At 50.7% G+C, this 70,292-nt stretch overlaps 2 protein-coding genes across 2 annotated transcripts; both read right to left on the bottom strand.

Annotated features, from left to right (window-relative positions):
• Positions 1–1,699: 1,699 nt before the first annotated feature.
• LOC115527138 (annexin A8) lies at positions 1,700–19,168 on the bottom strand. The gene is made up of 12 exons (XM_030334567.1): positions 19,043–19,168; positions 14,195–14,285; positions 13,091–13,185; positions 11,610–11,723; positions 10,762–10,852; positions 9,941–10,020; positions 9,378–9,437; positions 8,756–8,849; positions 8,406–8,501; positions 6,660–6,718; positions 5,395–5,517; positions 1,700–2,570 (listed from the first exon to the last, which is right to left on the bottom strand). The coding sequence occupies exons 1-12, from the start codon at positions 19,061–19,063 to the stop codon at positions 2,511–2,513; spliced, it is 984 nt and encodes a 327-aa protein (XP_030190427.1). The 5' UTR covers positions 19,064–19,168; the 3' UTR covers positions 1,700–2,510.
• Positions 19,169–30,586: 11,418 nt separating this feature from the next.
• Positions 30,587–66,698, bottom strand: ANTXRL (ANTXR like). The gene is made up of 17 exons (XM_030335465.1): positions 66,424–66,698; positions 56,894–56,965; positions 55,525–55,596; positions 51,780–51,861; positions 51,646–51,679; positions 50,546–50,625; positions 50,401–50,469; positions 49,981–50,061; positions 49,831–49,891; positions 43,342–43,440; positions 42,050–42,119; positions 41,397–41,487; positions 39,633–39,818; positions 38,341–38,376; positions 37,178–37,258; positions 35,662–35,739; positions 30,587–30,841 (listed from the first exon to the last, which is right to left on the bottom strand). The coding sequence occupies exons 1-17, from the start codon at positions 66,696–66,698 to the stop codon at positions 30,587–30,589; spliced, it is 1,722 nt and encodes a 573-aa protein (XP_030191325.1).
• Positions 66,699–70,292: the final 3,594 nt, after the last annotated feature.

The raw sequence follows: 70,292 nt of genomic DNA, 5'->3' as shown, positions 1-70,292 counted from the left end.
GTGTCTTCTTAGACTCAGAGGTGATGAAGGATTAATTCAGGTCCCGTGGCTAATTGGGTCTTCTGTCCCCAAAGCCTGTACTCTTGTTTGTTTTTGTTCATTCAAAAACATTCATCAAATGCCTGCTATATGATAGGCACGGAATGTTCGGGAATGGATAAAACCAAGTTCCTGCCCTGCTGGGGCTCCTAGCCTTTTTGAGGGACACACATAAACAGGTAATTATCCTCTGATGCCATAAGGGCATGGATTCTTCAGAACAGAGAGACTTATTAGTTGCTCACAAGAGCATCCACTCTGGACAGTTTAAGCAGAAAAGGAATTTATGAAAAGCCACAGGACAGCTCACAGAATCCTGTGCCAAATGAAAATGATGTCTCAAATCATGCCATGAGACAAAGCCGAACTCAGTTTACTAGATCAGGTCCTCCTTCCCTACCAGCTGGTGTTACAGAGGAAGAGACCAGGTCTAGCTTCTGAGGATAAGGAAGCTTGGATCTGAGGATTGAGAGGGAGTTTATTAACATATGATTTCCTGTAGAGAGGTACAGATAACAGTTTTCATTATAGAGTTATGGCAAGGCTATAATCAGGGAGCACCTAGCTTCTCCTTTTCCTTCTTTGCTGAACTCAAACTGATCAGACCCCAAAATATTATTTTTTACATTATTTTTTAATTTCATTTTTTACATTTACATCCAAATTAGTTAGCATGTAGTGCAACAATGATTTCAGGAGTAGATTCCTTAATGCCCCTTGCCCATTTAGCCCATCCCCTCCCCCTCAACCCATCCAGCAACCCTGTGTTTGTTCTCCATATTTGAGTCTCTTATGTTTTGTCCCCCTCCCTGTTTTTATATTATTTTTGCTTCTCTTTCCTTATGTTCATCTGTTCTGTGTCTTAAAGTCCTCGTATGAGTGAAGTCATATGATATTTGTCTTTCTCTGACTCACTAATTTCTCTTAGCATAATACCCTCTAGTTCCATCCACGTAGTTGCAAATGGCAAGACTTCATTCTTTTTGATTGCCGAGCAATACTCCATTGTAGATATATCCCACATCTTCTTTATCCATTCATCCATCGATGGACATTTGGGCTCTTTCCATACTTTGGCTATTGTTGATAGTGCTGCTATAAACATTGGGGTGCACGTGTCTGTTTGAAACAGCATACCTGTACCCCTTGGATAAATACCTAGTAGTGCAATTGCTGGGTCGTAAGGTGGTTCTATTTTTAATTTTTTGAGGAACCTCTATACTGTTTTTCCAAAGTGGCTTCGTCAGCTTGCATTCCCACCAGCAATGCAAAGAGATCCTCTTTCTCTGCATCCTCGCCAACATCTGTTGTTGCCTGAGTTGTTAATGTTAGCCATTCTGACACCAAATTATTTTTAAGAATACAGATGCATTAAAAAGAAAAAGGAAAAAAGAAAAAAATCCCAGAGCAACTGTAAAACTACCTTAGGACTATGTCTGTTTTATCAGAAGTGCCCAAAAGGTTATTCTAGCAAAAATGATTTGGAGGTGCAGAGGACACTTTCAGTGACCTGGCCATGTCCCCTTTCCCACCTGTGTGCTCAGGTTTGTTTCAGTGCCCCCCCACCCCCGTGACAAGCTTTTAAAGATCACATTTCTTTTATGAACGCGGACAAATTAAGTTGGGCCTGGTCTGGCCACTGATAAAAATCCAAAGGCACTTAGATTTGAACGTACAAGTCTTTATTATTCTGAAAAGCACAACCCAGACATCTCAGCTTTAGCTGCCATTGCCATTTGGTTGGAATGAGAGTTGCTCCCTGCTCATGTCAGGGGAGGAAAGAACAGCTCCTTTGATCAAGGATTGGATAAGCCCGGGCCCCTCAGAACACAGCGTCCCTGGGGTGGGACATCGATTTGCAGCTTTCTCTATTAGTTAGACAGCAAGGGAATTTTTATTCTACCTACAGCCTCAAGTTGTGAAGGGTTTTTAGAGGAGGCTCGTGAATGAATGTGAGGGACCTCCCAGTGGGCCCGAATGTGTGTGTTTCTCTCTCAGCGGTTCACATGCATGGGCTCTGAAACACATGGGTTCCTCTGGCCTCCCTGGTGGCCTTTCAGAGAGGCATATCAGCTGAGACGCTTATGCAAATTCCATATTCTCTGGTCTTCGCAGATCTTGATTTAGTACACGGGGTGGGGCTGTGTACCTGCGCAACCTGGGCACAGGTGACTCTGGCACAGCTTGGGAAGCTCCTTGTGTGGAGGAAGAAACAACCCCTTCACACCAAGGTGTCTGTCAGGCCAGATTATACTCAGGTTGGCAATGTGCTCACACCTGGAACTGACTGGGGGAGGGGGCAGTGGAGGGAGGAGCCCCAGGCAGAGAAGCTGGCTGGAAAGCACTAGAAGCTGGGAGACAGAAGACTGAAAGGCAAGTTGGGCCCCCCCCCACCCCCCAATCCATGGCCAAGGTTGAGCAGGCAAGGCCCTGTGGCTCCGGCTTCTTGGCCTTTGCCCCACTCTGAGCCTTCAGGAATCACTGCCCACCAGGTACAGCAGGGCGTTCTTGTAGTCGCCACTGGTATCTCCCTGAGGACAGGAGGGACAAGAGAGTCACAGGGGTATCTGTCAGCTGCGGTTATTACTACAAGTCATGGTCTTTGGGAAGAGACCTGGCACATCCCCTGTGGGTTCCCATGACACAGGCCCACGCTATGTCACCCACCTTTTCTTGTTTTCCATTTCAGGCTATTTCTTTGTATCTCCTTTTGATTCTCTTATGAGTACAGGGGAGCTTAATGTAGAAAATGAATCACAGACACAGTTCTGCTCTGGAGCAAGGAAGGCATTTGGATGGTCCCCTACCCCCGTCAGCTGTGCCAGGACTCTTCCCCATGTCAGGACCTGGGCGGGCCCCACCACTCATTTATTTGACATGACCCATCATTTATTCAACACCTCCTACTGCAGATCAGGGAACCGAGGTTGGAAGTAGGGCCCCCAGGGCCATATACCCATACCCACATACCTAGAGGCAGTGGGGGAGGTAGTGAGAGCCCTGGCTTTGGGTCCATGCAGAACCCAGACCACAGCTCTGTCACTCACTGACCCTGTGGCTGAGGCAAGTCCTGTCTCCACCCTGAGACTCCTGCTCATCTGTCAGCTGACGTTGATGCTGATACGAGCGTTGCTAAGATGTGCTGAGGAGTGACTAGCAGGGGAAACGTGGGCTTGCCTACATAGCAGGTGGCTCACATAGGGGGGCAGCAGCTGTCTCCCAATAGGATAGACCCCACAAGGCCAATGGCTGAACCCCATATGTGTGGTCTACCAGTCCCCCTTAGCTATGAGGCGTGTCCTGATAGGTCTGGCTGGTCCAGGATCTGCACACAGAGCCAGGAGAACAGGGGAGGGCGTATCACCAACTCCATTTTTATGCAGTTGAGGAAAAGGGGAGGGTGAGGATATAAGTGATAGGGGTGGGCCAGTTCCCCTTTCCTATGCGCTACAGCAGTTTATGCCTCATGGGAATCACCGAGTCCTTATCGTGAAATTTTCTTGTAGATTTTTAACCACATTTAAAATTTCTTCCTTCCTTCCTTTCTCCCTCCCTCCTGTCCTTCCTCCCTCCCTCCCTCCCTCCCTCCCTTCCTTCCTTCCTCCCCCTCCCTCCCTCCCTCCTTTCCTTCCTCCCTCCCTCCTTTCCTTCCTTCCTTCCTTCCTTCCTTCCTCTTTTACTATTCACAAAACAATTTTTGTAATATAGCATTTTTGTTTCTGTGTTATTTTGCTTTTTTTCAGAAAACTATTCATGGTGTCTATCTTTTTAAATGTGTGGGTATAAAGTTATCCATGGTTTTTTTTTTAATTTTTCTATTAATTTCTATACAGAAGTTTTTAATGCTGATATCACCATTTGGGCATCATTTTTGCTTTGATGACAACTACAGAGAGTGGTCTATATTAAAAAGAAAATATTTGGCAATTCCAAGTAAATTTTCGTAAGTGACAACAGTAGGCAAAACCTAACGAGGGCGGGCTTTCTTGTATGTCTAGACGGGGGACTAGATCATCGATGATATTTTTCAGGCGCTAATTAGCCTGCTAAGTCTCCATCATGAAGTCTACACACTGGATGCATCAAAGTGATCATTTTCGCTCAGTGTTTTTGTTCCTCTGAAGTCTGCCCGTGGCTCAATCTAACTGTGATGGTGAGAAGGTAGAGACATTTCCCCGATGCCATAGAAACCATGTATGGTTGAAAATTTTCCTAACACTCTCCTGGGACTGGAGGCTGGGAAAGCCATTGCTGCAGGTGACACGTCAGGAGCCAGGGCTGGGTTTTGGGCAGCCCTCCTGTCTTTTTTATTTTTATTTTTTATTTTTTTTAACATTTATTTATTTGTGAGACAGAGAGAGACAGAGCATGAACAGGGGAGGGTCAGAGAGAGAGGGAGACACAGAATCGGAAATAGGCTCCAGGCTCTGAGCTGTCAGCACAGAGCCCGACGCGGGGCTCGAACTCACGGACCGCGAGATCATGACCTAAGCCGAAGTTGGATGCTTAACCGACTGAGCCACCCAGGCGCCCCAGCCCTCCTGTCTTTTGACAACACTGGCTGGAAAGCCAAAAACAAAACAAAGAATAATCCCATGGTCCTTCACCCCCACCTACCCGCTGGCCCATCCTGAGACATTTTAAAGTAGAAATGTCTTTTTACCATATTGTGAGCTATGTGTTTCTTGGAAAGAGTGGCTGACAACAGATATTTGTAGAATAACTAGAGACTTGACTTGACCCAATGGAGACTTAGGGGTATACCTCTCGAGGTTTGACTTCTGTTCATGAAACTGTCAAGACCTCATTTGCATTAATAACTAGAAGAGCTATTACAAAATTACAGCGGTGTGATTATCACTGCATTTTCTCAGGTCCAGAAGGTTTACTGACCAGCATCTGGTTTGGTAGTGTGCTGGAGCCCATCTGACTTATCTCCTTAAAATCATGCTGCTAGGACTAGATGTGAAGTCTAGATTTGAAAGCTACTGCCGCAATTCTTACCAAACTATATACTGTCATTGACATTCGGACGTGGCTTCCTCCCTCTGAAAGGATTCAGTGTGTCATTTTCAAAGGGACGACCATAGCTCGAACGCAAAGCCAATTCTGGGTGTGATGTACACGGACCTCCATGATCTGGTCTGTGTGCACCTGCCCAAGTCCCCTCCCAGCCCTAGCCACACTCACCCCCTTACCAATCCCTGTACACACTGTGTGGCAATGAATGCTCGAGTGTGACACCCACTGGGAAGGGATGGACACATGTGACTTAGAACTTTGGTCACAGCATCCAGGCCTCCCAGTAATGCCTCCGTTTCAAACTAGTGGTAGAATCAGGAACTCATGGCTTACCATGATCATGCTGCTGAGGGTCTTGCCGTACATCTTCGTGAACTGACACTTGATAAGATTTAAGTCAATTTCACTTCTTGAAACGATGTTTCTTATCAGGGTTCCATCACGCGTCCCTGCTCCCTGGACAAGACGCAGCAATCAACAATCACTGCTGGCCCTTCTGGTCCATCTCTGTGATGAGGGACGCGTCTGTGCTTTGGGTGCAGGGGGCTTTACGGGGAGATGGAGATGCAGGAATGAGCGAGCCTCTGCTTCATTGGGTGAAGCACTGAGAGGGGTACTTTCGTAGCTCAGGATCTCCATTCCCTCAATCTCTTCTCCCTCACTGGCCCACATATCAACCCCTATTGGGAGCCAAATGTCCCAAAGTGCACTGTGTGTTGGCTTTGCCATGTCAGATTCTAGGCACAGAATACTCACCACTACAGGAATACGATGTTTTCCTAGGGTAGCGACATCATGAAGCTCGGCTCAACTGGCCGAGTCACAAGCAGGACCTTCCTGCTTACTTTCATGTTTGACTAGTCTCATGTCAGATGGCCAAGGGAACCCCATGCCCTCTCTCACTTCCTGGCCATAGAACTTAGGACTCTAATTGCAGGTGGTACCAACAAGCACAGATCAGAGAAGGTGGCCACTGACTTCAGTCTCAGGGAATCACTTTGAATGTCTATCTTCCAGTTTGGTTCCAGGTGCCGGAAACTTCACCTGATACAAGTGGCTTGGATGTCTGTTTGAATGGCTAGTGCAGCCTCTTGGACAACAGACAAACCCAGATTGGCATATCTTGGATGTACATGAAAGTTGAGTGCCGCGTGTGACAATCTCCCTCTGAACTTCCGTTCAAAGGGCGCCTTGACTTCCTGCTCTCTCAAGGAGGTCACATGGTGGGATAAAAAGGACAGGTGAACTGGCTTGGGTTCAAATCAAGGCTCTGCCACTTACCAACTGTGTGACCTTGACCACAAGCCCTACTTTCCCCATCTCTAGGATGGCAGCTATGACACAGGTCTCACAAGATTGTGATAGAAGATGAGTGCAATGAACACCTGTGAAAACACCTGCTCATATTCACCCTCAGGAGGTGTGGATTCCCTTCTCTGGACTCAGTTTGCCCTTTGAGAACTACAGCATTCTGATCACAAGAGGTTGGAATAATAGAAGACACAGTGTTGAAGACGGTGGTGGCTCTGAACACCTTGGCTTTGTAGTTGGTGCCGAGTAGGGCTGACAATAAAGGGCACAAAAGGCAGAATAGTTACCTTCAAGGCGTAGTAAAGTCGCTCTGCAAAGTAGCTGTGGAGGTTCCGGGTGCATTTCACTGACAAACAAGAAAGCTCTGTTAACACTAGAGGTTGTAGGTGGCATTGTGTACATGTTTATTTATTTACGTCCTGCCTTGGGTCTTAAGGGCCAGCATTATGCAATTCTTGGCCTATTTATTTATGCTTTGCCTCGTTCAAAAACAAGAGGCTTTGCGTTGGGTGGGGCGGGACAGGGAAGGAAGCCTGGGGCACTGGGCACAGGTCCGAAGGCACAGAGCAAGCAGGCAAAGCATGAGGTGTAAATGCACTGGGGTCCACAGGGCTGGCCCGTGGGAGCCTGGCTCTGTCCAGGGCAGCCCCTAGGCTCTTACACTCCAGAGCCAGCTTTGCCAAGAATCCGGCCACTCAGCTCCACAGAAGAGCCATGGTTATAGTGACACTGGCCTCGGAATGTCCACTTTATCTGTCGCTTATCAGTAAGTTCCCTGCATTTGAATTTCCATGTGACAGATGGGGCCCAGCCCCAGAGCACTAAGGGCATCAGAGAGTGGGTCCCATACTCGCTTTCATAGATGCTGCTGCAGACACTCGGCATCTGGGTCAGGGAGGTTGGCACTCTAACCCAGGGCAGCAGAAAGAGTGGGCTTTGCTTGAGGTAGGCCGGTGTTCAACAGCCTGCTGATGGCCTGGCATGACTTCATTGTCTGACCTGCCTGCCTTACCCAGTCCTCATCTGCGAGGGGGATGATGGGAGTCTTCAAGGAGAATAGGAAGTGGCCAGCACGGGAGGGAACTGCACACCCTGCTTTTCCCTGTCCGAAGATTTACCAGGAGGTCGTTCAAACTCCATGCAGGGGCTGACTCACTGAGATTGGAGCGGGGGGTATGCTGAGATGCTCCGACATAGACGGGTTTTTATCACAGCAGTCAAAGCCTGCTGGGGAGTGTCAGATGCCCCGGGCCACCCTGCAAGACCCAGGCACACCGTGGAGGTCCCCTGACTGCCCAGCACCGGACGGGGACAGCCTGGTGTGGAGGTGAGTGTCCTAGCCCCGGGGCCCTGATGTTGGCTCCATCATGTCAGGGAGGAGAGGAAAAGTCCCTCTGCCCCGGGCCTCAGCTCTTTGTTGTGCCACGGTTCCCTTCCCTGTGATCTCAGTTCTGGCCCCCAAGATGTGGTCAAGCTTTAGGGAAGGTTCTCAGCGCTCCCCAGCATCAGCCCATCAATCACTCAGTTTGGACTCCAACTATGCATCATCATTTCTTCGATGAGCAACCAAGGAAGAGACCAGGCTGCTGGCTCAGGTCTAGACAGGTGGCTTTCTTCAGGGCTTCACAGCCAGATCCAGAATATTCCCTGTGTGGCTGTTGGAGGGGAGCACAGGCCCTGGGTCTGACATAATCCTGCAAATGCACACACACATTCACATACTCACTTATTCTCACATGTCTCCTGCTCATACTAACACTCACACTCACACTCACATAGCACAGGGATTACGTGGGCAGTACCGAGAATAGTCCTTGGTGGGACATGCCACACGGAAGACACGGGGGGTAGAATAATTCCAGTGTCCTGGGCTGAAGGGTACATGTGTGTGGCCTGGCGGTGGCCAGCGGTGGTCCCTTGAAGGTGGACATAGGGACCCAGTTGCTTGCTATTGCCACCCCGGGCACTGCCCCACTGCCGAGTCCCGTGACTGCGGACACCCGCGTGTCTGAGCACCGAGCCCCATCTCTTACCCACTGTGAGCATGGCCTCCTCCAGGGAGCCGTGGGTCTCACTCTTGATGCTGTCCTCAATGCTCTTGCTGGCGATTTTCTCATATTCCTCAAACACTGTAGAGAGAAATCCTCTCTTAAGGGATATGCGGTCTCAGTGCGACACCCCTGGCGTCTCAGATCAGAGACTGCATACCCATGTGCCGCCCCTGACTTCCACCTGTTTACCAGGGAAAGGGTCCCTTTCCCTGGCTCTCACCCCAGCTGCATGACTAGACAAGGATGCACACTGGATAGTCAGCATGAAGGGAGAGGCTCTGTGGCCAGGACGCCCTGCGCCGCCTTACATTGCCTCCTTCCTTCCCCGGTACCTCTCATCAGGTGCGTGGCACTGCGTGTGCACAGGATGGTGATGAATTTCATCTCGTCAGTCCCGTGAATCTTCTCGCCCGCGGCGTACAGATCCTAGCATTGGGACAGCCGCAACAAGCCAGTGAAGGGGAGCAAGGAGGTGAGGTCCCCCCCCCGACCCACCCACCAGGTTGGTTAAAATCCCTTCTGGATACCGGGCCAGAAGCCACTCTGCCAGCTCCCCTGCCTTCCCCTGGGGCTTTGCTCTGCCTCTGGGCATCTCCAAGCACTCTGCCAGCAGGCAGAACTATGGCGATCTGAATGTGCCCAGTGGGTCCTCAGAGGCCTAGAGTCCCCAGGTTGGGCTGTTCCAGGACAGAGCTCCAGTGGACCCCTCCCAAGTCACTCCCCTTCTTGCTTTCTGTGTGTCTCCGACACCCTCACTTTCCTCCTGGGACACCAAGGAGATAAAGGTCTGCAGAGAGCGGGGCTGGGTCCTGGCCTAGCTTAGTGCCAAAGAGAACCCGGATGGGCAGAGGGGCTGAGTGAGGCTTCCAGGCATCAGCCCCAGAAGTCTAGATGGCAGAGGGTGGGGCAGGAGGCCTGCAGGGCAAAAGCAGCTGAGGGTGTATGTAGCCTCACCTGTGCATCTTGGACGGCCAGTCCTGGGTCCACAAAGCCGCTCACGTCATCCCTGCTGCCCTAGGAACAGAAAAGGTGACGATGTAAGGCAGGCTAGCCCAGCAGAGCAGCTGAGGCAGAGGGGAGAGCTGGGCAGGAGGGAAGGCAGGGCTCTACAGCTTTCTGGCCATGGGCACTTCAGCAGGCCAGTTACCCTGCCTGGGGCCAGGTTTTCTCATCTGTAAAATAAGAGTAGTAAGGGCTGCCTCCGAGGGAGCTGGGGGAATCAGTGAGCTAAGGTAAGCAGAGTGCCTGGCAAGAGCTGTGTGTGTGAAGCACCCCCTAGGGGACAGGGCACTTTCCTCCCAGTTCTACGGCGCCCCCATGTGGCTGTCAGGGAGGTGCAGGTGTGAGAATCCTCCAACCACGCAGGGAGGTAGGTACCCAATGAGCCCAGGCCGCTGGGGCTGTACCTCGGCCCTCGCTCCACCCCACCCCAGCAGCTCTGCCCAAGAACTGCTCCCCGGGGCCCAGCTGATGGGGTCCTCCAGGCAAGGGGCTCCCAGCAGCCTGGGCTGTGATACCTGCAGGAGGCACACCAGGATCCTCTCCAGGTAGCCGCTGGTGTCTGCCTGGATGTCTTCCTCCAGGCTGGCCCCATAGTCTGCAGGGGAGACAGGATCGTGAGGCACAGACCTGCTTTCCTCCTCCCAGCCCCATTCCCCACGCCTCCCCCAGTTAAAGCCTTCTGGTAAGAACGAGTCACGTGGAATGGACATACTCCCCAGGTGCCTGAATGGCAGAGGCCCCACCTCCTGGTAGGGAAGCAACACAGACTGCCAGCCCAGCTCCGATCGCAAAGGTGGGTCAGGCCAGAGAGCCCCTCCAGGGGCTGCCTCCTGAGCTCTGCTTCATGTGCAGTTTGGCAAAGCCAGAGCTTTCAGGCACATTGCCCACTGGGCAGACCACGGGGAGGACATGCTGGCCTCCGTTTGCCTTGCATCCTGCAGACTCCACGATAGCTGGCCTGTGGTCTACACCCCCCATTGCAATGGGGCCCCCGCACGGTCCCCAGGGTCAGCCTGTGTCCAGCCAGGAAGGAGCCAGCCCCATCCAGCATGGACAAAGCCCGGGGCCCACCTCACTGCCATGCCCTCAAGGGGCAGAGAGTTTAGGGTGCGTGCCCCTCTCCCCCAGCAGCCCGTGGGCTTCAGGGGGCTTAGAGACCATCAGGCACAGGACTGTGCATACAGTAGGTGCTTAGCACCCATGTGTGGAAAGGCCCAGAAAGGGTCTCTTCCAGTGTGGCTCAGTGCACTGCTTGTCCCTCATCCCCTGCCAGGCTGACAAAGCCTGTGGCCATTTCCAAGTGAGCCTCGACCTCAGGCCTCGCACCTTCCCTCACCTTCCTCATAAGCCTTCATTATCTCCTGCAGCTGGTTCTTGGTCCGAGAAGCCAGGATTTCAATGATGACGCCCTCCTTGGTTCCCAAGCCCTGTGGATAAAAACCTCTGTCTGCTGGAGAGCTCTGCCTGTGCCCTCCTGCTCTGTCCACACCTTCTTAACTAGAGGCAGAACCGGCCACTGCTCTGCCCCCTCCGATGGGGGCCTTCACTGGGGGGTGTTTCCGGAGGAAGTCGCACGTGTTTGTCTCCACTGGTGGGTCCTGTGGGCAGGTGAGGCGATGGGAAAGTTCTGTTTTGGCTCCGCCCTCCATGCTGGTTGGTCTCCAGCCGGGTCTCTCCACCTCTCTGAGCCTAAGGCTTCTCTCCTCGGGATAAAAAGCTGCCCGCCCCGAAGGAGGATTAGAGATAACAGATGTCAAATGCTGGGGCCGCACACCCAGTGAGTGTCCTTTCTATGGAGGTGATTCTTCTAGCCGGACCCTGATTCCCTCCTTGATCATCTGCGAGGGCGGAAGGAGCAGTGGGAGTAATAGGAAATCCGAGAGACCAGGCAGAGACCGCAGACGTAGCTCTCTATCTCTTGCACACCTGGTCTGGCGCTGTCCTGAGAAGTGCTGAGTTTGGCTTCCTCGTGGCCGGGGGACGGCAGAGGCCAGCCAGTCTGGGTGTGGGGGCAGTCAGGGCAGCAGGCTGCAGGCTCAGCCGGCCCGGTCATTTCAAAAGGTGGCTCAAGGGGAGCTCGGAGCTCCCAGTGCCAGGCTCTCTTGGGAAAGGTGTCCCAGGGAGCGCCCTCACCCAGTCCTCCTAGGTGTTTCTGCCCCTCCCCCACCCCACCTGCTTAGTTACCTTCATGGCATCGTGCAGCTCCTTGGCTTCGTATCTGTATGGTGGGTACATGAGGGCCACGATGAGCCTCTCAAACTTGCCACTCAGCTCCGACTTCAAGGTCTCAGTGAGATCCTAATGCAAGAGAAGGAAGGACAATGTTCTGGGTGTCCTGCCCACCTGAGTGTGGACAGCAGGGCGCCAGCCAGTCCTGGGGGCTCTGGCTGGACTCCCCTGTGGGCTCTGCCATGCGCTGGTGCTGGCTGGGGTTTCTTGGGCCAGCTGCTTTGCCTCTCTGAGCATCATCATCCTTACCTGTGAAATGGAGACAGAGATGCTCCTGCTTTATACCATTGCTTAGGGGACTGGCCGAGAGATGTATGTGGCTCGACTCAGCTCTCAGTGCAGTGCTGGGCCGAAATACACATTTATCATTGCTCATCATCAAATCCCGTCACAGCCCATGGGCACTGAATAGATGCATGATTGAATTAAGGAATCTGTCTCATGTGTGTCTCCTTCTAGGGACACTGGTCTCCAGAAGAAGCCACGAGACCACACCCAGCTGATCTGCACGACACAGCAAAGGACCAAGGACCTTGTCAGACCTGGATTTAAATCCCAACCTTGTTGCCTGTAGGCTCTGGGATCTTGGGTAACTTATTCCACCTCTTAAAACATCAGTTTCCCCTAATGCTGAATGCAGAGAATAATGCCAGTTGTGAAGATTAAGAGAAAGAAATTAAAAAAAAAAAGTTAAAAAGGACACTGGTGCCCCCTGGAATATTTAGACTTCATCATTCACTTTCCTGCGTCAAATCTTCCAACTCATGACATGCGTTGGTGGAGGCTTCCTCCAGCCACGGCTATGTGTGCCTTTGTTCCTGTGTTTGGCTAGTGCCCCAGTGCCTGGCTCTGACCCGGGCTGGTGGAAGGAAAGGGGAGGGAAAAAGGGTCCATCCTGTGTACTCTCTGGAGCTCCCTCGAGGCAGAGGGAGGAGGCACGGGGCACGAGAAGCTCCAAGATGAAGGGAGAGTCCTGTGCCATAGAACGGAGTGGAGCTTGGCCTGCACCTCTGTGCGTGGGCAAGAGAAGGGCGTTCCAGGCCGTGGGAACAGGGCGAGCAAGGTACAGAGGCCGGGAAATAGCTCAAGGACGGGGCTGTGGAGCCAATGTCAAGGAACTCGGTGAGAGAGATGGGGGTGGAGAGGAGGAGGTGGGCAGGCTGGACTGTAGAATGTCTGACACCAAGCCAGGGGTGTGAGGAGCCATAGGTAGCTTTTTCCAATAAAACGCAGGATGGCTAGTGGAATTCTAACTTCAGATAAGCAATTAATAATATTTTTGGTGTAAGCGTGCCCTATCTGCCCCATGGTTCTAGAAGCTGGCCTTGAGACAAGGGCCTCACCCAGAACAGAGCTGCCCCCCCAGGCTGTCTCCGGCCACAGCAGTGCCCGCCCACCCCCACCCCGAGGAAACCGGACTCCCGTCCCACCCTTACCTTGCCAAACTGCGCCTTGAAGGACTTGGCGATCTGTTGCCGCTGTGCGTTGCTTCTCTTCGTGAGCACATCGATGATGGCCTGCTCGTTGGTCCCTGCAGGGGGGCACAGTGTGAGCACCCCCACTGCTCCCAGGGAGGCTGGGGGCTGAGCAGGAAGGAGGGAAGCTGCCTGGTGGCCAAGAAGTGGGCACACACCTCCTAGATAGCTCCAAAACCTGACGATTTCATGGTGTCGATAAGACACCTAGGCCAGAAATCCTTCTGTCCTTTCTCCACCTCCTACCCACACAGTGTTGGGGTGCTGCCTGGGGCCAGTCTCAAGGTGATAGAATCTGAGGACCCTCTGGTCATCTGGTCTGCTCTGGACGTCGCCTGGGGCCTTTGGAGCTTGGACAGTGAGACCTCCCACCCTGTCTTCTCTTGTGCTAATGGCAGTGGGGGGAAATAGGACCGAGGGCCCGGCAAACTGGATCTTAGTCCCAACCCAGCAGCCTGTGGGCAAGCAGCCTCATCTCCCCGAGCATCCCTTTCCTCCTTTGGGAAGTGGAGATGACGGCAGAGATCTCACAGGAAGTAGAGGTCATGAGCATGCTGTCAAGGTTCACCTAGAAACGGCGGTTCCAGGCCCTGGCCGGATTCAGGAATGCACACACCGGAGACAAGGAAGGAGGCCCCCCTGTGCCCAGCCCAAGCAGAGGGGGGAAGCTGAGTGTCCCAGTTCAGCCCTACAGAACCTTCAGCTTCATCCCTTCCAAAACTTACAGTGACAGGCGGGTCCAGAGTTCCTGAGGCCATTCTGTGAGAGGCCTCAGACCGAGCTGGGTAAAGTTGCCCACCCAGGGACGCGTAGGCATGCACAGCAGATGGCCTCCTCTTCCCGGCCAGGGAGGCGCAACCACCCTTCCCCTTCTCCTGCCTTGGGGGGTGGGGGTGCACGTAGACCAGGGCTGGGGGAGGGGGCCTGTGTGCTTCTCTGGGTGCCGGGAGTCAGTCCCAGACTCCCAGGCTGTCCCCTGACATCCCCTTTGCAGAGCCGTGAGCACAGTGGTCTTGAGCAGAGCGGGCAGGCACTCCCGAGGGAAGGCGGAGGACGTCCACTCACCAATCCCCTTCATGGCTTTGTAGAGGGTCTCCGCGTCGGGGTCTGGGTTAAAGTGGGGACTGCCCTTGACGGTAACACCCTCCTGGTCAATCTGTAAAAGAACCCAGGCCTGTTCAAAGTGGGAAGGCAGGGAAGGCAGAGCAGACTGCCAGCCCACCTCGCAGGCTGCCCCTGCAGGGCGAGCACACAGTTCGGCTTCTGCGGGCCACTGGTGGAGGATCTCAGCTTTCAGTGCCAGCACCAGCCCTGGGGGGTTGGGGGACACAGACTCGTGAAGGTGGCTGGCACTGTGGCCACTTTCAGAGCCGCCGCCCAGCCTCTGGTGTCGGGAGGAGGGAAGAACCAGAAGGAGGTCCTAGGATGGGGGGCTGGCCTGAGAAAGGAGCAGCAGGGGCTTGGGGGGATCTCCTTCAGAGTCCAGCAATGGTTCTATCGGGATGACAAGGGCAATTAACCACGATGTGCTCCTGCCCACCTGGCTGCCTTCGGAAGAGGCTTACAGTTTTCCTGCCTCAATGTTCTCACCAGACCTGTTCTTGGATCTTTTGTGAGAAGAATCCTGAGGCTGGGGAGGAGGTTTACCTGAGGTGATGGGAGCTTGGGAGGAGAAGGGGGGGCCCTGCAGGGTGTGTGTACAAAGGAACACGAATGGCAGTATATCCTATGATGTGTAGCTTGGGGTTAGACCTCCTGGGGGGTCTCTGACTCAGGCCAGCCGCCCAGGAGTCAGCTGTGTAGGGAAGCTATTATTAAGTGAGGGTTCCCTGAGAGACCACAGCCTGCCTGGCCTGGTTGTGAGGAGTCAGTGGTTCTCCTCTGGGCTCTGTGGGACTGCCAGATCACCTCCACAGAACCGCTCTTTGGTTAATAGGCTGGCACCACCCAGAACCACAGCTTGTGGGAGGGAGCCACATAACCTCTCCTGCCCCTGCCCCTGCCCTGGGGTGTGGGCTCCGATCAGGCCAGGCCTCTCCCAGCTAGTGCCATCTGAGGGCAGGGAGCAGGCCCCACCCACCACACCCCCCAGCTCCCTCCAGCATGGTTGACAGGCAGTGGGAAAGGACAACGCACCCCAAACCACAAGCACAATGAGCAAGCTTCATGGAGTTGAACGCACTACCTGGAGAGTGGGCAGACAAGGCTGGGAAGAGAGGCATGGTCTGAGCTCAAGCTGCCTCCTTTCTGAGAAGCGGGTACTTAGAAGAAGGTAGAGAGTCAGGGCACCCAGCTGAGCATCCTGACAGCTTAGGGCCTTTGCAAGTCCCCAGGCTCATGGGGGACAGAAGGTTAGGTTTAGAAAGAGCTGCATGGTGCTCTGAAAATTGTGATATAAACAAGATAACCAAAGTACTTGGGCCCTTGACCTGGGCCAAACCTTTAATTCAGGGCTTGCCCGAAGGCTCTTTAGATTTGTGCCCTGTAGAATTTCACAGATGCAAATGAATGATCTTTTTTAAGTATGTGTTTGCGGGAAAGGGATAGTAGAGGAGTGAAGGGAGATTGGACATTGGAATCTGAAGAAGACTCAAGAGATCCTTCAATGGAAAGGAGTTTAGTCCCATTGTGTTTGGTCTCTCGTGCACTTATACACCTACTTCTTCTATCTGCCCCTCATCCACTCATCTACTTTCCCACCTACCCACCCACCAGCCCACTCATTCATTCATCTATTCATCCATTCTCCACCCATTCAACAGCCACATCCACTCATCCATCCAGCCATTTAATCACCACATCCATCCTTCCTTCCTCCCTCCCTCCCTCCTTTTCCTTCCTTCCTTCCTTCCTTCCTTCCTTCCTTCCTTCCTTCCTTCTCCTGATTAGATACAGGGCAGATTGCCATCTGTGGGGTATATATGAGGATATTCCTTTTCAGTAAGAGGTAAAAAGGTTTTCTATACCCTTTGGTTGAATTTCCAATGTCTGGTAACAAATTTTCCTATCTCATTTCTTAGCACCAGGCACAAGAAACATTTCCTTGCTCAAAGTCCATCCAGAAGAGCCTGTGTGGTCCCAGAGGTTGCCCAATTGTGTGCATGAATACATTGTATCCCTTGTTTGTAGAGTCTGAGCTGCTGTTACTACCCGTAGCCATTTGATCATCTCCTTTGGGCCAGGCCCTCTGTGCAAGATGCTGTAGGTGTTGTAAGTGCAATGCTGCACAACTCCTTGACTTCTCCAATACTTGCACTAGGTAGGTATGAATGCCCCATTTTACAGGACAGGGAGTTGGGCTCAGAGCACTTGGCAAGGTGACACAGCTAGTAGGTGGTGGTGTCGGCACTGGTCCCAGAATCTGACTCAGAAGTTGAGCTCTGTGTACTTCCCTCTTTCGATGATGACTATTGATGACTCCACCTTTTCGAGACAGTGAACTTCCCTAGAACACTTCACTGAAGGAAGCCTTGCCCACAGGGTGTCTGGGGGCTCGAGCTCTGGGTGCCGCCCGTGAGGGGCTTTCTCCCTGCCCCCAAACTGGCAGTAAATGTGCAGTGACTGAGTCACTGGGGAGCAGCCCATTCAGCAGGTCTGAGGTCAGCTCGGGCGGTGGTGTTAGTCAGCCGCTCCCAGGGGGGTGGTGATTTTGCTGCATTAAGAAGCCTCAGCCTCTCTGCCCACTCTGAGGTTTTAGGGGATAAAAAGTACAATTATCTGGAATCAGACCCCCGGATATAAGCAGGGAGGGATAGAACTCCAGATCTTCCTATCTGAAACACTGCGCTGTTGGAGGAAGAGTCTTTCTGGGCCCCCTGCCTGGAGTGAGCTTGTCCAGACAGGGACATTTTCACCAAAAGGATGACCGCCCTGCCTGAGACTCTATCTGTAAGAGCTCTGTTCAGGGAAGCCGCCACACCTTTACCCTCCCTCGTCATGAGGCTGCCCTGGGAGACAGGACTTCATCTCAGTGAGACAGGCACAGACAGGCGCCTTCTAGCTGATCTTTCACAAGCCACCCCCCACCCCCACCCCCACCCCAGTCCTGGGCCTGGTCCTCACTGGCAGCTCAAGCTGTCCCAGGTGGGGTCTACCCGCGATCTTGCTGACCCAAACCAGTTCCCCCCACTGGTTTTGGGGCAGCCAAGGTCCACCGTTTGGGCTCTGGAAATGGGTTTCTCAGAGTCTAACCCAGACTCTAGCATTTACTAGCATGGCTACTTTGGGTACCCGCTGAGCCTCCCGTGCCTCAGTTTCTTCATCTGTGGATAAGGACACTGGCATCTACATTGTAGAGGTGGGACGAGGCTCAAGGGAGATATTGAATGTGAGATGCTTAGAGGGATGTCTGGCACATGATGGTGCTCAGCGAAGGTCATCATTATCCTGCCAGGTTGGCAGGTCCCCGCAAGGAGGCTTCACCCACCTGGGGTTCCTGCCACACTGAGAGCAAGGCCCAGAGCCAGGCCGGCTAGGCCAGCAGCTGACAGTGGAAAAGTGCCCAACACCGGGTTCTCCCTGCCACGTCTGCGTCAGGCCAGGCCAGGCCAGGCCAAAACTGGAGGCCACTGTAGCTCCTTGACCTGTCCCGGCTGCTTCGCCGGGGCCCAGACAACTGCCCCACCATTGCCACTAGCTTCCTCTCTGTCCAGGCCTGGTTTGTCTGAACCCAACAACTCCTGGGTTGAGACATTTGTGGCAAAGAGATTTCCTGAAGCGGGATAAGCCTGGGTCACCCACTGCCCCTCACAGACAGCTTGGGGACGGGGGTGGAGAGAGACCTGAATTCTAGCTAGATCCCTGCCTGCTAGCTGTGGGACTGAGCAAGTCACCCAGTGTCTCTGAGACTCAGTTTTCTCATCTGTAAAATGGAAAGAGCAGCCCTGATGTCCTGGGGTGCCTGGGGGCGAAATGCAGGAATCGTGCCTGGGCACAATGTCACCCACAGGTGTCATCTGCTTGTCCTCTTTGTCCCTGTCTTGTGTTTTCAACTCCTTTGCATGAGATGGCCTCAGACTCAAAGCCAGGTGAAACACTCCCAAGAATCTGTTAATTCAGCTGGGATGCAGGAGACCTGGGGACAGGCTGTGCTGTCTTCCCCGCCTCAGTCCTCCATGACTTTATAAAGCATGGATTTTAGCCACTCAAGGCCCCTGTGGGCCAGGTCCTCCTGCCCTCTCTTCTCTTTCTTCAATCTTGACGAATAAACACTACTGATCGCCGGAGGACTGCCTGCCCTCCCATGCCCTAAGGGGTAGGCATTGATGGATCCTCCAACATCAGCCAATTTGATCACGTTGCTCATCATCTCAAGGGTCTTCAGTGGCTCCCCATTACTCTTAAGGTAAAGCCCAAGCCCCTTGGCCTGCCATGCGAGGCCTTTTAGGACCTGCCCTGCCTGCTTCTTTAGGTCTCTCTGCCCCCATTCCTCTCCCCTCTCACCCAGGACCCTCTCTGGAGCCACTTCTGTCCAAAGCCAAGCTGCCCACCCTTCTGGGCTTTTGTGTGTGTGTTCCCTCTGCAAGGAGCCATCTGCTTGATTCTCCTCAAACACACGGATGTGCACACATACCACATGCATGCACATATGACTCACACATGATAACCCGTAGCTTTGAGCAGCCTGACCCCTCTCTGCCGGGGCTTGTCCTCTGGGCTTCCCCAGCCTCTCAGTTCCCCTCAGTGCATTTCAGGGTTCCTTTATCTGTCTGCCCCCCGCCCCCCACTACACACACACAACTTCTCTCCTAACTGTGAGCGCCTCTAGGGCTGGGACAGTCTCTTCTCTCTTGCCTCCTCAGTGGGCAGTCTGGTGCATGGCCGGCAGGCAGCGTGATTGTTGACTGAGCTGACTTCTGTCTACCGACACCCTGCAGGCACCCAACCTTCCACCTCTGCTTGCTCCACACTTACCCAGGCTTTCCACCAGGCCATCTTGTTCGCCTCTCGATCGTCTTTCCCCAGGGAGACGAAGTAGGACCGGTCCACCTTCCCTCCGCTCCGAGAGGCACAGGACTGGCCCTCCAGAGGAGAGGCCGGGTTGCTTGGAGTTGGGTGTGGTGGTGCAAGCAGGCCCCAGGCCCCACCCTGCACCGCCCCCGCCCCCCTCCCTTTCCCTCTGGGCTCTGCCCGGCTCTGGGTCCCTCCTGTGGCTCCCAGGCCGCACCCAGGCACCGCCCCGGCCTGCCTGTGGAATTCTGCCACTCGCTGCCAGACGTCTGGGCTGTGGCTGTTACGCAGACTGGAAATTCTGAGTCCCGACCTTTGAAGTCCCCACTTAGTAAACATGGCTGTAGTTTCATACTATCTTTACTAGATCCGATCTATATAAAAAAAAGAAGGAAACCACATCTCCCTTTCTTTTATGGCGCAGTTTCTACGCCATTAACAGGGCAGCGGGGAGCCCAGCAAAGGACATGGGCACTGGCGGTCTCCATTTATTGGGGTGTCTCTAAGTCTGGACACCTCTTTAATCACTGCATGCATTCTGTCCCCCTTATTCTTTGCCTCAACCCCAAAAGCAGGTGTGGGCGCCATGTGCTACAGTGAGAAAGAGGCTCCAGTGTTCAGATCCTTTGCACAAATCCTGCTTCTTGAGCTGTCATCCACCAGGTCTCTCTGACTTGCTCTGCGCCTGCTCTGTGCTGGGCCTTGTAGGACGCCAGCCGAGGGAGGGAGCCAGCTCCCCAGGGAAGAGGTTCATTTTTTCCTCTCTGGAGCTTGACTTCCCTGGGTCCCTTGACTAGAATATTCCGCAGCACACTCTTTCTACCCAACTCTTAACCCGCCCTTCAGGGTAAACACAGTGGCTCAGGGTTACGGTGAGGCCCCTCCATCCTGGGGAGGCTCTCCCAGGGCTTCCAGAAGCCCTGAGCGAAAAATAGCCCCACAGTGGTGTGATTGTTTCATGTTTAGTGAAACCTCTCAGGGTAACAGATAAGAGTGATCCCTTGATGCAAAAATCCTCTGGTTTCCTGACCCTGAGTCCAATACTCTTTGCTCCACCCACACGGTGTCCCAGGCTGTTCTTTCTGGAAGTGTGGGCTGGGGTGGGTGGGGACAGAGCTGGATGCATAGGCTGAGGGAGGCAGCCACCACCCAGAGCTGCCTGAAGACTGGGCATCACTATTGCATAGCGCTGTGCGGTGCCATCAGAAAGTCACATGGACTTTGGAGGCCCACACTCCCAGGCTCCTTGGGAGCCCTTTGGGTCAGAAGCAAGGTGCCCTCAATGGTGGGGCTTCTCAGGACTTCAGCTGCCCATGCCCATGTGCATGTGGGGGCGTGCCCATGCTGTGGCATGAGTATGAGTGTCTAGTGAGTGGGTCCCCTCCAGGAGGCTGCGGTTGAAGTCTAGTTATGAGGATGACCTTAGACAGGACTAGTGTGATCGGCCCTGGCAGAGCCCAGAGAGAAATGCTGGACCCTGAGACCAGGACAGGCCACAGAGTTTGGTACAGACACGATCTGGCCCTCTGAGGGGCCATCCTTCTTAGTCTCTTTATTACTACCCTAACTGACCCCTGGGTCTCCTTCCTGGGCCCTCTGTTCTTCCCCCTCCTCATCAGAGGTTCTGAACCTTGGCTGTCCTTTGGGATTGCTTGGTCACCTCCTACCCCAGGGACAAAAGCCCTGAGCCTTCCCCATCCCCCATTCCCCCTCTTGCAGGGTCCCTTGACTCAGTAGCCCCATCCCTGGATCATCCATTGGGCCCCACATTCCTGTGGGCCTCTGACATGATGTGTTGTCACCATGTCCATTCTAGAGTCTCTCACCTGCCCACTTGTGCCCACATTCTGCCCTTGTGCCTATTTCCTCCTCCTGATGGCCTTTCCTCACTTTTGGGTGGATGTGGGCAGCTTGCTGGCCTTGGCTATGGGCCTCCACCCCATCTGAAGTGACACTTTGTCCCTGGATTACTGGGTCACTGAGTCAGGCAGGCAGAAGTTGCCTGAGGCCACGTTGAGTGCCTGAGCACAGTGCCTGAGCCCTGCTGAGTGAGCTCTGGCCCGGGTGTCAGACAGAACAGATAGCTGGCCACCTCTGGGGTGCCTGTCTGAACACTTTGTGTAGGCTCCTCATGCGGGACATCACTGCAGTCTGTCCTTCCCACAGCTCAGGCAGACAGTGTGAGGGCCACACCCAACAACAAGGCTGGCAGAACCTGGCCCAGGGCCTGGGGGTGCTCAGTACCTACCCAGGCTAAGCTAGACTTCTCATGAGCAGTGTTAGGAGCTTCCTGTGGGGTGCCAAGATCTCCAGCCACACATGTCACTCATGGCACAAAGAATGATGGATGCTGCTGTGTTCCTGACACCCAGCTGTGCGGGGGAGTGGGAGGGTGCTGGAGAGCAGTGGGTGCCATGGAGCAATGCGGTTGGTATGAAGGCAACACGAGCAGAGAGCGGCCTTACCAGGAAGGCTGTGTGGGCCAAGGAAGGCGTTTTTAAGGCAGGAGGGCGTTGAGCGTGTTTAAATGCTCTTGGAATGTCGAGAAGGAGAAGTGAAGACATAGGAGAGAGAAAACAGAACAGTGATGCCAGTTCCCTAAGAAGTGGGAGCCAGGGCACAGCCAGAGACTTTGACATTAGTTAGGAAGGAAAACCCCAACCCCAACCCTCTTTGTCGTGATCTGTAAAGGAGATGGGCAGAGAATGAGGGCATGTCAGTAAAGAGAAGGCATTCCTTCCAAGTGTTCTCAGGTTGTTTTAGTCTGTTTAGCAGGAGGTGATAGAAAATGCCGAGTGTGGGGTGAAGCAGTGAGGTCGGAGGTTGGCCGAGGTTTGAAATTGTCATTGTGGTAAAAAATGAACCTATGGCAGATATCCAACTTGAATATTGGTCATAGACTTTGAATCACCCTGATGTGCCAAGCCTGAGTGAAGACCTCCCTGGTCCATATGAACATGGGACTTGTTTTAACCATCTGTGTACAGACCCAGGAACCCGTTCTGTCCCATCCAGAGAGCTAGTTCTGCATCCTTGATCAGCCCCATGAGCCCTTCTAGAGCCTTCTGGAGAGTCTGCTGCCTCTCCCTCTCAGCAGACCTCTCAGTGGGTTTCTCTGTGGTGTTTGCTCTCTGGCCTGGTGAGTCAGCAAACGTGGATTTGTTCCTTTGTGTGTTTGAGTTCCAGGGCCTTTGTTTTATCCTTTAATCACTGGGGATGAAAGAATGAGCTGCTATGGCTGTAGTGTCTCATTTATTAATTTCCCTTTTCTGGTTTCCATCTCAGGGAAAAAACAGGGACAGCATCTGCAGATCCATCTCTCAAATTCTTCCTTTTTTTTTTCTCTTCAATTATGTCTAGTCGTAGTAAATTTCTAAGTTAATACCATTTTAAAACTTTGATCTTTGGTAAGCTCTGGCATTTTCATAATTAGTTGTTCTTGTCTTACAGCTTTTCTTTCTTTCTTTCTTTCTTTCTTTCTTTTGTTTGAACCTTTCGCACAATCCTATTTTAATGTCCCGTTTAGACTTCTCTATTATCTCTACTTTCTGGGCCCTGAGTCTTATCGTTTCTTTTATCTGCTGGCTCTCTTTGGTTAGACACCTAGAATTTTTTCCCCTTGAGCTCCTTTTCAGCAGCAAATGTTCTCCAAGAGACCCCTATGCCCTGGATGGGGAAGGCATCTCCAGAGGGAGAGGGTCATGGTTGGTTTTGCTGACACCTGATAGATTCTGTTAGGTCCAGAAGGACTTTAACGCTAGGTTTTCAGCTCATATTTTCCACACCCTCTCATACCACACTGGGGACTTAGGGCCCTAATTTCCCCTCATCTGGGCACTGGCTTGGGCTTGAGGATTCTGGTTCTGTTTTATGGGGACCATTACCCTCTGCAGCTCTGACCTAAAAGGGAGCAGATCCAATCTCTACGTGCCTGAGGGTTGAGGCTTCACCTCTCAACGCATCTGGCCAGAGGGCCTTTGCTCTGACCAGATGTAAATATTGTGCTCAAGTCTTCAAGGCCTAATAGCCACACACTGTTGTGAATCGACTTAACTTCAAGTTTCTTCCTCCTCCTCCTCCTCTTCTTCTTAAATTTCTGGCAATCAGAAAATGGCCTCTCTTGGGGCGCCTGGATGGCTCAGTCGGTTGAGCGTCCGACTTCGGCTCAGGTCATGATCTCGCGGTCCATGAGTTTGAGCCCCGCTGTGCTGACAGCTCAGAGCCTGGATCCTGTTTCAGATTCTGTGTCTCCCTCTTTCTCTGACCCTCCCCTGTTCATGCTCTGTCTTTCTCTGTCTCAAAAATAAATAAACGTTAAAAAAAATTAAAAAAAAAAAAAAGAAAATGGCCTCTCTTATGTTTAGCCAGAACTTGTGTTGAAAGTTGTGTTCAGCACTGAGGCCTCAGTGGCATAGGTTTCCCCCAGTAGTATTCAGTAGCCCAGGGCAGGCACAGAAAAGGCAAAGAACTGGTTCCATCCATGTGAATCAGAAGTTTTACGCTGAGCGTGTGACACAAAGAAATGGGACCAGAGAAGTGCATCATATTGGAGTGAGGTTGGTCTAGATGCTGGGCCCTGGGGCCTGTGCTGTAAACAGAAGGGGAATGACTATGGATGGGGCATCCTGATAGGGTTAAAAAACAATGGGGTGGGAGGAACGAGTCAGTAAACTGGGAGCATACATGGTGTTGGCGAGAGCGAGAGGTCTGAATTGTGCAGTTAAGGGATTACGGGGCTCAGGGTGCATTCAGGGGTAGGGAGATGGAAGTTCAGTGCAGGAAGGTGGCCAAAAGGTCAAGGATTAAGAGGTCACGGCATTGGATGGGACATACCACGAGTTTTGAGGTTCCCTGGGATAACAGCAGGCGTCGGACTGCATGGCTGTGTCAGCCAGGTGCCCACATGAGCAGTCAAAGGGGAGGAGATGGGCGACTGGGGGGAGAAGGGAAGAGGGTGGCACAGCAGAGTGGGTCTTCCCTGAGTCCTTGGCAGTGTGCAGAGCCCATGCACTTGGGCACACTGGGCTGGGGTACAGAGGCTGGAGTGGGCCCCCTGGCACAGATCTAGCCGCCCCAGCCATGAGTCTGCTGTTAAACAGGAGGCTATGTGTTTGGTGAGAGGCCTGTGGGTTGGAAAAGTGTGTGCTGAGGGTTTAGAGCATTTCAGGCCCCCCCAGCCCTGCCAATACTCTCCCATTTCTCCAGGTTTTAAAGACATATCTACTGTCTCCAGAAAAAGGAAAAATATGTGTGACACATAATGGACGCGCAGTTAACTAAGTGGCGAGACAGAAGCCTCCATCATGTTTGTTCCATGGCTCTGTTTAACACGGACATTTTAAAATGGATCTTTAAGTTGGGCTAGTAAATGAATGTAAGCTCTGAGCACCATCTCCTGGAACGATCTATCACATCATACTGGCCTCCGGTCATCCTCATCCCATCCCTAATGAGGCACCTGGGTACCTACTGCCCGAGGTTATAGGCAGGAAGGCTCCTGGGCCGGGGACATGGGGGAACACTACAGGAGATGCCCATCCATCTCTGCCTTCTGCCTCCTGAACCCCAGGAAACTTCTGCTGATTTAGCCCCGTCCCATCTCGGCCCAGTTCCTGGCCCTGGCTCACCTAAAGCAGGGCCCCTGCTCTTATCCTCCTTCCCCTTTATGGCCTCCTGTCTCTGTGGCAAACACCTTTCGCCACCAGCCATCTGCTGTCCGAGCCAGAGTTTGCTTCCCAGGGATGTCCACCACCCATGGGTAGAGGAAAAGAAAACAGAAAGGTTCAGGGTTTCCAGTTACAAGGAACTGCATTTTTGGGTTTGAGCGTACCAGCTCACCTTTGGGCTTAAGGACTGCAATGCTGGGCATTCTGTATGTCATTGGAGCCCCAGAACTTCCGCAAGGATCATGGACATGGGGCCGTGGCCCCCAGAATGATGAGGCACCAACACTCTCGTCTTCAGCTCCTCATTCGTCAAAGGAGGTGATGAGCCCCCAAGGTCCCTTCCCGATCTTGCAGTCTGACCTGAGCAGGTGGGTCCTGACCCAGCATCGCCTCAAATTCCCAAGAGAGCATCACGGGATCTGCCACTTCGGAGCCCCCACTCTGTGTGTGAGGTCAGGGAGCTTTGCGCATCAGCACACTCAATCCTCACATGGCTGTAGTCTCTACAGAGGCAAGAGTCACCTGCCTGTGCTCCCCCAGCTTATCCTTAACCATGGAGCTTTTTCACAGGACCTCCCCATCTCCCCCAGAACCCCCCACTTCAAAAAGCATCAGCTGATAAATAGCTATTAGGGGCCGAATCGTGTCCTCCCCAAATTAATCTGTTGACGTCCTCATCCCCTAGTACCTCAGAATGTGACTATTTGGACATGGGGTCGTTAAAGTGATAATAAAATTAACTGAGGTCATTAGGGTGGGCCCTATTCCAATATGACCACTGTCCTGAATGGAGAGGTTAGGACACGGATACACACAGAGCAGACACCTGTGAGGACACAGGGAGGAGATGGCCATTTATTTACAAACCAAGGAGAGAGGCCTCAGAAGGAATGAAACCTGCAGACACCTTGATCTTGGAATTAAGAAAATAAATTTATTTTTTTAAAGATTTAAAAAAATGTTTATTTATTTATTTGAGAGAGAGAGAGAGAGAGAGGCAGAGAGAGAGGGAGACAGAGAATCCCAAGCAGCCTCCACACTGACGCAGGCTTGAACACATAAACAGCAATATCATGACCTGAGCCAGACGCTCAGTGGACCGAGCCACCCAGGCACCCCAAGAAAATAAATTTATTTTTTTTTTAATTAAAAAAAATTTTTTTTAATCTCACTGACATCAGGTTCTGCCATGTAAATTCCTCTTTTGCTGATTAAAGGTGAGTGTGTAATATGTGACCCCTCTGAACAAATGTTTTTTATTTTTAATTTTTTTCTGTTTATTTATGTTTGAGAGACAGAGCGTGAGCTGGGGAGGGGCAGAGAGAGGGAGACACAGAATCCGAAACAAGCTCCAGGCTCTGAGCTGTCAGCACAGAGCCTGATGCGGGGCTCGAACCCACAGACCGTGAGATCATGACCTGAGCCGAAGTCGGATGCTCAACTGACTGAGCCCCCAGGTGCCCCCCAGGTGCCCCAAGAAAGTAAATCTCTAGAAAAAAAAAGAAAAGAAGTTTCTGCTGTTTATGGCCCCAAGACTGCTACATTGTTACGGTAACCCATGCAAACAAGTGCCACTGGATGTGCATACACTGCATGTACTATTTGCTGTTAACTGAGCCCAGACTGCACATAAGGGACCAGACTTCTCTCTCCTCACACTTGCCCAAGCCCTTCTCTCCCAGCTGGCACGGGCCCAGTCTGTAGGTTGGAGGCAGCAGGCAGGTGTGGGACACTGGTAGAAGGGGCAGGTGCTGGGGGCAGGTGAGAGCAGACGCTGAGGGGCTCTTATGTGCTCACACGGCTTCCTGGGGCATCAGGAAGACAAAGTAGGTGGGAGAGATGAGTGGGAGTGAAGGGGGTGGGGCGACCAGGGCCACTCGTGGAGGGACAGATGGGTCAGGCTCCTCAGCGTGTTGCAGACCACACTGGAGGCACCTGCTCGGCCTGCCGTCACACCAACGCTGTTCCCACACCCTAAGCTGGGACTGACAGCAGCCATGTGCCCACGTGGATGTCTTTCCCCCATCAGTGTGGCACTGGGGAGCAGCCAGTCAACCTGAGCAGCAGACCAGCAACCGGGGGCTGCGGGGGGCTGGGCAGCTAAGTGCACAGGGAGGCGGAGATGGGGGCGAAAGAAGCAGATGCAGAGAGAGGGGGACGGACAGAGGTCACATGGCCCGGAGAGCAGGAGAGCCTGAAACAGAAGGCCAAGCATTGTTCCATGGGCTTTCCAATGCTGCTGGGGCCTGGCTGCCTGTCTGACCCCAGGTCAGGACCTACAGCCACTGTTGTTCTGTCCTTCTGGCGTCTGCCGTGGGCTCTGCCTCTGCACCGCCCGGAGGCAGGGTCGGGTCGGGTCAGGCTGGGCTCTCCTGTCTGGAGAACCCAGATGGCAGGATTTCTTAAACGTTTCCATGGAAATTCCTCAACTGGTGGAAGGCGTGAACAGGGTGGGGGTACACCCTAAGCCGTATGTGAAACTTTTGCGAGCTTCGTGGTTCATCTGAAAGATTCATGATTTAACAATGCAACTCTTCAAATTTCAGAATGTAGTTTTCATGTGCTCCTTCCTTGTCCATTCTACCCCCTCGTTCAGAGATGCTAAAGCACTGCCCCTGAGAAGCTTCAGTCTTGACACAAGGTGGGAGGCAGGTGGCCTTCAGACCACTTGTCTCCCACTGAGACCAACCAGGCAACATCCAGGGCCTGGGTGCATACTTGGAATGTGGAATGGAAAGCAGAGAGAGCGAGCGGAACTGAATGGACATTTCCACAGATTGCTTCACCATGTGAGCAGATCGCCGAGCGCGGCGCAGTTGGAACACCAGGCAGTGCCCGAGATAGTACCCTTCTTCCACCCTGACCTCGTCTACTTCCTGGGCCTGCTCTGGGAGTCCTGGTGCATGACAAGGAGGTGGGGGAACTGTTAAGGCCACAGCGTTAAGTGTGCATGCTCCAACATGGCGGTGGGTATGCGTGGGTTTCTGTTTGCGTACTTGAGAAGGAGGTTTGTGTCTGAGCTGGGTGGGGTCTGGGGGAGGATCCTGGCTTCCAGAAGCACAGGCTTTGGCCCAGGCTTGGAGGTCCACATGGGCTGCTTCGCAAGACACCAACAGGCCTTCAGAAAATGTCTAAAATGAGGAATAAGCATTGCCCAGCGTATTCTGTTTTGTAGACATGTCAGCTTGGGACGGCTCAGATGTCAGACTTGTTATAAAGATAGCTTGCCCCAGGTAGGAGGGGGAGGTGGGAGACCAAAGGCAGCCCACCTCTGAGTCAGCTGTCAGCAGTGGGCTATGCCCCTTTCTCTCTTCACTAAGGTGAGGAGCCCCCTGCTTATGACAAGCCAGAGGCTCTGCTGAGCTAGAACTGGGGAAGGCAGGGCAGGAGCCTGGGCCCAAGGAGGGATCCCCAGTGAAATTCCCTTTTGCTGCTACCTCCTGATACTGTCACTCCTGGAAGCGAGGCCAGGGTCGGTGGCTGCGGATGGCCAAGGGCAGGCTGATGTTCCTCTAAGATGTCCACGTCTACCTCCCTCTTCAGCTCAGGGATGAAGAAAGTGTGATGAGACCTAGTTATTATCGGCTAAAAATAAGAAGGCTCTTGAGGTCCATTAATGAACAGATTTCATTCACAGTCACATTAAGCCCTTTTATTGAATCACAGATACATTTCTCCATATAGGGTCACAGAGGCTGCGAGACGGGCCTGCACTGTCTTACGGTCATACTTGGATATGATGCAGAGGCACAGAGCTACTTTCCGAAAAGTGTCCTTGAACCTCTCAGGCCAGGACAGTGCTTTCACACCAGTTACAGACAAAACAAAATATTCTACTTCTTGAGAAGAGATCAAAATCTCTCTCTACACTTTCATGCCATTTCATTCTCTTTCTTTCCAATAAAAAAAAATGTTTCACACACTTTTCTTGGTATTATAAGTACAGTAAACATTTTCCCCCCGGATTCTCAAAAGACCCATGGTCGTAGCCACCTTTTTAAAGCTGGATGTGGCTGTTCTTGGCTCATTTGTCTATGACCCATAAGTACCTGCAGCTCAGTGGAGGCAGTCTAGAACCAGTGGGACCCATCCCACACTACACAGGCATCTGAGACCCACCGGACCCTTCCCCGTGGGGCCAGCCCTGTGTCACCTGCCAGCCTTGTTAACATGCTCTGTGCTTACACAGCCGGTGATTTTCACTCTTGCAACACTAAACCAAACCAGAATGTTGGCTAAGGCCTCACAGTCCAGGAAGGACCTCAGGAAGTGAGGCATGGAGGGGTTGCTTGTGGTCTTCAAGCACCTATCACTCACTGCTCTGGAATGAGTCGCTGAATGGAGTCCCAGTGAAACTACTGAGTCCCATGCCACAGGGGCTAAGCCCCCTCCTCTATTTTCCTCCGTCTTGAGTTGGCTTATTTCTCTGAGACACCCGTGCCTGGCATTTCGTGCCAGGAAAAGGCTTCCCATAAATAGCTTGCAAGACAGATGTACTGGCAGAGGTAGAAAAGGCCCACCATGCGGGTGGACATGTTCTCTGTCACCGTTCCTGTCCTGGCAGGACACTGATCTGCGGCCCAGGCTGGGACAGGGCAGACAAGTGCGGGAGGGGTCCACAGGAAAGAGCAACTCCAGGTAAAAAGCCTTTGGAGAGTTACCCTGCAAACATTTTCCACATCCATAGCCATTCCAGGAAAACCATTATGTATTTATGTATTTATGTATTTATGTATGTATTTATTTATTTATTTATTTATTTATTTTAACGTTTATTATTGAGAGACAGAGAGACACAGAGCGTGAGCAGGGGAGGGGTAAAAAGAGGGGGAAACACAGAATCTGAAGTAGGCTCCAGGCTCTGAGCTGTCAGCACAGAGCCCAACGTGGGGCTTGAACTCACAAACTGCAAGATCATGACCCCAGCCCAAGTTGGTCACTTAACCAACTGAGCCACCCAGGCGCCCCCAGGAAAACCTTTTCTTTTTCTTTTTCTCTTTTTCTTTCTTTCTTTCTTTCTTTCTTTCTTTCTTTCTTTCTTTCAATTATGGGCATCGCTATGCAGCCACTTTAATCAATACAGACTAAAAACCCAAACCTGACGTATTTTTTTTACCTATACTTGTCTTACAGAAATTCTACTGAAAAGCATAATTATGACATTCAAGGACAAGAGGCTGAGGGTGCAGAGTACTTTAATTTACTATCGACATGGATTAGAGATAACTGGTTGTGGTCTTGCAAATGGCAAATGACAAATAGGGGAGGTTTACATTCCCTAGGGAAATGGAGAGGATTCTCTAAAATTCTTCTGGGCCTGGGGACGGTTTGGGGTATCTGGAAAGAGAAGTTACCCTGGCAGCTGGTGACCTTGGGGGAGGCTTGTCTCTTTCTAGGACACATTCAGAGTGTGGGTAGTGAAAAAAATGAAAACCAAGAACGTGGAGTGAAGGAGGGTGAGAAACTCAAGTCTTTCTCTCTGCACAAAATTAGGGAAGGAGACACAGGATTGGATTCCTATTTCAAAGACATGTTGGGCTTTTTTCAAAGAGCGGAATTTGGCTAAAATCCCAGGTGTCCCAGCCCTTGGTGACAGATGAAGAGCGGGCCGTGGGGACTGGGGCACATCCATGTCTGCATCCACAGGACACCAGGGTGCTTTGTCCTGGAAGGAAGCAGTGTAGATCATCTCATACAGTGGAGCAAAACCCACCAAATTCTCTTGCTGATCAGCAACTAATTCCAACTCCCTTTGACTGTAAACCAAGACTCAAAACGTATGTCTAATTCAGTGCACAAAGGGCTCTTAATAACTTGGGGTTTTGGTGCATTGGAGGCTGGGCTATGGGGGTGGGAGTGACAGAGTGGTTCCGCAGAGTGCCCGGGAAGAGGGGGCCATCAGTGGCAGCATCCTGGAGGGAAGCCGGGAACACTTGCGTGATGGGCATTGGCAGCATGAGTAGCAGTTGCTGATGGGGAAGCACTCCTGGCTGGGTGGAAAGCAGATCTTTGGGGTGCAGGGTAGAAGGCAGATCTTTGGGGTACAGGGATACTTCATGCAGGGGGGCCTCAATCGGGCAAAGTTGAGGCACCTCCTCTGTAGGGAAGAGAAGAGAGAGAAGGTCACTGAGAAGCCAGTGGGTCCAGAAAGCTGTGGTTTTTCTGGCTGCTGGGGCCTGTCGAGCTCCTTCTCTAATCACACCTGTGCTCTTCCTACTGCCCAGATCCCCAGTGATCCCCTGCTGAATCTGTCTGGGCCTGTCGGTCCCCAGAAGGTCCCACCAGTCCCCACAGGTGCTCCATGTAGTGGGCACTTTGGGCTTCTCTGAACCCATCATTCCCTCATAGTGTTATGCTTGAGTGCCTGTGAGTGACAAAACGTACTGACCACTGCTTTCTTTTACTGAGACTTTCATTGTTATCACCCTACTGTTAAAAATCCTTACTAACCCTTTCGAATAATCTTGGTTTTCCCTCCTAAAGTAGCCACATTAGAAAAACAACACACCTAAAACCCCTTGAATTTATAAGTATGTTATTAATGAATCTGGGACACCTAGAGGCAGACCTTGTCCTTTCCCATATCCACAAGGATATTGATCCAATGAAAAGTTCAAGAAAGACAGACACCCTTGGGGACCCGCATGCCTGTGTGCAGAGTGGAGCCAAGCCCAGAGATGGGTAGGGATTCCTCGCTGTGACTTTCCCAGCAGGACAGCAAGACTGACATACTTTGTAAAATGTCACTTTCTAGGCAACTTTCTATGTAATATCACCTTAGGCTTTATCAAGTTAATATTATTACCTTTTACAGATAAACATTTCTGCTTCTCTTGATCATAACAGAGATATTGTAGAGAGCCCAGACAATACAGACAGACATGCACGAGGAAACAAAAGTTGTTTATTTCCCAATCCCATTCTCTAATGCCGCCTTTGCACAACCACATTCCAGGGCCGAATAGGGGACCCTCTGGTCCATAGCCCAGAGCACTGCAGCTGGGTCTCTTCTCAACACCATAGACTGTTTTGGGCCCATGGGCAGAGTCTCGGTCATGTGGCAGGATGTTCACCATCCCTGCCCCAGGATCACATCAAAAACTCCCAAACTACGCTCAACTGTAAATTTTTTCAATTCATCCTTAAATCAGTTTGATCAAATTCCCTAAGCATGTTCATTACAATTACACTAAAGCAGAGCTAAGCCCATGATTCCTCTGGGAAAAGCTGACGATGTGGTCTAGGTTTTCGCATATTCAAATCTTCTGTTACAGCAGTGAGTGAAGGTTTGTGGTTTCATTATAGGTCAGTACATTTGCGTTACACGTGTGCATGGGTGTGCTGCTGCTGAGAACAGATTGGAAACTTTATCTTTATTTCAGGCTCCTTTATTTCTGCTTATTTACTCCCGAGCATAAACAGATTATCTAGACCTAGCAACCGCTGTGGGATCTCTCTGATTTCATCAAGGGATGACTGTGGGGCACCTGTGCTGAGCCCGTCCTGTCTCCCACGCCTGAGTCCGTCTCCGGGAGCTGCAGGCTGCATCTTCCCATGGACTGCTGGGAGAAGAGAGGGGCCCCACGTGGCAGGGGGAACGCGGAGGGCCAGAGAGACCCTGAGACTGTGTTGCAAGTGTCATGGGCTGAGTGGAGGGGTCTGGGGGTGGAGGGGAGTCTCCTTCCTCTCTGCCTTCCTACCATTTGATGATCTAAGGCAGTGACCAATTACTGTTTACATCAGTTCAGTGCTGCACAGTGAAGGGATTAATCTTGGATCCACTGGCAAATGGGTCACTGCTAGCCCGAATCTCCATGCTTTGGGGCATGGGCTCCATTACCTCGTTTCCTGCTACATCATGGGGAATGTGTGCATGTGTCCCCATGTCTGTGCACATGCTTGGGTTGCCTGTGTGTGTGTGTGTGTGTGTGTGTGTGTGAGTGTGTGTGTGTGTGTGTGTTTGAGTTTTGGGTCAGGGGGAGGAGAGGGTTGCAGAGCACAGGAGAGCCAGCTGCATCACAATCCCAAGGTTATGATCTGAGATCTTCCCAAAGTTCACTGGCTTGACAGACAGCTATCAAGTTCAGTCTTCCTGGAGAGGGGAAGCTATGTCCCAGCTTTATCACACCTCCCTCCCTGATGGAGCTCTCTCTGTGCCATGGGCAAGGACAGAGGACTCAGGAGCTCCTTGGCATGAATACATCATAAGGCCGATCTGTATCCAGGTTCTAATTGTTCCATGGAAGAACACTTTCCCAGCAAAAATACATGAGCTCATATTTAGAAGGAGGTCTGTTATCAGCATACTATCAAAATAACATAGTGACATTCACAATTGTTTGCATATATAACACACTGCGCTGTGGACAGACGGACTCTGTGGACTCTGTGGACAGAACCCAGATATTTCCCTATGACCCTGGCAGCATGATATGGGTGTTGGAGCCTAGACTTGTACGTGAACCTTCCGGGGGTCATCACCTGCCCTGCCGCACCTCTCCACAGCCCCGTCACATTGAGTCCATCACTAAAATTCATGCACTCAGTTTCCACAGCTGTGACATGCAGAGAAGTGACCACCTTGCTAGAAGAGAAGGAGCCAGGCTGGCAGTTAGGCGTCAGCTCCTGACGCTGGCCCTAGGGCTTCTGGGCAGGAGACTTAACTGTGCGGGGCCTCGGCTTTCTCCCCATGGAATTGTGGGGGGATGAAGGAGCTAGTTGTATTAAACACTTAGAACAGTGTCTGGCCTTGGAAAGCTATGTCACAGGCAGGTGTGGTCCCTGCGGGGTGGCTGTGAGGAGGAAAGGAGACGCTGTGCACAGGGCGTTGTGTGGGGGACATGCAGGGTATGTGCACTGGGACACAGCTCTGTGACCATGAACTACGTGCAGTGGGGGAGGGTAAGGTTGGCCACTGTTGGCCAGATTTCCTGGCGGACCTAGCAGTGGTCCTGTTGGTGAGTTAATGGGCTTCCCTGGGATAAAGCAACAAAGGAAGAGAATCAGGACCTTGGATGGAAGCCAGGGTTTGACTCAAGATTAAGAAACTAGATTGAGTCTTCTTCGGTCATTCTGTGTATGTGCGTAGGGAGAGACGGTCCTGAAGAAAACAGCCACACTCAGGTCTCCAGGAGGATGGTCAGAGGGACAAAGTCACATGGGAGGGACCCAGGAGTGGGAAGGGGGCCCACACCCAAAGGGCCTACTTATGGGCTCCCAGCTCTGCTCAGGATGAGGGGGGTTACTTTAGATGGTCCTGGGTGTTGCCACTTGCTCTCTGGGTGGCCTCTGTGACTTTGCTGGCCTCTCAGGACTGTTTTCCCATCAGCAAACAAACAGGGTCACTGTCACTCCCAGCTTGAAAGAGTACTGGGCTGACTCCAGAACTGGCATGGTAGGGGCCTGGCAAAGCGCTGGGCAGCTGCAAGTGCCCCACAATCCATGACATTCCCAGTAGGGTCTTGGGAAAGGGACCATATCAGAGGGTGCCCAGTGCCCCTGCCCTCCCCTCGATGGGGTAGGATGGCCCTTTCTGGTATCTCTCCCTTGTCCACCCTCTGGTCTTGAGCCTCCCTCCATGTCTTGCTCTGTCCCTCTGCAGGAGTGGACGTGGCTGGGTGGGTTCAGGGCACAAGGCCGGTGTGGTGCTAGTGACCATAATGGGGCTGTGGCCCTGGAAGAGGCTCCAGGAGATCCAGATGCAGAATGGGCATCTGTGCAAACATGGCTGGGACCGTGAGCTCTGTTCAGACCCAGAGCCAGGAGCCCAGTAGTCCCCTGAGGAGCCTTGAAACCTCTGACAGCAGACATGGTCCTGCTGGGTGTCAGCACACATCCATGTGTCTCCTCGGCAGGGTCCCCACCCCCAGGCGTGCCCAGGACTCCTAATGCTCACCTGGCTACCAGGGACAGTCATGCTTGCCTGAACTAAGCAAATGACTAATGCAGCCCTCACTATAGATACTGGGGACACCACGTCCTCCAGGCACCTGGCCCAGTCTGAGGTTCTGATCATGGGGAAGCTTAGGCACATGATTCCCAGGAAAGCCAGGAACATGCTCTTCATGGGCCCTAATTCCGAGCCCTGCATTGGTTTTGGGGAAACCATTATGGTTTCATGAGTGCTGACCTGAGGGGGGCAGGGCAGTGAGAAGGGTGGAGGCAGGCCCTGGGGTTCAAGTCCAGCTCTGCCACTCCCAGGTTCTGTGACCTGGGGCAAGTTGCTTGATTTCTCTGTGCCTTGGTCCCTCCTTGGTAAAACTGGCATATTAGTAGTACCTGCACGTACAGTCACTGGCAGGATTGAATGTGAAATTATGGAAAGTTCTTAGACTGGCAGCTGGCATAGGAGGAACTCTAACAATTAGCTGTCACAACCATTAAATTCCAGGGGGACACCTGTAACATGCAGGCTTCTCCCCGTTGTCACAGGCAGTGGCACGTGGAGGGACTCTACTAGCTGGCAAAAGCAGGCAATGTTGGCCAACAACATGGGGGTGTCACCATGCCCTCCAGCATTCCTGGCACATGAGGGAGCCGCCAAGGAGAGTCTCAGAGGATGAGGGTGTGGATCCAGCAGACAGGTTGGGGAGCGTGGTGGGGAGGGATGATGGCTGGGGGTCAGGAGAACTTGCTGGCCTGCCTCCTTCTCCAGCCTCTTTCACTTAAGCTTGGAGGCACTGGGTAACACTCTCCCCAAGAAAGCTTCTTGTCCTTCTGATGGGGACCAGCAAGGAAATGCAGGCGCCCCACCCAGAATCCACACGGGAGGCTCATGAGCACCGCGTCTCCTCCTCTGGGGCATCCTCCCGGAAGATGCCTGGACAGGGCTCTCTGACCCAGAGTCCCTGAGCTCAGCTGCCAAGGGCAAAGAGAAAAGGGCGCCTGCCCAGGGAACATCCCTGTGCCCCTGCTTACCGCGTTCCTGGGCTGACACCACATCAATGGGATCTGGTTGCAGCTTTGCACAAAGTCACACAAGGTGTCCAGTTTGCCCTGAAAACCAGATTGGCTGTGAGGAAGCTCCAGGGCCTGGTCGTCACCTCCAGAGGGGTAGAGGCCCCTCTGCCTGAGATGGCTCCAGAGGGCTCTGTCCCCAGGAACACACCGAGGCCGCCCTGTAGTCTCCGCCTGGGGCAGGGGCCTGGTGGCCTTGTGTGTTTCAGGGCAGGCAGTGTCACTGTAGGTGACAGATTGTTTTGGAACCCGAAATGAGTCTGTATTTCTGGTGTAGGAGGAGAAGGCAGGGGCTACTTTGAGAGGAAGGGTCCAAGGTGGGGGACATGCGGGGTCGCAAGGAGAGGTCTTGCAGGGGAACATGATGTGGGCATCAGGGAGCTGGGCAGGAGCTGGGAGAAGAAGACAAGGGCCTGCACTGGGGCACACCAGGAGCAGATGGGGATGAGGGCTGATCCCGGGGCTGCTGGGGAGACAGGAAGGGAGGACACTGGCAAGAGGCCCTGGACCCAGGGGCAGGTGGCCTCCGGACTTCAGGACCTGCAGTTCAGGCCTCTCTGGGCCCTACTGAGGGGGCAGGTGGGGCTGTGCCTTGTGAGCAGGAAAAAGCCCCAGGCCATGACCTTTGCCCTGTCTGGAGGCGGTTTGGCTTCTTTGAGCCCCCAGGCTGACTGTCCGCCTGCTGTCATGTTGCCATCTGGGGCTCCTTGCAGGGTCAACAGGGAGACAGCGGAACTAGGACTAATGTGCCCGGGCCCTGGTACAGCAGTTCCAACGGGTGCATCACCACAGATGCAGGACCAGGAGGAGGGCAAAGCCCACGAAGGAAGAATATGGGGTTCTTCCTTCCTCAGCCAGGGCTGCCTGGGGCCTCCCCACCCTGTCTTCATGCCCCCCTGCAGGGCTGGGAGCTCCCACCCAGGGTGCGGCCCTAGCACTTTCTGTGAGGATGTTTCCTCACAGCCTCCTCCTCCTTGAGGCCCTTGTCCCCATGTCAGTGCGTCCAGGGACAACATAGTTAGCTTAGTCCCTCACTTTGCTGAGCTGACTCATGGAACAAACTTTGCTCAGAATTTTCCTTAAAGGATTCTTTTTCTGACCTGTGGGAGACTGTTTGTGATCGAGCTTGTGTTTTACTCCTCTGCCTGGTGGCCAGGAAAATGGAAGCCATTGTTGGAACCGCTGACGACCTCAGACAGCCTGCGACTGGCGGGCTGTGGCCAGCCACCAACATCTGCAGACCTGGGCCCCTTCCAAGCCTGGTGCCAGGCTCCAAGTGGTGTTGGTGACGGCAAGAGCCCTCACAGTCTTGCCCTCTCCTGGGGCCCGGGATCGGGATGGCCTCTGCAGTTTTTCCCGTGCCCAGGGATCGATGTAGTGCCCACAAAGCTCATCTCCACCCAAGCCACGGTTCATGTGGGGCCATGGACTGGCTGCCCTCCCTTGTCCCTCAGCCCCACCTAAAGGCCCTTCTCACCTCTATCCGTCTTATCCCGCCTCCTCGGCACCTACAAGGGACCACCACTGGGCGGGGCCGTATACATTCCCTCACGGGTGCCTAGGAAGAGAAAGTACAGTTTGCTTCCTGGTCTGGCAGCTCCCGGGTGCAGACACATGACATCTGTCTGTTGCCCCAGCAGCTGTCAAGCACTGGCCACTCGACAACGGGAATTTGGAGATACCAAGGACAAATGAAGAACACTCTGTACTGTGACAGTGTCCTCCTTGTGAAAACAAGCAAACTCCTTTGGTTTGCAGATATGGCTTTTCCCCAAAAGGCCAACAAACTCTATCCTGTCCCTCTGTGCCCTGGTGCCGCCCTTGGTGGAGAAGCCTGGTCCTGCGGCTGTCAGTGGATAGGAGGGCCATCAGGGTAAAGAATTGGTGGGCGACAGGGCTGCATTCACCTGACCCTGGCACATCCAGTCTCCTCAGGTGACAATGTAACCTGCTACTGTACAGCCCCAGACACTGAGGGCTGTTTCCTACCAGCTCTCAGGCTCAGGTCCCCCTGTTTGGGACACTGTGTCCCTGCCACTGAGTGAGCCATACCCGCTCCTCAGATCCCTGCTCTCTGTGCTCACCCGGCATGGGCCTTACTCAGACTCCATGCCAGGGAAGACCCCTTCCAACCTCCCCAGCTCTGCACTCCCCACAGTACCAGCCCGGTCAAGCCTCTTGCCTGCCAGGTGACAGGGGTAAAGATCAGTGAAATTCAGCCCAGTATTCATTAGAGCCTGAAGGAGGCGACCTGGTCCTGAGACCTGAAGCTCTTTTTCCAAGAACTCACCTGAGACCGGGCGAAGGTGCAGCTATGAGCTGTCCTTTGGGAACTGGCAGAAGTTCCAATATTTTTGGGTCTACAGCCATTGCTGAAATAGGCTACCCCAAGTTGCTGAGTGGCACAGCTCTCGATCAGGCTGAGTTGCACACTCGGGAAACGTGTTTTGAGTCGTAAGTCCTCCCGAGGGCCCTCCCTGCCCCTCCATCACCCTCTTCTTTCGGCCAGCTCTCTCTGCCCAGGTAGGTGGCAGGCAGTGGGGCAGCAGGTGGAAATATCCCACAGGCAGCAGGACCCCTTGTGTGAAGGTCAGCGTGGGCACCAGGCACACCGACATGAGGACAAAAATCAGGACTTACCATTACTATCTTCTGCACTGGTGGCTCCTTGCAGGGCTAGAATGTTAAAGAGACATGAACATCGGCTGGAGGAGCATGAGGGCACTGGCTCGGCCATGCAGACGGAAGGGGACCCTACTCAGCAGCAGTGGGACAGAACGTGGGCTTTGGGTGTCAGTCTGCGAGCCCACTGTCTATGGGATGTGGCCAACCGGCTCCAGCATCCCGAGGCTCAGGCTCCTGGGTTATCAAAGGGGAATCGGACCTCCCTGGCGGTGGACAGGGAGACAGCCAGACTAGGGTGCCTGGTCCCTGGTGGAGGTGTCCACGCAGTAGTTTTCATTAGGAGCCCTTCCATGACATGAAGACAAGACAACACGTCCAATTCCCTTCCTCCTCTCCCCTCACCTCCCACAGCCCGCAGCCCTCCCTAGTCCCCACTCTGTGCTGACAGCCCCCACTCCCGCTTTCTGTCCTCACAGCTCCCCCTCCACAGCAATCCGGCCTGCTTCTGTCTTGCTGCTTTGCTCTGTCCTTTCCCACCTCTGTGGTTTCCTCTTCCTTCACCCAGCTCTGTCCCGGGTCCTTGCAAACCCAGTAGCCAGTACGTCTGCCCTTCTCCCTCCCCGGGGGCCAGTGTCTCTCCTTTGCTAGGGCCCTGATGCCACAGCCTATGAGGCTGACATTTTACCCGCCACCCCCAGGTACCAATACCAGAGCAGACACCAGACTGTGAGCTCCTGTGTGCAGGATGGTGGCAGCTCCTTTCCCGTCCCTGTGTGCCAAGTATGGGGCCCATCATGTCCTGGCCCTTAGTAATGACTGAGAAAGGAAGGAAGACGCACTGGCTGTGTGCAGAGATCTGGTTTCCAAAGCTCAGCTGCCCCAGAGTCTAGGAATCGTCCCAACCATCAGGATTGTCCCTCGGGGCCCCCAATGCCTCCTGTGACCCACTTTCTTCCCTCAGCAGCAGAGGCCTCTTCTGGTGCTTGGTCTCCCTGAGTTCTCCAGAAGCCTGCCTGCTGTGATGCCTCCCTTGTCACTGGGTACTGGGGTGGCTTATCCCCAGAGGACAGGGCAGCTCATAGGATGCCTCTGGAAACAAGCATGAAGCAGGAGGGTCCCTGAGATGCAGGCTGAGTTTCTGCCCAGGAATGGTAGACACAGTCTGTGCCTTTGTTTACTCATCTGATGGCCTGGGAGTTTATGGGAACCCGCCCAGAGGCAGGATCACGGGGCAGGGGTAGGGGCTGTATCCCTCAAGTTGTTGGCATGGGCCTGGGGAATGGTACTATGTTCAAGATATCACTTACCTTTTTGCAACAGCATAGCCAGAAGCAGCAGGAAAGACACAGGACTGTGAGCACGGCTGCGAGGAGCACAACCAAGTAGATAGGTTGGATAGGTGGCATAAATGATGCCAGGTTTTCCGGGGGAGTCATGACTTCTGGAGAAGGAGGAGCTGGAGAGGGTGGTTCATCACCTTCTGATGGCATATTCTGCAGAAAGCACACGTCAAAAGTCTAGGGGAGATCTGGTGGTCCTCACTGGGTGCCTCCCCCCAGCACACTACACCTGCACATCGTGTGTTCCCACTCACCTCAGATTTCCCCACCTCCAGGGAGCACTGAAGGCCTGGAGGACAAGACGGCACTCAAAGAGCCGCTGTGGAGCCCTGGGCCACAGAGCCCACCACTGGCTTTGTTCTGAGGCTCTGGCCCAGAGCCCTGACAAGGACCGGAATCCCCATGTGTGACATGCCAGCCCTCACTGCACGCCTCAGCCGCACGCGGTGCAGTCCTGCCCTAAACCAAATGCTCGGCTTTCCCTGAGGCAGGGGAGCTACAGGGGACAGAGTCTGTGCCCAGGAGGGGGAAGCAGGGTGGGGGCCCATGAACTCAGGCTCCTCCTGAGTTCTTTCCTAAATGTGCCTGCTGAGGGCGGCCTGTCAGTTAGGCTCCTGAGGGACAAATGGCCGAGTGTGGTCTGCTGGTCGGTGAGTGCCTGTCCTGGCACAAGCGAACACACAGTCAGAGGACTGTCCATGCTGCTGGAACCCTCCCAGCTGGGACTGGACACTAGGCTGGTAGCAATCAGGCACGGGCATCGCTCCTCCCAGGCAGCCCTCTTCCTGTGCCTAACGTGCTCTGTCGCCCATGTCATGCTGCCCCGCCCCAGGTGCCCGGGTGACGTGGAGCTCCGAGAAGTGGGCACCTGGGAGCAGCACCCTCTTTCCCACGTGCCCGTCCCTGAGCTGAGTCCCAGGCCCTCCCCACAGCCCTGGCAGCTTCCCACCAAGTGCCGGAGAGCAAGGTCCAGCAGAGGTCAGAGAGTTAGCGGAGAGGGATGGCTGAGGAGCACGAGAAAGCAGCAGAGGCAGAGGGGGAGGCTGATGCCCTCTGCAAAATGACAGGGGTGTTCCCCAAGTGGGCTTGGGCTTGCGGGCAGTGATGGGCGTGTGTGGGTTCAGCTGTGTCAGCAGCTGCTGAAACACCCTGATTGCACAGGGCCACAGTGGGTCCCGCTCTCCAGATCCCCTGTGTCTGGGGCCCGGATTTGGAGCACCTCGCTGCCCCAGAGGTTCTGGACTCAGGCTCCTAACACACTAGCCTCCCAGCCTCTCCCACCTGCCCAGCTGGAGTGCAGGATGGAGCCCCGAGCTCCCCACTGCTATTCTTGGGCCAGCAGGGGTGGCAAGGGGCGAGGCGGGGTGGCAGAGCCCCAGCACCATTTCTGGACTCTGCTTAGAGCTCTAACCGTTCCCTTTCCTGTGCCTTCAGGGACACCTGGTTCCCAGAGAGAGAGAACAGAGGTTCTGCAGGACCTGGACAGAAGGCTACATGGCAGGTGCTCTTGTGGAAGCACTCCCAGGGCACCTCACAAGCCCCATGTGAGGGCAGCTTGCCAATGAAGGGCTGAGGGCCCCAAGCTGGCTCTGAGAAGTCATCCCAGCCCCCTGTCTGCACAAGCTACTTTCTTGGGCCATTGGCACTGTGTCCCTTCTCCTGCCTCCCAGGGCATGTGCTCCTTAAGTGTAAGTGCTCTGGACAGCCCCAGGAGGGAACCTGCCACCTTACCCTGGAACTCATACAGTTGTCGCTGGTGATGTTAGCATCACTCCTGATGAAGCTGATGGCATTATTCAGGCTAACTTCCACATGGACCAACCTGCAGCATAGAAATTGTGGATAGACAGAAATAGCCCCAACAGACATAGTTCTTGCATGTGGATCAAACCACATCCCCCATTTCTTCTCATTGTAACTGATCATCAGGGATTGGGGCCACCAGTGAGCACATGGCATGGGTAAGGAGAGCTCACACCAAGCCCTTGAGATCAATCTCTGCAGTGAAGACTGACCAGGCATGAGGAGTCCTGCCTGGGGTCAGATGCCGTCCTGGCCATGGGCTAGGTTTCCAAGGAGGGTGGATGGGTGTCACCATCCTGACTTTTCTCAATTTGCAGAGTATGTTGGCTTTAGCTCTGATGGCTACCTGGAGCAAAGACTTTCCCTGGGGACATCATCTCCAGTAGTCTCCCTCCTTGGCAGAGACTGGGCTATAGCATATCCCTGAGCATCTCAGGTGACCACCAACAAGAAGAAGTGGAGAGTATGCCCTGAGACTTTGGGAGATACACATGTGCTGCCCCAGCAGAGGTGACATCCCACATCCTATGTACCTCATAGTGGCAAAAACTGCACCTGTGGCCCTTGACCTGGGCACTTACTGGTCTGGTTTTTGTATCATTACTCCTGAGCATGTTATGCTGTTATCATCCACAGTGGTGGCTTTTTTATCTAGGAGAAAACCACAAGAGAATAATGTCAAGGAGCATGCCCATCCATCCATCTCCCCTCAGCTGGCCCCTGGCAAGCAGACTAACACTGGAAGATGCCAGCTTCTCTTCGCTGCCTTCTTCTGAGCCCCTGCTATACACCAGGCCCTGTGCAATGCCTGGCTGGAATGCAAAAGGTTGAGTCCCTGCTCTCAAGGGCCCTACATTTGAGGGATGGGAGGGAGACAATGAAATAACAAAGAAGAAAATAAATGTGGAGAGGGACACTTCTTGAGACCACAATAAACAACAGAAGGCACAGCGAATAGAGGGGAAGGGACAGCTGCTTAGGAATGTGGGGCCTGTCCTGTCCCTAAGAGACACCATTTCTCTTAAGGGACTGAAGCATTTACCGTGTAATGTTGTGATGTCTGGAGGTAGCTCTGGGTTTACCAGATGGCCCTGCAGTAAGACATCATGGCACACAATCTCATCAGGTCCAATGAATGCACTGGGGGCTCAGTGGGAGATAGTCCTACTGTACCACCCTGCTCTCTGGGGAGGATCACACCCATCTCAGCGTGAGGGCACATCTACGTACCCAACATGTGCTTCTACTGGCCACTCACCCATCATGGAGGAATACCTGATGCCTGAGTATTTCCTTACATTATAGGCCTACATAGGTGATATGGTTTAGCTCGACTATCATATTGGCTTCGTTTTGCAGTAGAGGAAAAAGAAGCTGAGAATAGAACCCTCATTTGGTCAAGGTCAGACAAGTAATGTGTGCCTGTGCCAGGATTCCTGGGCCTGGGCCTGGAAGCTGGCATCCTGTCTCAATCCCAGATGCACACATTCTCCTGTGAAGCTCCCAGTGTGCCTGGCCCAGGGCTACCTGTGTTTCTCGCCAGCAGACTCAACGGATTCGGGTCCTTGTCTCCCAAGGCCAGTGAGAGCTGAGCCAAGGGAGGGGGAGTACAGCTCTGGGGCACACCCAGCACACCACAGCCATTCTTGGCAAGGGTTAAAGCCCTGCTAGGAGAGGCTCTTGTGGTTGATGACTTCCCAGCTTTGAGGTATAGGTCACCAGGCTTCCCAGCCAGGTCTCTCCTTCTACCTGATCTATCCTCACAGGACCCACAGTGAATGGTAAGCAAGGGCTTTGAAAACTTGGCTGGCTGAGGGGAAGGCAGCCTGTTGTAGGGAGTTTGTCACTTGGAGGCACCAAGAGAGCTACTTACCGAAGAATTTATCATTGCTGAAGCGGAATCTACAAATAACTTCCTCCTTGTTTATTGCATTATTAAATCCTTTTCCAGAAATCATAATTTCATAGTCTTCTGCAAAGCAACATTCAAAGGTCTGTGTAAGGTGGGGCTGAGGGCTGCCTTCCCTCTGTCTTACAAGGCATGTCCCCCCACAAAATGGAATTCTCAGGAAGCAAACAAGTTGAAACAAACAAGGCTGACCTCTGGAGTCAAGATCCTCACCCAGTGTAATGGAGGGTCCACTCTGAGTAACAGGGGAGATTTAGGCTGTAGGGGGGCCTCTCATCTTCACCCCTGATACTTGGAGTCCATTAAAGGGACCCAACCTCATCATCTGTATATGCTAAGATTCTGGGACCCTGCACAACGAATCCCCCATGGAAGAAGTCCTGTCTTAGCTGTGGTTCTGGAAGTCTCACATGATTGCTCTTCCCCTGCCTTTGCCTGAGGCTTCATGGACTACACATAACCCACCTGGGGTTTAGCAAGCACTTCCTCTTTGAGTGTGGAGACACTGATATGTGAGGTGCAGGTCTAGACCCTAGACCTTCCCCAGGCTGCTGAGCCTCCCCTGAAGCAAACACCAGGGGATAGAGAAGACAGCTGGTAGACTGAACCCTAATGATTTAGCCAGGCTAACATGTGGGTCTTTAACTGCAAGCCCAAGGTCATTAGCCTCCATCACTGCCTCCTGTCCCAGACTGGGTCATTCCAATCCTGGAAGCTTGGTTTGCCCTAGCTCAATTTATTTATTTACACAACCTTTATTATAGCACAACCTTGGACCTGGCTGCCCTTATTTCTCCTGCTTCAGGTCTCCCTGCAGCTCCCATTGATCAGGGCAGTGTTTGCAAATTCTCTGCTTTGAAGAAAATAGATTCTGGGCCTGTGGCCCAATGCTGGCTGCTGTTGTGGTTTGTTAGGCATTCAAGTGTCTTCCAAAAATGGGTATCAACACTTAAAGCCTGCACATTTTCCCTAATAACCCAGATCACTAGCATTCTTCAAAAAATGGGAACACCTGGAAATGGTGGGTTCATATTTCTGCATGTCAACCATTGGCTGGGCCCTGTTCACATCAGGGGAGCTCCTCAGGGGCCAGCGCCTGCCTTACTGCACTACACCCCACATGCAGTCAACCATCCTTGGCTTGGCCTGACACATGCCTCCTGCTCACGGCACCAGCCTGGCCCCCGAGGGCACTGATGGCAGTGGTCCACCCAGCGGAGGCTTGACGTCTGTAAGTAACACGTCCTCTCCCACACACAGTAACAAAGAGTACAATGCTGCTTTGAACTCGGTTGTGCCAGGCTGCCTGCTCAAGGCTCACACTTCATAAGGACGCTTCTCACCATGACACGGGGCTCTGTGATTGGCCTGGAAGGAGCAGTTGGGCTTATCTCCTGTGCACCCTTTCGCCATCCTGGCTAGGGCCACCCTGAGCAGAGCTTTGGCTCTCAGTCTCAAGGAAGTGTCATCTGCAATTTATATTCCAGGATTTTTTATTGCAAAGAAGCATTTCTTTACAAGACAGAACTGTAAATTGACAGCCCACACTGTAATTAGATACAGGCAGAGAAGGGAACAGTCAGCTGGCTGCATGTGGACAGATCAGGCTCCAGAGGAGGCAAAAATAGTGAGTAGAGCCTTCCTGCCACAAGCACACAGGCAGAAGGAACCGAAAGTGGGCAAATCTGTGCCAGGCCAAGCCATGTAACACCAGTGTTCATCCAAAATGACACTCCTCACTAACTGAGCATATACTATGGGCAGATCTACACTTTCCTTAACCTCTAATACCCGTGAGCTAGGCATTCCTACCCAAGCTTTCAGAGAGGGAACCTGAGGCTAAGAGAGGGCAGGTGGCCTCCTCCAGACCCCTGGCAGGTACAGGGCCAGGATCTGACTTCAAGTACCCATTCCAGGACCCACTTCTACCCCCTTTGCTCTTGTCTTAGTTCTGAGCAGCTATCATGAGGCTGCTTCACAGGGATGGCCCCATAGTGCCTGCACTTCTCGGGAAGAGCACATGCTGTCCATATGCCTGTGACCCCCTTCCCACCATGCACTCCTTGCAGCCTTCAGGCCCTGCTTAGTCACCACTTCTCCTCCGCAGCAGCACCCTCTGTGTCCCCAGGCACTGCCCCTTTAGAGGGTCTTGTCATCTGGCAAGTCTCGGTAAGTGGAAGGCAGGGTGATGGTGTCAGACTTTTGAGCAGAAGAGATGTGGACTTAAAGGATTTTGCTTTGTCTAGTGGCTGCTCCTCGGTTCCAACACCCCTCACCCAATTCCTCCAACAGTAACACACACAGGAGGAGAATGAAGCCAAGGATGGATGAACATTGGCTTTCAGGGAGCTGTGTCTCTTAGGTAGAGTCCCACTGTGCACCTGCTCTCGGGTGGCACAGGGACCATCCAGTCCCTGGCATGGAGACCGATCCTTCTTTATGAGAACTTTCTTTCTGGAGGAAGAGTTCTACATCAGGCCTCCTGGGGCTCCAGAGAGAGGAGCTGGGAAGGCAGGCAGCCCGCTGACAAGGTCAGGAGGAAGCCAAGCAGTGAGGAAGGACAACCAACCAACCATGAGACTGACAAGGGCACCAGGTGGAAGTGACCTGTCCTGGGAGGGTTGGGCTCTGGGAACACCATCTGTTGCCCAGCACAGGCTCTTTGGGAGAAATTCGACTCTACTGACCAACGTTTAAGCTGTGTGTCCTCTTAATGCCACAATTCTACTTCTGGAATTGATCCGGGGAATCCTGACCCATGCCCACAGAGAGGTGAGCCTCAGGGTGTGCACAGCCTGCTGTAGCCACAATATCAACCAGGGGAGACTAATGAAAGAAGTTTCCTCCATCCATGTAATAGAGTATGTGCAGATGGCTGGAAAATGTTATGAACTGCATGATCCCATTAATGTAAAAATACCTTGAAAAGCATATATAAATAGCTATTTGCATCTATATGATCAATTATATATGGTAGCTATTTCTGGGAGGCAGTAGTAGTAGAAAAAGGGGAACCTCATTGTAGAGGGACAGTAGCTATCCAAGCTGGTGGCAATGGTGTCTTTGCACTGCTTTTGCCTTCTGGGTCTTACTGCCCCACAGTCTGCCTTGCCTTCTGCACACAGTGAGTCTCCTGGCCACCCTGCAGGACCTGTTCCCCAGCTCTCAGAGAAAAGCCCGCCTCTGCCCTGTGTCCTACTATGTGCCACCACTGATGTGCCATGGCTGTTGGGCTTTGTAGACACTCGCTCTGGGCCAGTCACACACAGGAAAAAGAATGAGAAGGTGCCACCTCCAGCTGTCCTTCCAGACACAAATATCGAAGCATATCCAGCAAACACACAGGAGTGATGATTCTCCAAACCACTGTGCCGAGAGTACCTGGCCAAACAGAATGTTTAAATAGAATGTTCATATTACATGAGTCTACTGAGAAGATATTTTAAAGGGTCAAACAGCCTATGGAGGAAAAACTGAGAAGAATTGCCTTCAGAGGTTGGGGACAAGGATTGTCTGGCAAGTGATCTGAGGGGATTTTCCAGGGACAATGGTAAATTCTGTCTTCCTGGAGTGTGCATTTTTCAGAAGTTGTTAAAAAATACACTGAAGTTTGCTGCAATTTAAGGAGAGCTCTTAAGTAATATTTCTATAAATAAAGATATGCAGAATGATGGGCTTTAGAAGTGAGGTAGCCTGATGTCTGTAATTGACTTGAAACACATAAAAAAATAAGATGCACTGTGTGTGGTTTTGTGTGTGTGTGTGTGTGTGTGTGTGTGTGTGTGTGTGGGTTTGTGAGAGAGAGAGAGAGAGAGAGAGAGAGAGAGAGAGAGAGAAAGAGAGAGAGAGAGAGAGACCAAGCACACTGATTAGATAAATGTTAAAGAAATATGGTGAGATATTAAATATTAACTGCAAAATCCAGGTAGTGGAGACAGGGTGTTCATTGCACAGTTGTTTCCACTTTGCTGTACGTTTGAAAATTTCCTTCATAAAAGGTTGGTAACACATCAAAGAACTGAATGAGAAGAATCAACCGTGACACAGCCAAGCAAAAGTCATGGCACATTCAAGGTGAGAAGTGACTGAGAAGGACAGACCAAGGGCTGTGGGAATCCAGAGGGGCCAGTGAACCAAGAAAGGGACAAGGATGAACCCCCTGTGAGTGTGGCGTCAAAGGATGGATGGGCTGGACCCTGTAAAGTGGGGGGAAGTAGGGTCTTGTAGGAAGCCTAGTGACACCCCAGCCTGAGAGCTGAGGGAAGACCTGACTGGCCCTGCTGTGGGGCTAGGGGCCTCAGACTTCCAGGCCAGGCTGGGGTTAGGGAAGGGGCTTTCTCAGTGCCCTCAGGCACTGTGCAGATGATGGGCTGGAGCACAGGCCTAGAGGCAGGAAGGCCAGCAGAGGCCTCTCTGCCTCATCCTGGAGAGCACCCTGAGAGACTGAAGAGGTCAGGAGTCTCGTGCTCATGCCCTGTCTGCTTCCCAAGGCACCCTGACCCACTGATTTATTTCAAATGACAGCCTGATGAAATGGCTCTTTCTATTTCATTTGGGGTCCAGGTTCCTGCCTTGAGCTTTGCCTCCAAGTGACTGTCATGTCCCGTGGCAGCTTTCGTCAAGAGGGCGACAATCTTAAAGGTCAGAGCAGGAAATGCTGAGTTGAGCTGTCAGCGGGTGTGTGGCAGGCACCTGTAACCCTGGCCAGGCCGCCATGGGGGATGGACAACGACTGATGTTTGCACCTGCAGTTTGACATGCTGCTCAGACGCCGTGACCTGCGTGTGTGCAGGGGACATAATCAGAGGAATGAAGCTGTCAGGTCGGCTGCACGGCGGGGTGCTTTAAAGCAGAAGCAGGGCAAGAGCCCACTTGTGTGGGAGTCTCCTGCCTGCCTCCAACCTCTCACTGCGAGTTGGTTAAGAAGACAGGAAGAGTCGGAGAGCTGCTGCCAACAGCTGGCTTAGTGGGAGATGCTTTCATACTGGTGATGTTACCCCCACCCCCCCTCCCCCCCACCCCGCCCATGAGCTCAGCCTTGGGGTGGAGGCGTCAAGGATGGTGGGACTATTAGTACCACTACTATTGGTTAGGGCTTCCCAGCTTCTAGATCCTGTGCCGGTCCTTGTAAGATCGCCCGGCCTTACGTCTTACGAGAGATGTGCTAGTGGGTGTTGTTGGAGACGAAAGGGGAGCTCACAGATGTTTGGTAATTTGCTCCAGGTTGCAGCAGAGCCAGATCTGAACACAGCTGTGTCTGACCCCATGGTCTACTGCACGATAGCCTTACAGTTAAGAGCACAGAGGCCGACCCGGTCTCTGGGTCTGCGTTTGGCCGGATCCAGCTGTGTGTGCTGTTACCAGGGGAGTAAGTGTGCTTATCCACCCTCCTCAGTACCAGTCTCCATGATGAGACATGTAAACCTGTACACACAGAGCTCATCGCAGGGAGGGGGCTTCTATCACAAAAGTCACTGCACAGGATGTCCTCACCAGACTGACTCAGGGACCTTTGTAGGGGGGGAGAGGGCACGCTTGTGAAGTTCCAGATGTCGGGGAGAGGCGTTCCCCACAGAACAAGGTGTGTTGTTAAGCTGTATTTGTATGGATACCTTTTGTCGGACTATGTTTCTAGTATGATGCTGGCCATTGAACTGTTCCAATTCTTTTATTCGTCCTTTGAGATAATCATGTTTTTCTTTCTTCATGTTGCTGATGTGGTAAGTTACACTGATATTTCAAATACTGAATTGACTTGCATTGCTGGGGTGATCCCTAATTATTATTGATGGACTCTTCTTTTTACATGTTGTCAGATTCAGATTCCATTTGCTGGCATTTTGTTGAGGGCTTTCAAAATATACTTTTTCTTATTTCTTAATTAAACTTTTGGTTCTGATATTTTAAAAAGTTATAACAGGGGTCACCTAGGTGGCTCAGTCGGTTAAGTGTCCGACTTCAGCTCAGGTCATGATCTCACGGTCTGTGAGTTTGAGCCCCGCGTCAGGCTCTGTGCTGACAGCTCAGAGCCTGGAGTCCGTTTCAGATTCTGTGTCTCCCTCCCTCTCTGCCCCTCCTCTGTTCATGCTCTCTCTCTGTCTCAAAAATACATAAAAGTTAAAAAAAAGTTGTAACACTAAACGTATTGTGGTACTCATTTTGCAATATGTGTATGTGAAATCACGGCATATTTTAAACTTATACAGAGAGATATATACAAATTATGTCAAAACAAAAACAAAAGAATTACACACATACCCACACATCATTCCTGGCATGAACACCTCACAAAATGATACAGTTGCTTACATATCCAGTGCATACGTCTATACAACTACACATGCATACACACACCACACACTGAAACTGCATGCTCACATCACACCCACCACACACACAACACATACTCACAACATACATCCTTGTGTTTACAACAGTGACTCTAGCTCTTACCTCCTGCACACAAATGCAAAGGCTCCACTTTTGTAATTTCAATACATGCCTTACTTGTGAGCTGGAATAGAGGGGTGGCAGGTCAGGGACAGTGCATGGGAGGTTGTGGCGAGATGTCACCCCATCCCCTTTCTCACATCCCTTACTCACTGGTTCTACGATGCTTCTCAGTTCCTTAAATCCATTGTCCACTCCAATCATGTGTTCTGGGCTGTCTGCAATTTCCAACAGCTACAAGGGAGAGGAGGTGACTTGAGCGCATAGGTAGGGGATTAGGACACAGAAGTCCCCATCCCAGGAGGCAGTCTCTTGCCTCATGCCATGTTAGACTCTGAGGCCCAGACCCTGGCCTTGGCCAGCAGCCCACCGTTAGGGAAGGGAAAGCCCTTACTTTACTTTACTCCGCACTTTGGGTGTGGAGATTTGACATGACATTTGTTATTCATTTCTTCCTTGTTAGCCATTATTCTCCTCTGCCGAGGAGCATCCTTGGGCAACCCTGGGTAAGCCGTCTTTGAAAGTTCCTCATCTAGGATTACAGGTGGCACCTTGTTACCTGTTTGGAATTACCTGGTCTTTCCTATAGTCTTTTACACCAATGGCATAAATGGTTGACCCCATTTTCCGAGCCTTTGCAGCCTAAGAGAAGGAAAGTGGTGAGTATAAATCACTAAATATGTGGAACAAAATACTGGTAATGATGGACTGGACTCACTTCGTACTTTGTCTCATCAAAGGACTCTGGTAGCAGTGTTCCATCCGTCAAGGAGATAATCATGGAAGGAACTTTGTTTTCTGCAGAAAAAGCAAGTGGCCTGGTCAGTAAAGGCACCCAAGTGACACTCTGCAGGCTGCTGGGTCCACAGCACTGCTCCTCACACCTCCTCCTCCAGAGGACAGGCACCCGACCTTAGCACCCAGTATCAGAAGTGCCTGGAGGACTAGAAGCCCAGTCCTGGAAGGAGGAGGGGACTTAGGCAGGACCCACATTACAGACGGCACTGAGCCCTGCTCCGGCCCTTCCTACTACGGTCACTATGACCAGACAAACAACCTTTGCCCTGAAAGGCAATTCCATTTACTTCACTGGACAAGCGTCAGCCTTTTAGATGAGCAAAGGGAGTGACAGCCAGACTCAACTGTACAAGGTGTCCCGCAGCTCGGTGGAGGGTGGGACTCTGGCTCAGGCAAGCACGTGCAGAAAGACCTGCTGTATCCACAGGCCCAGGGATCCAGAAGGTGAGGTCAGAGGCTCTCAGAGCTGAGGATGCCGTGCCCAGCTCAGTGCCTTTCCCCACCAGGCCCATGCTTCTTTCCTGGCAAGAGCTGGAGCCCTAACCTAGATGAACATGGTTCTGGGCAGAGCACAGCCGTTTCCAGTGTTGGAGGCACAGTCACAGGACGACATCAACCAAAGGGAAGGAACCGCAGGGAAAAGGCATCAGGGCCAGAGATGTGATGGAGACAAAGTGTGGGCAAGGGGGAAATCCAGCTCTTTTTTTCTGAAAACAGAATCCTGTCTGCTCCTGGTTCCCTTTGCTTTTCTCGTTCAGGCAGCCCAAGTGTTGGTCATGCACCTCACAGTTACCAAGAGCCTAGATGGTACACACATGATCCCATGTGGTTCTGAGACTCATCACTGGGGGTGGTTTTCATCCTCACTGCACAGAGGAGGAACCTGTGGCACAGAGAGGGCAAGCACCTTGCTCCAAGAATCAGCGCTAGGAAGGGGCCAAGGAGGGTCTGCACCTCGTTGAGGTCCAGGCCTGGCTCTGTCCCCACACCTGCCCGTAATGAAGTCACCAGGAAGCTTACCTCCAGAGTTTGCTTTTTCAATCTGCTCATTTGCCTGCAAGTAAATGAAGGAGTGTTGGAGTCCTGGGTGGGAGGACCCAGGATACTCTAAGAACTCCAGAAAGCAGAGATCCTCAGAGCTCTAGATTCGGTACCTTTTTAAATCCTTCATGCATGTTTGTGGCTCCAGTAGGCACTGTATTCTGAAGTTTATTAAGACCACCACTTATTTCATTTCTGAAAAAAAAAATCAGAAAAGGGATTGTGGTGGTATGAGGTATTGACTATTAAAAAGAGCCCAAAACTAACCTTTGTGCACTGCTGGTGGGAATGCAAACTGGTGCAGCCACTGTGGGTAAAATTATGGAGGTTCCTCAAAAAATTAAAAATGGAAATTCCATATGATCCAGTACTGGGTATTTACCCAAAGAAAATGAAAATGCTAATTTGAAAAGATACAGGGACCCCTACGTTCATTGCAGCAATATTTACAATGACCAACGTCTGGAAGCAACTCAAGTGTCCAATGATAGATGAATGGATACAGAAGATGTGGTGTATATATTCAATGGAACTTTAGCCAGTCATGAAAATTAACAGATCTTGCCATTTCCAACAACATGGATGGATCTAGACGACGTTATGTCGAATGATTAAGTCAGACAGAACGATAAAATACTATATGATTTCGCTTATATGTGAAATCCAAAAAACAAAACAAAGAAGAAAACAGACAAAAATCAGAAACAGACTCATAAATACAGAGCACTATCTGATGGTTGCAGAGGGGAGGGGACGGTGGGGACGGGCAGAATGGATGAAGGGCAGTGGGAGATACAGGCTTCCGGTTATGGAATGAAAAAGTCACATGAATGAACGCTACAGCAAAGGGAATATAGTCAAGGATGTTGTAATAATGTCGTAGGTGACAAATGGTAGCTACACTTGTGGTGAGCACAGCATAATGTATAGAAGAGTCAAGTCACTATGTTACACGCCTATAACTAATGTAAAACTAATGTGTGTCAGCTATACTTCAATAAAAAACAAAAAACAAAACAAAACATCTCCAAGCCATCCTGGAGCCACTGTGCACTGTGCAGACCTGTCTAGTCGGGACACGATACAAATCAAGTAGCCTGGTCATGACCTTATGCTCTGTGTCCTCGATATGAACAGGCCTTGCTCAGGCCTTCTCTGTCCCCCATCTGGTGAGCATGGGGTGGGGGGAGGCTGCTCTGCTGCTCCCATGGGTATGGCCTGGCTTTTCTGCACTCACCACTGTCTCAGGCACACTACCTGGGGGACCCTCAAGAGCCCTGTCTGCAGTCACAGGATGTGCCACTGTGAATCTGCACTCACAGTGTAACTGGCAGGGCTTCTAGCACCTACTGGGTCCCTTGGGAAGGCACACTCTTCCTTCAGCAGGTAAGGCTGAGTTTGGAAAAGGTCATCCTGCTGATAGCCCTGCCCTGTCCCATCTTACCCTATCACAGAATCCTGAGGTTGGCTCGTTGCCCTCCCACCACCCCAAAAAAACCACTTCCCCTTCTGGATTGACACCAAAGGAAGAAGCAAGCTGCTTAATGAGAGAACTAGGGCTCCTGGGTTCACGTACTCCTGAAGAAAAAGGCCAAAAGCTGGGGAAGTGTCTCAAGGGCTGCCCATGCAGGTGGAGGGGCAGTGCTCCCCTTGCTGCCATGGGTATGTGGCCAGGCGGCTGCTGTTAAGGGGGATTTCACAGGTGGGACTGGGGCCCTAGGTTCAGGATAATCCCACGTGACAGGCTGAGCTGGCACAGCAAGGCTAGGAGAGCTGGGACCCTGAGAGGGCTTCTCACTGTGGGAAGTGGAGATGTTGCTGTGGGGTGAGATCTGAGAGCCCCAGGTCCAGTCCCACCCAGCCCAGGAGGTGAGGCCTGGCACCCATGGACAGTGGAGGCCAAACCAGGTGCTACTGCACTCAGCAGAAGCCCTCTCCCTCCCTCACCACACACCAGAAGATTTTCTTCCACCCCTTCCCAGTGTCTAGCCCAGGAGCCCCCAGGCTTTTTCTTGCCCAAGCAGGCTCTCCCCAGGGAGTGTTGCTCCTCTAACCTTGCTCCTAGCTATGTCCACGGAGGGGATACCAGCTCCTTGTCTCCTAGCAGTCCTTCTTACTCTTTAACATCTGTCTCAACCCCTTGGATCCCCTCCATCTCTTCCCTGTCGTCACCCTCCTTGCCATCAACCCTGGGGGCTTCCTAGCCTCTAGGCCCCTGGCTTTTCTAGTACCCAGAACAAGCCCCCTTTGGACTTTGTCTCCTCAGCCTACTCTCTCCTAGCAGAAAGGGCTCAGAAAGCATTAAGCAGGGTCCCATCCCTGCTCCCACATTCTCTGCAGACCCTCAAGAGTCACACCTATATCAGGCTCTAGTGTCCCCTCCTGGATTCTCTCTGCATGAGGTCCTTCCCAGGCTCCCTGCCAAAGGCCTCCTCAACTCCTAGGCAGTGGGGCATGTTTAGGAAGGCCAATCCCAGGCTGAGCCCAGTTCCAGTCAAGGTCCTGTGGGGGTTTAGGAGCTGGCAGCTTTAGGGCCCTGATCTGAGTGTGAGCTGTCTTCCCAGATGCACATCTTGCCCCTTCCCACCAATTTCACACCATTTCCACTCCCCTAGGCCCCACTCCCACTCCTGAACCCTGGCTTGGGGAAGATGTTACTTTGTTCACTCTCCAGAGATGACCAGGGAGACCCTACCTGAGCCCCCCCACAGCTTCTCACATCTGGGCCCTGAGCCCCCCACCTTGGAGGAGGCAGAGGTCTTACCTCCCCAGTGGGCAGCTCTTCCTCCAGAGCCCCCTGCCCAGCAGCCCTGTATCTCTCTGCCACCTGCCAGCGTCTCTCTTAATGGACTTGCTTCCTTCCACCTCAACCCCACTCAGGTCTCTCTGTCCTAATGCAAAAACCCACCTACACACAAATTTGTGCCTCCACTAGTGCTTGGAGCAGTCAGCCCTCTCTTCCTGCTTGTCCTGGAGTCAGGCAGGAGAGTGCTGTCTCCATGCACTGACACCACCACACCCCTCCTCTGCAGGATGGCTGTTCACTCTGTTTCTTGGCTTCTTCCCATGGTCCTGAATGTGGCTCTGTGTCACAAATACTGGGGTCCATCTAGTCCTAAGGGTGCTCAACCTCTCCTTGATGCTTAACTTTCTCTGAATTGGGCTCCAGTCATTTGTGTTTTGAGAATCTTAACCTCCTTACCCAGCTACTCAAAGCTCCATAATTCCCAGTTTACAGACTTTGGGAAAACTGCTGGTCCCACCATGGCCAACCTAAGATGGTGGTCATGACTTTCTCAAGCACCCTCTCCCAGCCTGATGCTTAGGACCCCACTCTTGGGGCCCCATGTCTCAGACCCACTTAAGGAACAAGATCCCTTCACTGAGACCATCAAAACTTTGATGCTGCTCAACCCTTCCTCCCTGGTTATGACTTTTTCTCACTGGAATTCCCACTGGCCCAAGGTAGAGAGTGACACACAACAGCAGGTTCTTAATGCAGGTCACCATTTATAAAGAAAACATACACCTGCTCCAAAAAATTCTGGGAGTCCTCATAGCCAGCCTGTTCTAAGAACAGGGAAGAATGAAGATAGGACTCAGGCAGGTGAAAGGCAAAGCTTAGAGGGGGTGGAGATAGTCAAGCTGCACAGGGTTGGCCATTGTCAGAGCAGCCGGGGGTCTGAGAGGGGAGGGGAGCTAGACCTGGGCATCAGGGTATACAGTGGAGTTCAGGCCCGCCCAGTAGTCTGCACACCAGTGGGCTCCCTACTGTGATCTCGGGGAACCCATTTCCCCCTTGGCTGTTTCATCAGTCTCACCCACTGGGCCTGTTTTGGGGGTCAATGTGTCACTTACTTATCTGAGGTGAGTTTCATGAGGGTGTGGCCCTCTGTGGAGTAGGTGATGAAGGATATCCGCAGTTTCGGGCTGGGGAGAAAGCACATGCTTGTGAGAAGTCACCAACACAGGTTGCAAATGATGAACGAGCAGCCAGGGAGAGGTGCATGACAGTTTCCCTGCCCCATCCCAATTCTTCTGCTTTGGGGTCCATTTCCCAAACCCCAGAGCTTCCTATAACCTTAGTAAGGAATTCTGAGGTCTGTAAGATGTGTGGCCTTCTAGGAAGGGAGGAGTGTCCATCCTTACACTCACAACACCCCAGTAGTGTTTGTCTGTTTGCCTGTTTGTCTCTCTCTCTCATGTGCACATGCATGTGCACGCACACACACAGGCACTCACACAGATAGTTGTTCACACAGACAGCTGCATGCAAAAGGAGATAGACATCTACACACTCTTGCAGGAGGGACTTCCACCTGGCCTCTCTTCTGTAACATTTTTTGGAGCTTCACTGCCCTTCCTTCCTTGCCTGTCTTCCCCAGCTCAACTCTTCTCATCTCAAAGAAATTATCTTCCCCCTTGCCAGCCATTCATATACATCCCTCTCTTTCCTGCTCCTGTCCACTGTCTTTTGGTTTGTTGACCCTCATTATCCCTTGGCTAAATTGGTACCATAGGTCCCCAGCTGAATTCCCTACTGCTTTTAGCTCTTGTTCCCATTCATTTTACCCACTTCTGCCAAACTCTTCTTCTTAACACACTACCTTACTCATGTCAGACCTCTAATCATGAATCATCTGTTGCTCCCTATTGCTCACAGCAGGAGATCTAGGTCCTGCGCGCTGGCATTATGAGCTGCTATGGCCATGGACCCAAGCTGACATGCGCAGCCTCATCTCCCGGCCCTTCCTTGAGTTAAACCTACTCTGCTGCCAAACAGACTACTCGCTCCACAAGAAGTCTCCCTGATGGTTCCTGTTACCCTGTCTTTCCCATCCATCAAAGCCTAGTTAATATTGCCACATCTTCTGGAAGTTATCCTTGAATTAAAATTCTTGCTTTTTCCTTAAGCTCATCATATAAGCCCTTTGTCTTTTCTTTTGACTCCTGACACCTTTAAACCAGGTGTTTAATTACTATGTTACTGGTTTGCCTGTTTCTTAATCTATTAGGTCCTCAAAGACAGACTGTGTCCTCGGTCATATAGCTTCTCAGTCAGGAGCCAAGTAAAGCTGTTGGGGCCCTTGGAATCACTGCGATTTGTCTTTTCCTCACTGTGGGCTCTGTGCTCCTGCATGAAGGGACTCCAATGCTCACTGAGTCCAAACAGCTCTGTGCTGGGTTTAGCAGAGGAAATCACACTATTAACACAGAGAAGCCATACTTTTCGAACTTTTTGACAAAATCTTCCACAAGGTTGTAAATGTCCATCCAGTTGTTGTTCACACTGCCTGACCTGAAAATGAAGAAACACGAGTGAGAGGGATGAGTTACATCTGTCGTGTAGGAATAGTTTCTGCCTTCTCTGCCCTCCTGCAGGCTCTTCAGCAACCTCCTCATCCCTACTCTCTTCCACATAGCTAAAGTCTACCACACACCTTCAGTGACTTCAGCGGGTCACCCTGGTGGTGACTTTCATCAGCGTGAGTTATGGGAGACCTGTGTGCTTGGGACTGAGGGACCTCTGAGGTTGAAGGACTTCTGGTGGCAAACCAGGATATTTGGTCATGCTAGGTGAGACTGTTGGACAAGAAACAAGGGGGATGCATTGGTTGGCAAAGCCTCCACCAGTTCTGATCTGTTGGCTCTCCTGGTTGCCATTGTCTCCCAGATGAATGCTCCTCCCCTGCCCCTTGAAGGTGTGGGTGGTTTGGTGCGAGGCAGAGCTCTTTGGCACCACATCCCTACAAAGTACTCTTGGCTTTTCCTTTCTATTATTCCTTCTGCCTCTTCTAGGCTATATCTAAAACTGCCAGTAGATGATGAGGAAACTAAGGATAGACGTTTCTAATGATGTCAGGATTATTATTCATGGACACATACATACCAGACACTTTACATGCATGATTTCCAATTCCAGAGCAACCCTATGATATCAGCATTATTCCCATTTTACACATGAGATTCACAGGTCATGACATTTGCCACAATTTCCATAGTTAGCATGGATCTGAACCCAGATCTAGCTTCAAAACCCATGCTCTACCCATCGCACTAGGCAGATCAGGGTGAGTTGGACAACTGTTAGGTAGCAAATTACTAGACTCTGACAACCAACCTATGACGCAGACTTTATCTCAGAAGCTTCCATGTTAAAGTGCAGGACAACTTCCTTAATTAATGGTAACCCTTTCCATGCTCCTTCTTATTACTTTTCTTTCCTGTTTCCCCCCTGTGTGAAAAGGATCTTCCAAAGAAGATTTATAGGAAACAAGAGTCTGCAACTCACCTACTTACTCTGGGGAAGTTTCCAGTTTGTGATGATTTTGAAGAAAGGTTTAGAACATAGACAAACATGAGTATTCATTGGCCATAGAAAATACCACAGGACTTATAGATCCCTAGGAAGGAGGCAGTATGGAAAACAACTATGTGGGCTTCTAGTACAGAGAGCTCCAGTCATGTTCTAGTGACTCACTCTTAAATGAGAATGGAGATGATTAGCAGATATTTGAAGATATTGCTATCATTGAAGCTTGTGACCAAAATACCCTAGTGATACAACTATGCTGGGAGAATGGAAAGGATGGGGAAAAATCAGATAGGGGAGCTGAGCTATAAGAAAGCTTAATTCCCTTTCCTCATAATAAGAAGTCAATAGAGAATGAGTAAATCTTGAACAGCAAAAAGCAGCATCAGTACTAACATGTTATTAGAAACAGGGTCATATTACCAGAAGAAAAATCTGCAAAATGATGGATAAAAACACAAGTCCCAACTAATTGCTTCCTGCCAGAGACTCATTAAGCTTTAAAGACACATGTAGGTTCAATGTGAAGGAACTCAAGATATTCCATCCAAGTGAAAACCAAAAGAAATTAGATAGTTATACTTATATCAGACAAAATAGGCTTTAAGCCAAAAATGGTAACAAGAGTCAAAGAAAGTTATTACATAATGATAAAATGGTCAATACATCAAGAAGATATAACAATCATAAATACATATGTACTCAACATCTGAGCACCTAAATATATTAAACAATACTAACAAATCTGGTGAAAAGATAACAATACAATAATAACAGGCAACTTCAATGCCCCAGTTTCAGCAATGGATAGATCATCTAGGCAGAAAATCAACAAGGAAACATGGGAATTGAACCATACCATGGTCAAATGGACTTAATAGACATATATAGAATATTTCATCCAACTTTTGCAGAATGCACATTCTTTTCTGGTCCACACAGATTATTCTCCAGGATAGATCAGATGACAGGGCACAAAACAAATTTTAGCAAATTTAAAAATACTTAAATCATACCAGCTATCTTTTCCAACTACATGGAATAAAAAACAAGAGGAAGGGGCACCTGGGTTGCTCTGTTGGTTGAGCATCCAACTCTTGGTTTCAGCTCAGGTCATGGTCTCATGGTTAATGAGATCAAGTCCTGCATCGGGCTCTGCACTGACAGCACAGAGCCTACTCGGGATTCTCTCTTTCTCTCTCTCTCTCTGTCTCTCTGCCCCTTCCCTGCATGTGCTCTCTCTCAAAATAAATAAATAAACATTTAAAAAGCAAGAGGAAATATGTAAAGTCTACATTTATGTGAAAATTGAACAACATACTTTTGAACAACCAATGCATGAAAGAAAAAAACCAAATGGGAAAAGAAAACCTTAAAAGTAATGGAAATGGAAACAAATAGCAAAACCTACAGAATGTTGCAAGCACAGTTCTGAGAGGAAAATTTATAGTGATAAATTCATATATTAAGGATATAGCAAAATATAAAAAAAACCCTTACTTTACATGTCAAGGAACTGGAAAAAAAAGAGAACAGATTAAGTCCAAAGTTAGCACAAGAAACAAAATAACAAAGGTGCTGAAATACATAAATTTAACTTAAATTAGAAATAGAAGAGGAGACATTGCAACTGACACTATAGAAATACAGGATCATAAGAAACTACTCTGAATAATTACATACCAACAAGTTAGAAAATCTGGAACAAATGGATAAATTCCTAGAAACCCACAAACCTGCCAAAACTGAAACATGAAGAAATATAAAATTTGAATAGACCTAAGTCTAGTAAAGAGATTGAATCAGAAAACACAAATCTTCCCAAAGAGAAAAGCCTGGGACCAGATGGTTTTGTAGGTTACTGTCACCAAACATTTAATGAAGAGTTAACACCAATCCCTTCCAAATTCTTTCAAAAAATGGAGAAGAGGGAACACTTCCAAACTCATTCAATGAGGCCTGAATTACCTTGATATCAAAGCCTGACAAATACTACAAGTACAGACCAATATCCTATAGGAATACGGATGCAAAAATCTTCAACAGCAACAAAAATCTAGCAAACTGAATTTAGCAACATATTAGAAGATTTTTATCCCATGACCAAGTAGGATTTATTTCCACAATGGAAACATAGTTCAACATGCAAACATCAAACAATGTAATTAACAGAATAGAAGAGAATTAGCAGAATAGATTGGGAAAAAAAAAAACCCAACTACATGATCATTTCAATTGATGTAGAAAAAGGATTTGATAAAATCCAACATACTTCCTTCACAAAAATACTCCCACTAGGAATAGAGAAATGTTGTATGATAAACATAATAAGGGCCATATATGAAAAACCCACAGTTAACATATTGATGGTGAAAGACCAGAGCTTTTCCCAAGATCAAAAGTAATACAAAAATGCCCAGTTTCATAATTTCAATTCATTGTAGTATTGGAAGTCTAGCCAGATCAATTAGGCAAGGGGGAAAAAAAGGCATCCAAATTGAAAAGGAAGATGTAAAATTATCTCTGTTCTTAGATATGATCTTACCTGTAAAAAACCCCATAGATTCCACACACAAAAAACTATTTGAGCTAATAAAAGAATTCAGCAAAGTTTCAGGATACAAAATTAACATATAAAAATCAGTTGCATTTCGATATACACTAACAATGAACATTCCAAAAAGGAAATTAAGAAAATAAATCCATTTATAATATTATCAAACCGAACAAAATATTTATGAATAAATTTAACCAGAGGCAGAAGACTAGTACACTGAAAACTACAACATATGGCTGAAGGAACTTTATATTTGTTTAATGTTTATTTATTTTGAGAGAGAGAGAGAGAGGAAGGGGCAGAGAGAGAGGGGGAGAGAGAGAATCCCAAGTAGGCTTCACACTCAGCACAAAGCCTGACATGGGGCTTGATCTCACGACAATGAGACCATGTTTGGAGCTGAAATCAAGAGTCAGATGCTCCACTGACTGAGCCACCCCTTAGACCCTATGGCTGAAAGAAATTTAAAAGACACAAATCACTGGAAGAACATCACATATTCATGGACTAGAAGACCTAATATCCTAAAGCTGGCAATAGTAGCCAAGGCTATCTACAGGTTCAATGCAATCTTTATTAAAATGTCAATGACGGGATGCCTGGTGTCCAACTTTGGCTCAGGCCATGATCTTGCTCTGTGTTGGGCTCTGTGTTGACAGCTCAGAGCCTGAAGCCTGCTTCAGATTCTGTGTCTCCCCCTCTCTCTGTCCCTGCCCTTCTTATGCTCTGTCTGTCTCTCTCTCAAAAATAAATAAAGATTAAATTTTTTTTTTAAATCAATGACTTTTTTCTTGCAGAAACTGAACAATCCATCCCAAAATTCATATTGAATCTTAAGAGACCTTAAATAGTTTTAAAAAATCTTGAATAAGAGCAAAGGTTGTGGACTCACATTTTCTGGTTTCAAAATTTATTACAAAGCTACAATAATCGAAATAGTGTAGTACTGGCATAAAGACAGACATATAGACTAATGGAATAGAATAAAGAGCACAGAAATAACCCCTCATATATATGTTCAGTTGATTTTTGACAAGGATGCCAAGGCCATTCAATGTGGGAAAGGACAATATTTTCAACAAATGGCACTAGGAAAACTGGATGTTCACATGCAAGACAATGTAGTTAGGCTCTTATGTCATCCACAAAAATTAATTCAAATGAATCAAAACCTAAATGTAAGAACTAAAAATATTAAACTTTTTAGAAGAAAATATAGGGGAAACCTTCATGCTGTTGGATTTGGTAATGGTATTTTGGATATGGCAACAAAAGCACAGGTAATAAAAGAAAAAACAGATCAAACTTCATCAAAATTAAAAACTATTGCATGATTCCACTTATATGAGTTACCTAGAATAGGCAAATTCATAGATATAGAAAATAGAATAGAGGTTCCCACAGTTTGGGGAAGGATGAATGGGGAAATAGTGTTTAATGTATACAGATTCCAATGACTTCTGTCCTCATCAAAGCACATAAGCCATGGCTAGCTTGAGGGTTGTGAGGGGTCCTGAGAAGGAAAAAAATAAAAGGCATGGGATAGTTCACCAAAAGTGGTACACAGATCAACAGACTGTCTCTGCATAGTCCTGTTCTGTTCACCTGAGCTGACGGAGAAGCTGTGAGACCACAAACATGCTGAGTACGGATGCTCTTTCAAGGACGCTCCTTCAGCTGTCATCCCCTCTAATATCCTTTCACCTGCAGAGTTGCCTTACCTAAGAGCATGCCTTTCCTGAGGTTCCCACCTGAAGTGACTGATGGCCCAATCGTTTGGCCCAACTTGGCATAGCCCTGAAGGCACCTTTTAGCTCCAAAGCTCCCCATGAATCAGGTGAGGCTGTCATGTCTGCATTGAAGCTCCACTGAATCCTATTTTTGCCTGTTCCCTTGCACAGATATTAATGTCAAGGCATCCCCTAATGAGCATCCTGCACAGGCTTCGTCCTTCGCCTGGATGGGTCCTGAAGCTCTCCCTCTCTCCTCTATGGAAACCCCTCTTCCTCCACCAGTGCCACACATGTGGGTGCTCCCTAAATTCTGTCTTCCCTTTCTCCTCTCAGTAGACACACCTGTTCTGAGCTCCTAATTTTTTCTCCAGCCTCACAGTCCTCCTGGGACCTTCTAGGCCCTTCCCCTTTCCACTCCAGCGATGCTATCATCCTTCCCCCTTCCAATCTATCCTTCCCAAGGCAGCCAAGAGGTATTTTTGAAAACACAGTTCTGATCCTTCTCTCCTTTGATAAAAGTGATTCTTTCAATAATGTCCAGATGCCCTTGAAGTGAAAAACACACCTCTACATGTGCGCAAGGCCTCACTACTGGCCTGTCCCCTTCCCTTCTCCCCCTTCTCCCCCCCGCCCCCAGGATCCTCTGAGGGCCTCACTTCTCAGGCCTTTGCACTGGCCATTCCCTCAGCCTGGAGCTCCCTGGCCCACCACCTCCCTGGTGCCTGAGAAAATAGTGCAGGCACACAGCAGGGCTCACTAATTTTCATCCAGTTCAATCTAGTGTATGACCAAATAAATAATGAATCTAGTGAATAAGGTTGGAGTGAACCACTCAAGGCTTTCCTGCAGGTGACAGACTATGTTTGCTTCCAAAACCACTGCAGGGACCCACTCAGCCTCAGGGACTTTGGAATGGGCTTTGGAGGGAGACATTCCAGAGTTTCAACTCCTGTTCCATGTCTTCCCATCTGAGGGCTTTAGGGGGTCATTCCTTGGCCCTGCGTGGCTTCCTTCCCTCATCTGTGAAATAGGGGTAATAACATTTACCTACAGAAGACTCAGCGATGAAGCTGCTTCCCCCTTTACCCTTGTCCCCAGTCCAGAGAAGTGCCCCAGTCATGAGCAACTCCCTCATTCAATATGTATAGATTCTTCAAAATAGATCCAGAATCTGTCCACTCAGCACCTCCACCCCTGACCTACTGGTCCATACTCCCATTATCTCCTCCCTGAATCCCTGCATTAGCCTACCCCCCCACTCACCACCACCACCACCACACTGGTCTGCCCTTGGGCCCTTCATTTGTGATCTTTTCAGCCAAGACCCAATGGCATGCCCTCTCTGCTCAAAAACACCCTCTTATCCCCCTTCGTCTTCTAGTCTGTCAGCCCCACCTTCCCAGACCACCTCTTCAGAACAGGCCCTCCCTCAGCACTTCCCATCCTTCCGCCCTGATTCCGGCCCCCACCTCCAGCCTGTGCTAATCCCATCTGACACACTACTTCCTCTCCTCTTTTATTTATTTCCTCTCTCCTCATGGAAACTCCAGGAAGTGTTTGATGCCTTATCCCCATGCCCAAACAGTGACTAACATACTCAGTTGCTCAGTCATTATTTGTGAGTGGATGAATTGTTAAGGGAATGAATGAACGAATAGAACTGCTCATCACATGGGTGAGAGGTCCCAGAGAGCCTTGGCAGAGTCAACAAGCAGAGGCATTTGACCTCTACCCTGGCACCCCAAAGGGCAGTTCAGAAGAGAGCTGATCCAGGGAGGACAGGGGGGCCCTGCAGTGCTGGGGAGTTCCCAGCCCCAGTGTGCATGACTCTGCCTTCTCTAGTAGCATTTTATACTCATCTTCCACAATTGTATCTGCTGCTGTGCTGGGAAAACTGCCTCCAAACTCGCCTTCATCCTCATCACAACCTGGTGAGGTGGGTATGAAGATCCCCATCATACATATGGGGACCCTGAGGCACAGAGAGGTGAAGCAGTTTGTTCAGGGGTTCATGACTGGTGAGTGCCGTCTGCCTGACTTGCACACTTGGGGCTGCCCCCTCAGTGGTCATTACTCCCCTTTCCCCAAGAGCCACAGGGAGAAGTGCCTGATGGAGTCTGTCCTCACCCTCCAGGAATTTCTCATCAAGCTGGCCCTCAAAGGAAGTGTAAAGCCTTCTTCAACCAGACTGGGTGTGCGCAGGTCCTGGGGAGATGGTGTTATTTCCCTGGGGCTGAGGAGTTTGCTATGGTTTCAGACAAGCCTGGCCTGGTAAACCATAGGCAGGATCTAGCTGGACTCCTCACTGATGACCTGGGGCTGGGAAAGGGGTGTGTAAGGGCTCTTTCACGGACACCCTCAGCTCCTCTCCAATCTGCACAATCCAGCAGGATTCAGTCCTGACACTTGTTCTTCTGGCTTGTCAAACTGAATGACCCAGAGAAAGGCTGTCAACCCCCTTACTGCCTTTCTACCCCCAGCCCTAATGCCTAAGAGAGAAACCTCCATCCCCCTTGGCCGTGCCAAGTATCACTGAGGCAAGACCTGCCCAAGGCAACTCAGAAGTCCCTCCACAGGACAATGAGGAAGGACTTATTCCAGTGGGCAGGGTGGCTCCCATCTCTGCTGGCTTTGCTTAGAAGCTGGTGGCTGAACACACATCCCCCTAGTCATCAGCCTCCATGGAGAATAGGAGGACTCAGAGGCAGTACAGCCTGGGATGCTGCCATCAGGACACAGGAAGCTGAGTCTTGCCACGCCCATCAGCTTTGGGGCTACTTCATCCAGCCTTTAAATGCCACCCTCTTTCCATGAGATCGCAAATGCAAATGCCCCTCTACTCTACATTCCACGGTGGTTTTGTGGATGACAGAAGTGCAGTAGAAGGGCTTTGGAGACCAAAATGTGCTTCAACAATATTATCAACAATCATATCACTGATAGTATTGACTCACTAAAGTTCATTCTCAATCCAACAGACAAGTTGCAAATGGAACCAAAGCAATGTCTCCAATCTCTCCAAGCATGAAGATCCGTCCCCTTTTGAGGATCACAAGGTGCCCTGCTTCCCAGGACAATACCAGGTCAGACATAACTGTTCTCAAAGTGCAAACAAACTGTAACTAGTCTCCAAGCAGTTGAAGAAGAAAGCAAAACCATTGGCAGGAAAACAAAGGGCTTTCTTTTTTCTTTCTTTCTTTCTTTCTTTCTTTCTTTCTTTCTTTCTTTCTCTTTAAAGTTTATTTATCTATTTTGATGGGGTTGGGGCAGAAAGAGAGAAGGAGAAAGAATTCCAAGCAGGCTCCCGGTTGTCAGGGCAGAGCCCGCTGAGGTGCTTGATCACTGTGAGATGGTGACCTAAGCCAAAATCGAGGGTCAGTCGCTTGGGGCGCCTAGGTGGCTCAGTCTGTTAAGCATCTGACTTCAGCTCAGGTCATGATCTCACGGTTTGTGAGTTTGAGCCCCACTCAAGCCCCACTCGAGCCCCACTTGAGCTCCACTTCAGGCTCTGTGCTGACAGCTCAGAGCCTGCTGCCTGCTTCAGATTCTGTGTCTCCCTCTCTCTCTCTCTCAAAAATAAACAAATAATAAAACATTAAAAAAAGGAGAGAGATGCATGACTGAACCACCCAGGTGCTCCGGGAAAACAAAGGAATTTCCAAACTGTGACACTATGAGAATGCCCAGTAGAAGCAACACATAATCTCTCTGGGGCCAGTAAAAATAAAACTTTTCACTCACTTGGGTGGAAAACAACATAAGCAAAACACCTCACAAAGTAGAAACTGAAACCCAGCGAGCTTCTAACAACTGCTGAGAAGGAGCTTCTAGCAGTCTCCTGCCTATCCAGCTATTTAAGGGGCATGCAGGCCACAGATCCAGTCCATGCTGGTGGGAGGATTGAGAGCCATTCAGAAACCTTATGGTGGCCTTTTATTCTCTCAAAAAGGAAAAGTCCCAGAGAACAAATTTTGGGGGCATTCCTTCTCCCTCAGGAACAAGGGGAGACACAGAGGTTCCTTGGCTCTGACCAATGTTACTCCCTGGCCCCTCCACTCACAGAAGCTGGCATCCCCTTTGGCCACCACCTGCCCATATTGACTTCAGGGACCACACCACCCTGGGGCGCTGGGTAGGGCAGGAGGACCACTCACTTATCCAAGATGAAGTAAAGGTCATATGCGCTCTGGCAGGATTGCCTTGTATCTTTTTCCGGGTTATCCCGGGAATAGTGGCTGCGGAGGTGGTGGACAGTTCCCCCCTTTGGGCGGAGGTAGTTATGGAGGCTTTTCCCACTTAGAACGAGGCCATGCAGGTCTCTGGAGCCCCGGACGCTGTGCCGCAAACTTCCGGCTTTCAGCAGCGGAGGCCGCAGCACCAGCAGCAGAAACAGCGCGGGGCCCGGCACACCCAGGCCGTGGCTCCCCATTTTCCTGGCCACCTTCTTGGAGCTGCTGGCTGCTGGCCACTTCAGGTCACCTCAGGCGGCTGCCTCTGGAGACTCCGCCTGTGCCCTGGGGCTTTGGCTCCCACCAGCACTTTCCCAAGGCGCACTTCAAGCCTGCACCTGCTGTCTGCCCTTTGGGCGGAAGAGGCAAACAGCTGGCTCTGGGGCGATGGGCCCAGTACCTGCTGGCCCTTCCCCCACGCAGCTGGGGCAGAAGGCCTTGTTATGATGGACGGGGGGTTGGCATGGTGACTTTGTGACCTGCATCTCTGCTCAGTGTCCTGCCTGTTGACAACCCCAGGCAGGAGTCATGGTATCTTTAGATGGGGGGGGTAAGATGAGGCCTCCATTTGTCTCTTATCCTAAACCCTCACAGGTGGCCATTAAAATCTCCAAGACTCTCTTTTTTTATAATTCAAAGAAGGCAGCTGAGGTGGCTTAGATGAGGACATCCCTGTGAGTGTTCACGAGGTCAAGGAACTGGGAAGCTAGAGTACAGTAATTAATGGTCATTGATGAATACTGAAGTCACCTGTGGACATGGAAGGATCTAGAAGGAGAAGAAGGCAGTGCAGTGTTACCATAGTCCTTTGTGAATGAGGGACATTCCTGTTACCTACTCCTGTGTAACAAACTCCCCCAAATTCATGACATAAAACATTTTATATGCGCACAGTTTCTGTGGATCAGAAATGCAAAGAGGGCTGAGTGGGGATGGCTTGTCTCTGCTTCATGGAAAAACATGGAAAACCCATTTGGTCTTTCATATAAATTTTAGAAGCAGCACATCCTCAGTGCTCCCCCAATCTTTTTAATACTTGATTACAGTAACATTAAATATATAGATACACTTGGATGCGTTTGAATCTTCCCTCTAGACTCCCCTATCAGTGAACCTGGCAATGTTCTCATTTATCTACTCGTTTTCCAGCACCTTTCAAATAAACTTCCCTATGAAGATCTTCACTTTTTTTCTCAAGTGCCTTCCCTAAATACCTTATATTTTTGCTGTTATTGTAAATGGCATTTAAAAAATAAAGCTTTTAAACTGTTTATTGGTGTTGTGGACAAATGTATTAATTTCTTGATTATTCACACAGCTTGTTAAGCTTCTTTATTCTAAAATATATCTGTAGAGTGGTTTTGGTTTTTCTATAAAAACAAAACCCAAAAAACATTGCTCTGACGAGTTCTCCAATGACATGTTGGCTGGAAGGTGTGATGGAGGTATTATTGATTTTAAAGAGAATACTTCTGGGGAAGAGCAAAGATGGCGGAACAGCATGGATGTTTTTTGTGTGTCTTGCGTCCATGAGATACAGCCAGACCAACGCTAAGCCATCCTGCACACCCAGAAAACTGATCTGAGGATTAACACAACAATCTGCACAAACTGAACCACAGAACTCAGCAGGTACACAGTGTGGAAAGGTGAACTTGGGGAGAGAGAAGCCACAGAGGGCAGGGAGCCATTTTGCATGCGGAGAGAGGACAGAGACGGGGGGAGGAGAGAATATGGGAAAAGCACCCCCTTCCCCAAAAGCAGCTGGAGAGAAAGTGGGAAAGTGGAAATAGCTACAGGGACTGAACTAAAAAGGGATAAAGGAGAAAGGAGAGGGTTTAAATTCCATTAAGACTATAAACAGGGGGAGCTCAGAGACTGAAACTCTGAAGCTTGATACCTGGAGGAGCTCTGGTGGGAAGGGTGAATCCCCAGGAGCAGAGTGGAGTCCGGGGTTCTTCAGGCCACATGGGGAGAGGCGGTTCCCTTGCTGAGAGGACACCTGGTAGAGGTTGTGTGGGTTCCCCATAGGCAAGGCCCCAGTGGACCTAGGAGAACAACCACATTCGCTGGTGCTGGAACAAGGTCGTTAAGGGTGAAGCCTGGTGCCAGATGTGTATTGTGATTTTCCCTAATCCCTGAAACGCTGCTGGTACACTATCTCGCAAACTTTTTCTGGGGCAGGCTGACACCTAGCCACAGCTTCTGGGTACTGGCAGCAGCATGGTTCTGCAAATGTTCCTGGGTGCAGCCAGCATCCAGCCATTGCTTTGTGAGACCATCCACAGAAGGGCAGAACAGGTCAAAGCCGCTGTCCCTCAGAAGTAAGGAGTCGGGAAAAACAGCCACATATCAGACAAAACTCAGGAGGGAAGTGCTTCCTGGGACTTGGTCACAACAGTGTAAAAGTGGGGAGTGGATGAAAGCTGAAGACAAAGGACGGGTGTGCGATTGTTGATTGGGGAGAAGAGAGTTCTGATACTAGAGACTGGGTAGTTAGGTGATGCCATTTTCACCACTCCTGCTCATGTGCATATGCACCTACAAGCGTCACAACAATCCACCCCAGTAAGCTAAGCAGTGCTATCTAGTGGAGAATGGAGCTGTTACACTAAGCCCCACCCAACTGGGCCAACCTTGCTCTTCAGGATCAGAAGTCTCTCCTCCTGCTTAGTTTATGGACTATAAAGCGCTTCATAGTTTGACTTCTAGGGGAAAATGAAGTAATTTCAGACATATTTCAGTCTGTTCACTGGTCCATCTAAAAACTTTCTTTCTTTCTTTTTTCTTTTTCTTTTTCTTTTTTTTTTCTTTTTCATTTCTTTTCTTTTTCTTGAATACAGAAAGAGAAGAAATTCATTTTTATTTTCAATTTTTATTAAATATGTTTCTTTAATTTTTTTCTACTATATTTTTTACTTTTGTATAAATTTTTTCAAATTCTATTTTACTTCCATCATTTCAGTTTAGTCTCCTTCTGTGTATTCATTTTTTCAAATTTTCAAATGATTTCCTTTTTTTTTTCTTTCCCCTTTTTTCTCTAATCTACAAAGCTCCTTTCAACACCCAGACCAAAACACACCTTGGATCATTTATTCGATTTTTTTGTGTGAATGTGTTTATTTTTAATTTTTAAAATTTTAATATTTTTCAATTTTAATATTTTTAAAATTTTAATTTGTTTTACCCCATTAATTCCTTTTCTTCCTTCAAAATGATGAAATGAAGGAATTCACCCCAAAAGAAAGATCAAGAAGGAACAGCAGCCAGGGACATAACGAACACAGATACAAGCAAGATGTCTGAACCAGATTTTAGAATCAGGATAATAAGAATACTAGCTGGAGTTGAAAATAGATTAGAATCCCTTTCTGCAGAGATAAAAGAAGTAAAAGCTAGTAAGGTTGAAATAAAAATTGCTATAACTGAGCTGCAATCTCAAATGGTGGCCATGGTGGCAAGGATGGATGAGGCAGAGCAGAGAATCAGTGATATAGAGGACAAACCTATGGAGAATAATGAAGCAGAAAAAAAGAGGGAGATTAAGGCAAAAGAGCAGGATATAAGAATTAAAGAAATCAGTGACTCATTAAAAAGGAACAGCATCAGAATCATAGGAGTCCCAAAAGAGGAAGAGAGAGAAATAGGGGTAGAAGGGTTATGTGAGCAAATCATAGTGGAAAACTTTCCTAACCTGGGGAAAGACATAGACATCAAAATCCAGGAAGCACAGCGGACTCCCAGTAGATTTCAACAAAACGGACCATCAACAAGGCATATCACAGTCAAAGTCA

Source organism: Lynx canadensis, chromosome D2, assembly GCF_007474595.2.
Source record: "Lynx canadensis isolate LIC74 chromosome D2, mLynCan4.pri.v2, whole genome shotgun sequence".
Classification (NCBI taxonomy): domain Eukaryota; kingdom Metazoa; phylum Chordata; class Mammalia; order Carnivora; family Felidae; genus Lynx; species Lynx canadensis.
This window is presented reverse-complemented; position numbering and strand designations above follow the sequence as displayed.

Bases quoted from the DNA above. Each gene is read 5' to 3' on its own strand.
- LOC115527138 (XM_030334567.1), bottom strand. From the start codon at position 19,063: ATGGCCTGGTGGAAAGCCTGG. The intron at 9,438-9,940 runs GTATCACAGCCC...TTCTGTTCCTAG, and splicing joins TCCTGGTGTGCCTCCTGCAG to GGCAGCAGGGATGACGTGAG. The intron at 5,518-6,659 runs GTAACTATTCTG...CGTCTTGTCCAG, and splicing joins GACTTTACTACGCCTTGAAG to GGAGCAGGGACGCGTGATGG.
- ANTXRL (XM_030335465.1), bottom strand. From the start codon at position 66,698: ATGGGGAGCCACGGCCTGGGTGTGCCGGGCCCCGCGCTGTTTCTGCTG. The intron at 39,819-41,396 runs GTAAGGTGGCAG...TGCTTTCTGCAG, and splicing joins ACAACTGTATGAGTTCCAGG to AATATGCCATCAGAAGGTGA. The intron at 30,842-35,661 runs GTAAGCAGGGGC...TCTTCCCTACAG, and splicing joins GGTGTCAGCCCAGGAACGCG to AGGAGGTGCCTCAACTTTGC.